We start from the raw sequence: 72,089 nt of genomic DNA on the forward strand, positions 1-72,089 counted from the left end.
GATAGGATATATATTAAGCCAATATGGCAGGGAATTACATAGAAAAATAAGTTTCAGTTCTTAGGGGTGATAAATCACTGTAGACAAGGAATTCTGCACTCTGCAACATATATTAAATTCATGTTATTGTCAGATAGAATACTGAGAGTCCTTGAAGGAAGGATTTTGATATGATAAGCATTTGTTTTGATTTTTTTTTTACCATTAGGGGTTTAAAAAAAAAAAAAAAAATAGTATTAAATTTAACAGGTATATAGGACATCTGTGATGATTTAGGATTATTGTTAGGTTGATTAAGGAAATGTAAGGACTTTAGAGATTGACACTCATAGACATGATTTTGGATAAAGTCAAACAGTTAGAAGCTTAGTGGTATTTGAGAAATATGAGAGACAAGGTTTAAATTGGTAAATATATATTTAAGAAAATATATAAGTAGCGCAGATAGTTCTTAAGTAGATAAGAAACTTGACAGGGAATTGGTACTGGATTGACGCCCAAGGGAGAATTGGACATGTGGAAAACTAAACGGGGCTCCTTCATGATGTCAGACATAAGGATAATATACTAATCTTACCTAAGTCAGTATTTAGAGTAGGTAAGGTTGATACCTGGGCAGAGTCAGGTATCAAAAGGGGGATGGGTAAATTGTGGTCTAGGATAGGATGGGGCTTATTGGATAAGAAACTAAAAAAAAAAAAATATGTAAGCTAACAATTGGGAATAGAAGTTAAAGATATAATCAGATAAAACATATGAGAAATTGTTTGTTAACCAAGCCTGTATGTCCAGGATTTTATGCATTACAGGTGAACTACAGGTGAAGTCACTCAATCCAGTCCCAGAGGCTTGGGGACCATAGAAGACCCCTGGTGACAGCTAGCTGAAAGAGCTACCCAGATTCATATCGCACGGCGGAAGGGTAAGACACTTTTTTCACTGTCGGACAATAAACAGAGTTCGGGAGAAGAACTGGAATTAACAGAATTCCGGGGGCAAACTCTCGAATGAAGTAACCCTACCTGTCCTATCACCCCTGTTTTTGTTCATAGAAGTGAAGATGTGTCTGGCTCTGGCTAAGTGATGTGTATTTTGTTCCAAAATAAGCATAAGAAATCCCTAGATCTGGGTAGACAAGAAGTTAGAGTAGAGATTACATGATAACCGACTTCGGACAGTTTTAGGATTGGAGAAGAGGGTATCCTTATAGCATGGGGGATCCCACAAGGGTGGATAGGTTTTCCATGATATGGGGAAACCTGGGAGCAATGTTGAACTTTGTAAAGGTGATGAAATCCTACTAACCATCAAAACTATTAAGCTCTCTGATGCAGGCACTCACACCCTCGGACTACAAAGGACGAGGACAGACATGATGGGTGTGTTTTCTATTAAGGTAGCCAACAGCTAGCCAACGTCTACCGAACAGAACTTCTGCACTCAACAATCCGGTCGCATTTCGCTTCGCTCCACAGGTAGTATCACATTTTTAATTTCATTTCATTACAGTACAACGGCTTGATTTGTTTGATCGTAGCTAGCTACATAGCTAGCTACATAGCCGTCTTTGTATCAAAGATAATTGTGTAGTCTAGAGCGATTTCCTAGGTTAGCTAGCCAGCTATTGTCGTTCTTTTAACGCAACGTAACGTAATCAACACTGCTAGCTAGCCAGCTAGCCCCGAATAGCAGCACAGTAGAAACTATTACACTCAACGGAACGACTTGATTAGTGTAGTGTCAACAACGCAGCCAATGCCAGCTAGCCTACATAGTCAACTCCATTGTGTCCTCCTCCCAGAGCGCTAAGAACCTTGGCGTGATCCTGGACAACACCCTGTCGTTCTCAACTAACATCAAGGCGGTGGCCCGTTCCTGTAGGTTCATGCTCTACAACATCCGCAGAGTACGACCCTGCCTCACACAGGAAGCGGCGCAGGTCCTAATCCAGGCACTTGTCATCTCCCGTCTGGATTACTGCAACTCGCTGTTGGCTGGGCTCCCTGCCTGTGCCATTAAACCCCTACAACTCATCCAGAACGCCGCAGCCCGTCTGGTGTTCAACCTTCCCAAGTTCTCTCACGTCACCCCGCTCCTCCGCTCCCTCCACTGGCTTCCAGTTGAAGCTCGCATCCGCTAGAAGACCATGGTGCTTGCCTACGGAGCTGTGAGGGGAACGGCACCTCAGTACCTCCAGACTCTGATCAGGCCCTACACCCAAACAAGGGCACTGCGTTCATCCACCTCTGGCCTGCTCGCCTCCCTACCACTGAGGAAGTACAGTTCCCGCTCAGCCCAGTCAAAACTGTTCGCTGCTCTGGCCCCCCAATGGTGGAACAAACTCCCTCACGACGCCAGGACAGCGGAGTCAATCACCACCTTCCGGAGACACCTGAAACCCCACCTCTTTAAGGAATACCTAGGATAGGATAAAGTAATCCCTCTCACCCCCTTAAAAGATTTAGATGCACTACTGTTCCACTGGATGTCATAAGGTGAATGCACCAATTTGTAAGTCGCTCTGGATAAGAGCGTCTGCTAAATGACTTAAATGTAAATGTAAATGTAATGTAACCGGACACACTCCTCTACCACCACTGTGTTAAAAATACCATTCAGGTAATTAATGTTAGAGACTATTCGGCTATGGATCAATTAGAAACTGAGACTGGTTTTGATAGTAGGGACAATTTGTGGCTGTCTTATATGAGGTACACAGCTAAAACCCTGAGAAGAAAGGACTGTATTATTTGTAGTCATGATAGACCTGTTCTGGCTACACACCCATTTGCTGTAGGAGAAGGAGGGGGGGTGGTTGTGTATTTTGAGAAGTTTTTACCAGGTTAAGCCCAATTCAACCCTCTCTTCCTCTTTGAGCCTTGTGTTTCCTGCAGTACCTCCTCATGGGGCCTCTTGGGGTGTTGAGGCATATGGGGGCAATTACGAGTGCATCACGGGTACAGGTAATGGCATTGATTATGGGAGATTGCCTGAAGCTGATTGCAGGAGTAACATAACCATTAATTCCACTTGGCCAGTTACAGGCCTAAACCAAACTAGTGGTCTGGCTGATGTATGTTGGATGAGTGGAGCCAAAAGAGGGCTGAGACCCATTCTTAGAGGAGAATGGCAAGGTACGTGTGGTCTGACCAGTTTGATAATTCCACTGACCATTGTTGATGTTGTTGCTGAACAGCTGCTGAGTTCTGTAACCAGGGGACCTGAAAACATTCCATCCCATGGGAGACATAGATGTAGTAGTGCTCCATAGACAGAGGATGTAGTTGACATACACACTAACCTGTTGGGAGTGCCAGTGGGGATTCCTCATGAGTTTCAGGCCTTGGGTAGGAATGATGGACTCTGGTACTTACTACCTACTATGGGTCCAGCCATGGTGGATGCTAGACAGACTGCATGGATGAATTATATCTACTATAATCAACAGCGTTTTGTGAATTACTCCCGTGATGCACTCACTAGTATGTCTGAACAGCTTGAGGCCACATTTGGGGTTTCCAGACAGAATAGATTTGCCTTGAATATGCTTCTTGCCAGTCAGGGGGACGTCTGCAAGATGTTCGGTAAACAATGTTGCACATATATTCCTAATAATACCAGTCCAGATGATAGTTTTTAAACTTCACAATCTAAGGCGGGCTTGATGCACTGTCTGCTAAGATGAGGTCCACGGGGGGGGTGGAGGAGTCTGTTCTCTTGGCCTGGTTTGGTAAGTGCACTGGTATGATGGTTACTGGATTTCTGACCCTAATTCTTGTATTATTTGTTATTGATGTGATGTGCTGCTTGCATCATACCGTGTTTTGAGAAGTCTGTTACAGATGTGGTGAGGGCTTCAGGCATATGCCTTTGCTTGATGCTCCAGTTGGCGATGCTGATACGGACGCATGCTTTCAGGGGAGGATGGGACTGACTGATGATGACACATGGTTTGGAGTCCCTGGGTGGCAAGGAGCCCACCTGGTACAGGATAGAAGTAGCTGAGAGGACCAGATGGTTTCTAATAATTCTTTACTCTGTTTTCCATGACCAAAGTTTTACATGTCAATAACAATAAAGTTTTATCCTGTTTTTGATAAGTGACACCCTTGGGGGGAACAAAGGCATTCAACAAAGGCATATATAACTTGTTATTAGTAATAAACTTTTTATTATTTTCATGAAATGCTATGACTGCTGAAATAAAGGATAATTGAGTGACACCCTAGCAGGAGTAAAAAGGCGGATCCAGTTGCTTTTATTGATTAAGCTTCTCCATTGTATGTCGTGTCCCATCTGGGATGGGAAGAGGGGGAAATTATTTTTCTTTGTGGGCCATTTCCGGATAGACATACCTAAGTTTAGGATATTTTTCCTTTTTGGATTATGTCTTCGTTTTTGCTTGGAGTAATGTATCTGGACTATATCACATCTCTTAGGAGATGTGAAGAGAGGGTATCAGAAACTTTTTCCTGCTGGAAAAAGCTGGCTAATGTGGACAATAATTTTTACTTTTATTTTGAGCTGTTCTCCGCTCTGTTAAATGAGGGTTGTAAGCCAACTTAGTACATAGTGGGATTGAATGGAGAACATGATGGTAATACATAAATATCTATTTCTGTTTAATACCGTGCCTTATTTCATAGTCCTGTTGGGAGAAGTTTCTCTTTGTGTCTGGACCTAGTTAGGTTGTGTCACGTCTCTGGTGAGACGTGAAGAGAGGGTTTTGTAAAGAATTGCTATTATGCAGGAGACCAACCTACTGCTAAATACATGGCTATTGCATTGTTATAACTGAGACAACACATAGCAACGTATTTTCACAGTAAAGCCTGTGGGGTCCCCTACAGGATAACTCCCACATTACACACATAATCTCCCTTTTTTAACCGAACACTGTGTGCCCGAAGAAGATCCTACGATGACGGACAGACAACTGAGCCAATGGCGGAAGACTACAGACTACAACCAGCTGAACCAATCCGGAGATCCGATCTTCCTAGGGTCAACCTACTTTCTGTGACGTATATAAGAGCTGTGCTGACTGTTTACGCTCTCTCTGCCTGCCGTTCCACACGAACTAACGGAAGAGCCGTAATTACACTGTACTACATATTTTCACTCTGAATAAACTGTTTACTTGTCATAAAATTTACTACTTAGTCTGAATCGATCCTTGACCGGCTCACCCATCTACATATCTAATTACTAACAGTAGGTGCCAATAGTTTCCTGTGTGTATCAAGAATGGTCCACCACCCAAAGCACATCCAGCCAACTTGACACAACTGTGGGAAGAATTGGAATCAACATGGGCCAGTATCCCTATGAGACAGCTTTTTTAAATACTTTTTGCATACGTTTTGTATACTCAGAGTACAGCCAAACCAACAAGGAACTGGCAGTACATCTGTGTCAGAGTATCTCTACCGCTCTCTCTGAAATTGATATAAAACCATCTAAGTTCGTCAAAGAACGATGGGACTAGTTTCTGTGGATGAGGACAGATTTCCAGCTTTGTGCTTTGTTTCAAGCAAGCAGTGACGGGCCCTCTGATGAGCAAATTCAATTTTAGGTGGGACTTTCCAGCCTCCAATGCCTGTGGATATTTAAGTGATAAGGCCGGAGAAGGTGGATATATTGGCACGGGTGTTTATAGGCCTGAGACGAAGTGCCAACAGAGGTACAGGGAGTGAAGGTTTGATAACTGAAAGACATTAAACAGAACAGGAACAGCGTCTGGACAGGAACACACAACACCAAGTAATGCATACACAGGGAACACCACGAGGAACAGATATATATACAGGGGCAATCAACCACGTGAAGGAGTCCATGTGAGTCCAATGAGCGCTGCTGCGCGTAGTGATGGTGACAGGTGCATGTACAGACAGGTAGCCTGGCGCGGAGGGGGAGTGGGAGGAGGCGTGACAATATCCTCCAAACACCGGCTTCGAGGATACATCAATAACAATGAGCTAATCAGGTACGATTTCACCCGGCATAAAAAATGTGCTCTCCTGTTAGGACACTATTGTTCAGAGGAGCTAGCCAACAACACAGCTAACACAATAACTACAAACTGGAGCTGGAAAGACTGCAAACTAGCTGCCCTTCCTTTCGTTTTACCTTTTTTCAATTGACATTTCTTTGTATATATCATCTCTCTTTCTCGTCCGACTCCCGACCCCTACAGGTTCATTACTATGGGACAGTTGGAGATCGATTTTGAATATTTGAAACAATGTTGCAGATTTCGGAGAGAGACTCATGTTTATACAAATCTCTGCTGTTGAAAACTAAATGTTAGTCTAAAGAAATGTGAGATAATGCCTAGATGCTTTTTATAGTGGAGATCAAGTTTATAACTTCCCTGCCTGGGCTGATGAAACAGTCAGATGGAAGAGTTCATAAACATGTTAACGTCATAGATTTAGCTGGTGGTAATTTGTGGAATAGACACCTGCTGGAATGCACTTTTAACCAATCAGCATTCCGGGTTATACCCACCCATTGTATAAATGGGTGATTCATGTGTTATGATGTCTTAATGTAGGTAGCCCTCAAGTAAAGCATTATGTGTGTCAAACTACTAAAAGGCAGGGTTGCCACACAACTTACTGGCCCATCAATTATGATTAAGGTCATCTCGTTCACCAGATACTTTAATTAGCTGGGGGGTGAGGTCCTGATTAAGGTGTAGCAGCAGTATAAACACCACACTACAAAAGGTGAGTTTGGTCACCGATGAGCTGAGTCATCATGCCCCGAAAACACCTTATTCTACATGAGCATGCCTGCAGGAGAGAGAGAGAGAGACGGAACACTGGCTAGCAGACCTAATCCCCTCATTAATGCTGAGTCTGAACTTGCATCCCAAATGGCACTCTATACAGTGCACTACTTTTGACTAGACCCCTATGGGCCCTGGTCAAAAGTAATGCATTGTATAGTGAATAGGGTGCCATTTGAAATGCAGTCTGGATCTCCTCAACACAATTATACAGATGAGTTTCCCCCATTCCACTGTGCCTGAGGTTACGGTAAAGCCACTCACATGGAGTGGGCTTACGACTGCTCCTCTTCGCTTTAGCCTCTGAGAGAGGGGCTTCCCTGCTAGTATGAATGGGCCATGATAAAGTCCTCTTTTTCAATATGTCTAAGTCCTCTTCTGAAAGTAAGTACTACTTTCTTTGTCTCCCCAAGTTAGGCAAACAGAGTAGTCACATAAACATGTGGTGCATAAATATCATATGTCAAATCATACTAAACTCGCTTGCCAGGCTTCACGGTTCCGGATGCAGAATATATGCAAGAATATGGCAGCTGGCCGTAAGACTCACATTCTCCTATAACTACAAATATATACAACCTGAAGTATATGCTCTGAGTGCACAAAACATCAAGAACACCTTCCTAATATTTAGTTGCACCCTTTTCCCCCTCAGATCAGCCTCAATTCGTCGGGGCATGGACTCTACAAAGTGTCAAAAGCATTCCACTGGGGTGCTGGTCCATGTTGACTCCAATGCTTCCCACAGTTGTGTCAAGTTGGCTGGATGTCCTTTGGTTGGTGGACCATTCTTGATTCACACGGGACACTGTTACGCGTCAAAAACCCAGCATCTACACTGTGACATCAATAAAGATCATAGCTTTCACCTTGATTCACCTGGTCCATCTATGTCATGGGAAGAGCACTCATGTTTTGTACACTCAGTGTATATTACACTGATTTAACACTGCTAATTCATTTGGCAGACAGCAATGTTGTATTTCACACTAGAAACTCTGAATTCAATATACTGTATATGATTCATCAAGCCCTTCTCTGCCAAGGCAGAGTTAGAGGAAGATGTAAGTATGCATTTCACCTGTTCTACTCAGCGCATGTGATAAACACATTGATTCGATTTTCTGACAGAAGATATTTGTCGCCATTTCACCTGTTCTACTCAGCCTTTGATAAACACATTGACGCCATCTTTTCTACCTCTTTCAGGGCCGTGACAATTAAATAAATACGTGAATGCAACGTCATACCGTCTAACACCAATATAACTTTTGTTGAGCAAGCAAATATCGCCATCAAGTTGACATACATCAATTCACTTTTATTCATTTACATTATTTCTACTATAATATAACGCTCCATAATGAATATCTTAATACTGCACTATGGATACCATTATATACCCTTATAGAAGTCATAAAATGACTGCCTAGTTCATACCCTTCGTGTGCAACACAAGAAGTGTGTTTGTGTTAGTTTTGTGTAGCTGCTTGTAGTTATTTCTTGTGTACGTATGTAGGGTATAAACTACGCTTTAGTCCCATGTCATCAAATTAATACCTAAATTAAAATAAACAATTCTGAAAGATACAATATTAATACAAATCTGCAATACAAATGCTTTATTAAAACAACCATTAAAAAGTATGTAAGTGATTGAAAAATAAAATACATAGTTCCTCAAAGCCCAAAAAGTTTAGCACCACTTTCCTAATCGTAAGAGTAGAAGCTGCTGTCGGCCTTCCCTCCTTGTCATTTTTTGATTTAGGCTAAATATCTACATCAAATTTAGAGGCTGCAATGGACGTGGATCAATGATTACAATAGGGAGAGGGCATCAGATGTACAGCACATCTAGTCAATTGGTTGGGCTTCTTAGCTTATCTTCCTAATCACAGGAGAAGCTGTAGATGTCTGAATGACATTTAGAAGCTCACATTCCTAGTTACAGGAGTGGGAGCTAATAAGGGATCAAAAGACCCAGGTGGAATTGTGGTGTTGACTAGCCTATAGTGGATCTTCCTTAAGGAGTATAAACTAATGGTAAGCTAGTCCACTGACAGCCTGGTTCAAATATAGCAGCATTAGGGGATTCAAAATGAAAACAGAAATGAACAACAAAAATAAAAATGTTGTATTGAGGCCAGTTGTGGTGTCCTCCTCAGATGTAGCCTGGCAAAAGCAACTGACATGGGCTGCACGTCATCCAGGCTACCCATCAGAGGACCCAGAGGACTTGCAGGTGACCAAGCGTTTCCAGGCCTTCTGGACTCCCCAGAAGAAGGCCCGGATGCCTTTCCTCATCTTGGATAATTTAACTGGCAAGAAGATGAAAATATGTAAGAATTTCAGATGGATAATTGTCTGATAAAACAATAATTTATTACTTCTTTATATATAATTGTCCCATAAGAACATTTCCCCCCCAGGAATACTCACTCATAGGTGGAGAATCCACAGCAATGTACATCTCTGGCTGGATTGTAGTGTCTGTAACGACGATGCTCATGTTGGACTGTGATCAGAATTCAAGAATGCACAATTAAACTTCAATTTCACTTCCTTTACATATTCCTATAAATTATACAGCTATACTTACTGGTGCCGATACCAAAAAGCACAACCAATGACCATTCAAGAGTAACCTGAGCTTGTCTTACCTTTCTGCCGGTGGCATAATGCACCCCCTCAGATTCCGCATCCTCCAAATCATTACTGCATGAGTCTTCAAGGTCTGAGGTCTCACGGTCATATGGGTTGGAAACTGAGGGTTTCAAGATGGCCAGTAGCTTGTGGGAAACAATGACAGAGACAATGGAAAGCATCTCCTGATCCTCAAATAAATCGTCCATTTTCAAGGAGCGTTTCAAACGCTTGACCTTCCCAAGGTCAGTGTAGATGGCATCTGCCAGCTTCGATGTCATCTTAGAATTGAAACTTTTTTGCTGGCTTTCCATTTCCTCAATCAGATAGTTGGCCACCTCATCGTCGAACAATCGGATCAGCTCAGTCACCAGATCACTGATCTGGATGCGCTGACGCTTGTTGGTCCTTTTTGGCATACGGCATATCTTCTTGACAAGCTTCATCAGGACTTCTTCTAATATAAGCTCCCTAATGAAGCTGGTGGAACCGGATGTCACTTGTTCCACAGTGGACCACTCCGGCTGTTCAATCTCAATCTTGATGCTGCTCTGCTCAGCTTTCTTATTCAAAGATTGACGGGTTGTCATTTCATTAAACAAGGCTGTCAATTCTTTCAAGTTGAGTGTAGATTCCAGATTTTTGGTGTCTTGAAGTTTGGATGGTGCATCCATAATTCCGTTCGTGACAAGACAGACAATGTCCTTGTGCAGCTTGGGTGCCTTGTGGCACAGTATCTTCTGTAGGGCTTCCTCTGTGCCATAGCGTTGCATCAACTTTCTATGCACAGACAGCACCAACTGAAAGATGTCTGTTGCCTTCAGGCAGACATTTGCTTCCCTCCACCTGTTAGTCACCCTCACCCACAGAGCACTGGACAGCTTGTTGGTCACATCCTCAACTAGGGTCCAGCTGGCCAGTTTATCCTGGGTCCGAGGAACAATCAGAGACCGCAGCCGGACAATGATATCCATCACCGCCTCTACATGAACAATAATATACACCGGTTGGGATGCCTTCACCTCAGCTGAGCCACATCGGCTCTTAACCATGACCTTGTCCTGGTCTGTCCTTAGGCAGATGTCTGAGGAGAGCGGCCTGACAGAGACTTTGGGTACGATTGAACCCAGACGGTTGACTTCCCTGGTGACTGCACTCGCAATGGCTGTTGTCATCTCCCGCTCCCACGGCTCAAAGCTCGCCTCAGAGCATCAGGAGAGCCCATGTGCTCCTCCAGCTCTCTGCAGAGGGCACTTACAATCTTTGCACTTGAGGGGCGGGAGTACGGCGTCTTGAGATCCTTGGTCATTTCCAATGCTGAGGTAACGTCTGGGGAATCGGACATGTCCCGAAGGACAGAAACCACCATGTCCATTGCCACATCAGAGAGAGTGGTGGTTGGGGATGACACAGGTGATGCAAAGTCCTCTGAGTTAAGCTCATACCCATGAAGCAGCTTGGTGATCAGGTCTACAACCACCTCTGGTGTGGAATGTAGACTGGGAGAGTCCTTGTCGGAGGTCTCAATCATACAGGATTCAATTTCACTCAAAGCCCCTCTGACCATGATGTTTGTCTCAGAGTCATCGGGTACATGGTTCTCTTTGAGGTGTTTGATACCTGCCTCACACAGCTCTTTCACATGTATGTTCTCGGAAGACACCACTGCTTCTTGAATAGTAGGTGGTTGATTGGCTATGGTTATAGCCATGATTGTCCTTACCATCAGAGGACAAAGCTTTGCAACCAGTTCATACTGTATCTTAAAGTTCTCAGAGCGGCTGTAGTTCATGGGTACCTCAGGGATGTCAAGGCCCTGAAATAGCATCTTCCGTACCAGTTTGCCCACTACACCCTCCAGTAGGCAATTAGTAGGGCTCGGGGTCTCATTCCCTCTGCCACTGGTGCTGGAAGGTAACTCTTGCTTCTTGTGAAGGCCATGAATGGCCTCACTTTGCGCAATACAACCCTCAACAGGCAACTCCTCCACTGCAATCGTGTGCATAACCACATTGACGTCGTTGGTGTGGGGTCCAATCAAAAGCTTCTTATAGGTTGGGTCTGTGACATATTGTAAAACACCCCCACCTGTCTTTAAGTTCTGAGCTTTATCTCCAAATGTCCTATCCAGGAGACACAATACTGACTCAGATAGTGGGTCAGTGAACTCCTGGAGCTCTAGGCTGCTCTCAACTTTGAAGGGGCTGAGGCTACAGCTTATCTGGGAGCTGTAATAAGAAGCCTGCAGCTCTCTCTTGGACTCCAATCTGTCATGCAGCTTTGGATATAAGGCATCTGCAATGGAGTCTGTGAGCCGCTCATCCAAATTAACAGAGAAAATATTATTCAGGCTTTTGTTGGAAGCCTCCTCTTTGGTTTTCCTCAGGATGTCCCGCACAGCTTCCCTTGGGGCAGAACCAGAAGTGCAAACATGTCCATTGGATGGTGTCTGGGTGGCAGTAAGGGATTCCTTGATCAAGAAACTCTGGAGTTCGGTGGCCACTTCCTTAGACATCTCCCTTCTGATCTTCAGAACAGCAGGTGTCAGTGTAACTTTCTCAGAGGTCAAAGGTGTCAGAACTCTGGTCAAAGTTGAGGGGCATCTGAGATGATCACCCAGACCCTCTAAGTCATCAGAGCAGGACACCTTGGCAACTTTAAATAAAACCAAACTAATAAGGTTCTGAGCCACAGCAGATGATTTTGCTGATGCTGCCTGGAGGGTCTCTGAACTAACCTGATTGGAGGCAGCCATCTTTGTTGTTGCCCTAGTAATGATGTTACTCACAGGCTTGATGGAGTAGCTCATAAACTGGGATCTCAGGCTTTCAAAGACTCCCTTCACTCTTTCTGCCTTCAGGTCTTTGTCAGTGGCAAATACACATGACTGTACAGCATAGAGAGATACAGGGAGAGGAAAGCCCAATGGTGAAGCCACATCTGTGATATGGATGGAGGACTCTGAGGGTGTCCCCTCAAGGCACCTCTGCAGCAACTTTATCATCTCCAGGACTCTGGCATTGTCCTGTGGTGAGGTGGAGCACTCTCCTGAGAGGTTCTCACTGTCTAGTGTGTTCTGGATTCCAAGCAGTGTTGTGCTGAGTATCCTCCTGTCATGGGGAAGCACTCCCCTCAGTGCAGAAGAGGACCGGCTCTGTGGTGCTGGTGTGTTGCATGGTGTTGATGCACCAGAGACGTCACTTCCACTGTCATCATCTTTTTTGGTCCTCATTATAATAAGGATTTCGTCAATGATCTCATCACTGTAGACTTCTAAGTCCTCTGTGGTAACATGGGCCGTTGGGGTGGCGATACTCAGAGTACGACCCCAAGAAGTTTGAAGGACGTCTCCGACCCACTGCCAAGAGGGCCAACAGACACACATTGCAGTGTTTCGCTTGATGACGAAGAACAACTGGAGGAGAGATCAAGCAGCTCCTCCTCCAAAGTCGGAGAGGAGGAAAGAATTCCCTCCATTTTCAGGACAGAGATAACATCCGCAAGTGTTGAATCTACAAGGTCCTCACCTAGTGGGCTACTCCTTAAGTGGCTGACAAACACCCTTGTAGGAGAATGGGAGACTGTGGTGGGAGATGGAGAGCCCTCCTCACCATTCACACTTGACCGCGCCTCCACAATTGCTAAAGACTGGGAGATGACGGAACATACAAGTCCGCCAGCCCGCTCAATAATGGAGGGGAGGGAAACATCCAAAGGGGCTGGAGGTGTCACACTCCCTCCTTGGCCATTTCTATCTTGGCTGAGGCAGATCGACGAGACCTCAGTAGCAAATTGATGCTCCCGCACAGGGCTGCTGCTAGAGTCAGGTCCAGGAACATTTGAAATGGAGATTACAGTCAGGGAGCAAGGAATGTCACTCCTACTGTCTGAAAGCTTGATGGAGCACGAGGAGGGGAGGCTGCTGGAGGAGAGGTTGGTGTTGGTCTCGTCGCTGGAGATTAAGGAGGAGAAAGGGGCCACGGTCAGTTTGACAGGGATGACATGCCCACGACCTACCACAGCAGATAAGGTTCCAGAGTAGTCAGTGGCAGTAGGTGGTTTAGCAAAATGTGGTTTAGCAGAATGTGGTTTAGCAGGTGGTGGTTTAGCAGGTGTTGGTTTAGCAGGCGTTGGTTTAGCAGATTGTGGTTTAGCAGGTGGTGGTTTAGCAGATTGTTGTTTAGCAGATTGTGGTTTAGCAAGTGGTGGTTTAGCAGATTGTGGTTTAGCAGGTGGTGGGTTAGCAGATTGTGGTTTAGCAGGTGGTGGTTTCGCAGATTGTGGTTTATCAGATGGTAGTTTAGCAGATGGTGGATTGGCAGAACGTGGCCTAGCAGCCAGGAGGTTCTTAGTAGAGATCTGACTGGAGAAAGAGTGTGCTCGTTCCTCTGGACAGAGAACTGCTGCTACAATAAGTCTGGACAGCAGTGACTGGTTCATCAATGGAGATTGGGGAGGACCTACTGTCAGGACTCTGAGTGAGACAGATGACATTGACTTTGGAGAGTAGGGAGGTACAGTTGACAGAGCCCTGGGTTGATTCTTCGTTGGTGTCTTTGCTGATGGGGAGCATATTCTCTGCAGCACTTTCTGAAGCTCTCAGCCTTATAAGGTCAACCAAGGCAGGGATCAGGATGCTATTTACCTCCTCCAATACTGAGCTCCTTATGTGCCCAATCATGAGCAGCAAGTCCCTAACAGTAATCTGTATTTGTGAACATCAACAGAATTTATTAAGATTTACAGTATGTTGGAAATCAAAACACATGTTAATACATATCAAATTATTTTAAAACGTAAATATAACAAGTATACCTTTCTTTCTTTTTAGCAATCACTCTATATCAAATGTGTGGTCTCCATTGTTGCAACTTAATCATCTTCCTCATCTAGACTTTTTACATTTACCAAATTGGCAAACGCATTTCACATCATATTATCCAATGACAGTGGCAAGACAAAGTATATGAACCCGATTGGAATTATCGGAATGTCTGCATCAATTGGTCATAAAATTAGATTTAATCTTCATCTAAGTCAGAACAACAGATTAACACATTCTGCTTAAACTAATAACACACAAATGATTGTATTTTTCTCGTCTATACTGAATACATCATTTAAACATTCACAGAGTAAGTTGAAAAAAGTATTTGAACCCCTAGGCTAATGACTTCTCCAAAAGCTAATTGGAGTTAGCTAACCTGGAGTACAATCATTGAGACGAGATTGGAGATGTTGGTTAGAGCTGTCTGCCCTAAAAAAAAAAACTCACAAAATTTGAGTTTGCTATTCACAAGAAGCATTGCCTGATGTGAACCATGCCTCAAACAAAAGAGATCTCAGAAGACCCAATATTAAGAATTGTTGACTTGCATAAAGCTGGAAAGGGTTACAAAAGTATATCTAAAAGCCTTGATGTTCATCACTCCACGGTTAGACAAATTGTATCTAAATGGAGAAAGTTCAGCACTGTCGCTACTCTCCCTAGGAGTGGCCGTCCTGCAAAGATGACTGCAAGGGCACAGCGCAGAATGCTCAATGAGGTTAAGAAGAATCTTAGAGTGTTAGCTGAAGACTTAAAGAAATCTCTGGAATATCCTAACATCTCTGTTGACAGGTCTACGATACGTAAAACAATAAACAAGAATGGTGTTCATGGGAGGACACCATGGAAGAAGCCACCGACTTTCCAAATAAAAACATTGCTGCACGTTTGAAGTTTGCAAAGAGCATCTGGATGTTCCAGATTCTGTGGAGAGATGAAACTAAAGTTCAGTTGTTTGAAAAGAACACACAACACTGTGTGGAGAAAAAAAAACACAGCACACCAATATCAAAACCTCATCCCAACTGTAAAGTATGGTTAAGGGAGCATGGTATCATGGTTTGGAGCTGCTTTGCTGCCTCAGGGTCTGGACAGCTAGCTATCATCGATAGAAAAATGAATTGCCAAGTTTATCAAGACATTTTGCAGGAGAATGTAAGGCTGTTCGCCAATTGAAGCTCAACAGAAGTTGGGTGATGCAACAGGACAACGACCCAAAACACCGAAGTAAATCAACAACAGAATGGCTGCAACAGAAGAAAATATGCCTTCTGGAGTGGCCCAGTCAGAGTAGGGGACGTCAACCCGATTGAGATTCTGTGGCAGGGCCTCAAGAGAGCGGTTCACACCAGACATCCCAAGAATATTGCTAAACTGAAACATTTTTTTAAAGAGGAATGGTATAAAATTCCTCCTGACCGTTGCTCAGGTCTGATCTGCAACTACAGAAAACGTTGAGGTTATTGCTGCCAAAGTAGGGTTTAGTTCACCAATCGAAATTCACAAGGCGCGGTCAAGTCCAGATGAAAAGTCAAAACAGTTCTATTACAGTTCGTAGAAACATGTCAAACAATGTATAGAATCAATCTTTAGGATGTTTTTATCATAAATCTTCAATAATATTTCAACCGGACAATTCCTTTGTCTTTAGAAATTAAAAGGAACGCAGCTCGCTCTCACGGCCGCGTGCATGACTTAGCTCATGGCCTTCTGCCAGACCTCTTAGTCAAACAGCTCTTAGTCGCTCCCCTTCATAGTAGAAGCCTGAAACATGGTTCTAAAGACTGTTGACATCTAGTGGAAGCCTTAGTAAGTGCAATATGACCCCATTTACACTGTATAGTAGAAAGGCAATGAGTTGAAAAACTACAAACCTCGGATTTCCCACTTCCTGGTTGGATTATTCTCAGGTTTTCGCCTGCCATATGAGTTCTGTTATACTCACAGACATCATTCAAACAGTTTTAGAAACGGCAGAGTGTTTTCTATCCAAACCTACTAATATATTAGCTTCTGGGCCTGAGTAGCAGGCAGTTTACTCTGGGCACGCTTTTCATCCGAACGTGAAAATACTGCCCCCTATCCCAAACACGATAAACTGAACATGTGGCTAACAGAAATGGAATAATGTGTCCCTGAACAAAAAGGGGGTTCAAAATCAAAAGTATGTGCCAGTTCTTGCTGTGAGATGTTACCCCACTCTTCCACCAAGGCAACTGCAAGTTCCCAGACATTTCTGGGGGGGTGGCCCTACTCCTAGCCCTCACCCTCCGATCCAACAGGTCCCAGACGTGCTCAATGGGATTGAGATATGGGCTCTTCGCTGGCCATGGCAGAACACGGACATTCCTGTCTTGCAGGAAATCACGCACAGAACGAGCAGTATGGCTGATGGCATTGTCATGCTGAAGGGTCATGTTAGTATGAGCCTGCAGGAAGGATACCACATGAGGGAGGAGGTTGTCTTCCCTGTAACGCACAGTGTTGAGACCGCCTGCAATGACAACAAGCTCAGTCCGATGATGCTGTGACACATCGCCCAAGACCATGACGAACCCTCCACCTCCAAATCGATACCGCTCCAGAGTACAGGCCTCGGTGTAACGCTCATTCCTTTGACGATAAACGCGAATCCGACCATCACCCCTGGTGAAACAAAACCATGCCTCGTCAGTGAAGAGCACTTTTTGACAGTCCTGTCTGGTCCAGCGATGGTGGGTTTGTGCCCATTGGCGACGTTGTTGCCGGTTTCCTTACAACAGGCCTACAAGCCCTCAGTCCAGCCTCTCTCAGCCTATTGCGGACAAACTGAGAACTGATGGAGGGATTGTGCGTTCCTGGTGTAACTCGGGCAGCTGTTGTACCATCCTGTACCTGCCCGCAGGTGTGATGTTCAGATGTACCAATCCTGTGCAGGTGTTGTTACACGAGGTCTGCCACTGCGAGGACAATCAGCTGTCCGTCCTGTCTCCCTGTAGCGCTGTCTTAGGCGTCTCACAGAACGGACATTGCAATTTATTGCCCTGGCCACATCTGCGGTCCTCATGCTTCCTTGCAGCATGCCGAAGGCACGTTCACGCAGGTGAGCAGGAACCCTGGGCATCTTTCTTTTGGTGTTAGTATAAAGGCCTCTTTAGTTTCCTAAGTTTTCATAACTGTGACCTTAATTGCCTATCATCCGTAAGCTGTTAGTGTCTTAACGACCGTTCCACAGACGCATGTTCATTATTTGTTCATGGTTCATTGAACAAGCATGGGAAACAGTGTTTATACCCTTTAAAATGAAGATCTGTGAAGTTATTTGGATTTATATGAATTATCTTTGAAAGACAGGGTCCTGAAAAAGGGAAGTTTATTTTTTTGCTGAGTACTTTTTCCACCCTGCACTGTGAATGTTTACACCGTGTGTTCAATAAAGACATGAAAAAGTATCATTGTTTGTCTATTGTTGTGACTTAGATGAAGATCAGAGAACATTTTAGGACCAATTTACGCAGAAGTCCAGGTAATTCCAAAGGGTTCACATACTTTTTCTTGCCACTGTACTTGGATATGGATTTCCCAGGAGATGGGAGACAGGGAAGCAGTAATATGCCTACAGCCCCCAAAGAGTGAAAGCTGGGAACATGTTCATGACCAAAGTGACCTACCACTGACGGGCTAGCTGAATGTGGTGAGCAGGTCATCACAGAAGACAAGGTTCCAGAGTGATCAGAGCCACTGCTAGGTCTTTCAGTTGGTGGTCTGGCAGAACGTGGTCTGGTAGTTTGTGGTCTGGCAATATGTGGTCTGGCAGTATGTAGCCTAGCAACCTCGAGGTTCTCAGTCGAGATTTGACTGGAAAGAGTGTCCATTCCCAGAGGTGTGTGTGTCTCCATGCCCAGGGGTCTCCAATCTCCCATCTGGCTACCAGGCTAAGAGAGACGGGTGAGAAAGAGAGGCAAATGGATGAAGATACCAACAGAAACACTGAGGTCCTACTGCTGCTTAAGCAACTGTGAGTTGATATCAGCCCTAGGAGTGCCGCTGTTCCATCCTTACCTGTCCAATCACCGACCAGCGGATTCGGCGCTCCAGGCGCAGCTCCCTGCACACTTCTCTTTCCAGCTCCTTTAGCCTGAGGCGTCGTTTCACATCCCAAGCCAGTTCAGCCAAGTGAAGGTTCTTCCCCTCTTCCATTTCACTCTGAAACCTTCACATACAAGGGAACATAAAACAAGATTTACCTTAAATTTTCTACAACTCAAACTGTCCACCATATCTATTTCTTAAGTTATTGATAGATAGGAGGTCAACGTGATTCCACACCTTTGCTTATGTTTTTTTTAAACAAATTTCAGTAAAGGATTCTATAAACACTCACGTGTTCTTAAAGTAGTTTCTACCCTTGGCAATGAGCCAATCTCTAATATCCGTCAGTGAGATGTGGGACGGAACCTCCCCTTGCTGCTGCAAGACTAGGAACTGCTTCAAAAGCATTTTCTGAGAGAGAGAGAGAGAGATTAATTTTCACTCTTGCCTTCCCCAAGTTCTTCCTGGTCTTGTTACGTGATCAGAAAACCCTTTCCCGATCCATGAGCGACAGCAAGTTACATACAACAGTTGAAATAAAACGCATGGAAAGGTGTCTTACAATATAGCATTTGTGTTTTTATAATTATGCATCTAGAAAGCAGACCACTCTAACCTGCTGGGCACAGCACTGCTTCTCCCACAGCAACTGAACTGACTTGATGTAGCTACTGTAGCGATTGTACTCTTTACACGAACACAGCACCTGAAAGGGAGGAGCCACAAAAGAGCCATTTTTAGAGGAAGTTCATGTGTACAAACACCCAATCCCAAATCTACCTCTACCGAAACCCCAATATTGATTGATTTTGCCTTTATTTAACCAGGTAAGACATTAAGAACACATTCTCTTTTACAACCTGCACTAACAATGACCATATGTAGATTTGGATTTGTGTAAACTAAGCAAAATGGCAAACATTTCACCTAGCCATCATATTGCTTACACCTGTCCAATTTTCTCAGTTCCATATAAGTGTCACTTTTAGATTTTGGAAAGAAAAGGGAGGTCTGCCTTGCCTTCTCATTTGAGGTGATGAGGCCTTGCTTCACTAGCCGCTTCTTCCTTTCCGGATGGCGGAAAAAACTCTTCAGGTGTTTGTCGTGGAGGCAGTTATAACTAACATCTATGACTCTCATGTTGGGGTCCAACAGGTCAAACCCTGGGGTCTCCTGATGGAGCTGTGGATTGTGTTTTAACAAACCTCAATGTCAGGGCAATGGATACTACAGTGGGAATGGTTTTGGAATTAGGACTGGAAATGGGAAGGAAGTCATTAAAAATATATAATTAGGTAACATTTAATTTGAAAGAAATTGAGGATCTCAGATCCTTTGGAATGTCATACTATCACACTAACCTTCTCCCCCAGTTTTCCTCTGAAGAATACAGGGAATGTCCTTTCTGGGGCTTCCTGTAACCCCTACAAAGACAGAGAAAATCATGACAAAACCTTATAGACGTGGGGTTTTGGTTATGGTTTTGATAGTAGACCCCATCCCTGTCACTTGGTTTGTAATAATTCCACCTTTTGCCAATTCACTTGCATGAAAAATTTTGAATCAAGCTCATCTCTAAAACAAATTTGTTTGATCCATTTACATTGTGAAACTATCCTTAAACTAGTCAACTAGCCGTAGGCCAACATGACTGATTCTGTAGGCTACATATTCATCTCATAGACTTTCATCATCCATCCTTAGAATTATACAAATGTGAAGCGACATTAATATGAAGAACGAACAAAACATTATCCTAGGCCTACTCACATTTTCTTCTTATTTGCCCGCACTTTTTGACATAGTAGGTATATCGACTAATATTGTAAACAAGTGATGTCATAACTGAAACTTGATTATCCTGTGTCTCCAGAAAAGGTAGGCCCGATGCCCTCCAAAGTAAACGTCCGCTATCTGATAGACCTATGTTGTTGTACTGATATAAACACTATGAAAGGATATTGTAGCCTTAACCTACTGATATAGTCTACAGGCTTATTTATGGTGTGCCCGCTCCATAAAGCAGACCTCCAGTTGTGCCTGGGCTTGCTGCAACACGTGTACTCTGTTGCCAAGCCTTCCACAGAATCATATCTCAACCCTAAAATGTGATCCACATGTATTCGATGTCGAAATTGTCAGTCATTTGCAGTGATGGATTTAAAGCATTACCACGACTACATCTATATTATTCAATTATTGCACACACACTGCTTGGGCTGCCAACGAGCGTCTGCATAGCAAAGGGCTAAAATAGAAGACAGTTCTATTTCTGATGCAGATCCCACTGCAAGTCCTGCCTCTCCCATCTCCTCATTGGTTTATAGAAGCAGGTACCAACGTGCCATCTCCTCATTGGTTATACCCACGTGGGTGACTGAAAAACCAAAGAGGTCAGTGGCGGTAAGGCACCTAATTTATGAAAGTTGCCAATCGCAATATAGAATCAAGAGAAGGAAAAGACTGGAAGGAGGAGAGATGACTAGAAACGATTCGGTTGACCGTTTTATGTGTGGATTAATTGGTGGTGTAAAGGACCTTGGTTCACACAGGATCATGTTTGGCGAGTCAGTGGACAAGTATCCTGCCTCTATTGTATTGAGTTTAGCAGTAACTGCAAAAAGTTACTGTGAAACCAAGGTAAATGGCAGTAACTGAACTTCCTGCCTTTTAGCTTGGTTTCAACCTGCCCTTGGCTGCAGTTACTGCGTTTTACCTTTGTATCATATTATTCTATTCTGATAGTGATACAATCGAACCTGTATGACACTGACGGACAGCTACACACACATACATTGCTAATCTAGGGATACAACACCATGGCACAGCATTCCCGGGGGGAAATGATGGTTCAACTTGATCTGAAACGCCGACATCCAGACACTGGTAAGAACTAGCTAGCTAAGTACATATGACATCAAAATAAATTAGCTAGCTAGCATAGACTAACAATGCTCCCTGCTCTCATAAGAGATCTGCAATTGATACTAACGTCAACCTATTAGCCACATAATCAATTATATTCTGAAATTTCATCTGCTGGTTTCTTTGAATCAGTACACCATACACACGATTTCTAGCCAGTGACAGCCACCTAGCTAAAACTGACGCGCCCCTACCAAAACGTCAAAAACCTACCTAGCTAGCATTAGCATGAAGCAATAGATTTGTGCTACATGTTCCCATAAGAGACGATCAAGTTTATACTAGCTTCAATCTATTATACCTGGATTTAATATCATCCTTTTAGTTGTATTCTGACATTCAATGGGCTATTTGAATCCGTAACGTTACACCACACACACGATCTTTAGCCAGCTGACGGTCAGTTGGACGTGCACCCCATACTGAATTGTCAAAAGCCACGCACACTCTTTTTCCGGATGAGCGCGCACACAGAATTTCCAGCTCATTAATAATATATCCACTCACATGTTTAGGGTTTCTGGTTTTCTTTTATATTCCAGTATTGCGTGACTGTCCTGGTCAGGGAAGTTAAAATCGCAAATTGTATCCATCACCTTTATTGGTGGCATATGTAATTAGTATATGTAATTAGTACAAGCTTTGACATGCCAAACGTGTGCTCAATGTTGTCTTTACTTGAATGCGGAAAAAACTGTTTTCCCTGACTTCCACCAATCCCTGTGGCCTAGATGATTAGTATCAATGCGGATCAAAGTTGCCATGTGAGGGTGTATTAGACAGTACAACCACGTCAATACTAGGTTTTATTCCTGTCAATGTCCATCCATGCAATATTTTTGTATTTGTAAATAAAAATGAAAATGTAAGAGCCTTTTTGGGAGCAGGTATGAAATTAATAGATGAACTGAGTTTTGACAGTGAAAATTATTAAGATAATGTTTGCACAAGATAAAATCAACATTGATTATATCCTATATTATAGAATAACTGAAAAGGATTATGATCATATGTTTGCACACCAGAAAATGTCATGACAGATTAGAATCATTAGGATGCATGTCCCTGATTATTTGCTCTATTTATTTCAGTTGATTTTGAGGGCCACATTTCAACAAAGATTCCTGATCTACCCCCTTTAACTGAAGTCACAGTGTCAACACTATTTGAAGAAATAGAGAACCAGTGGGTGGTCTCTGACTCCTTAGACTTCAGACTATCAGAAGAGAAATCAAATGTCAATGATGATGATGAAGATTATCATCCACCTTCAGAGTTGGATGTTCCAGCACAAGTGGCAGCTGAGCCCATGGACACAACTCCAGAACACCTATCAAATAAGAAATCCAAGATTCCACCAATGGGTAAGCCATGTGGTCCCAAATGCAAGAGGCAATGTACTCAGAATATTTCAGAGGTTAGGTGAAAGGAAATATGGGAAAAGGAATGGGAGATGAATTATAAGGAGAAGAGGACATGGATCTTCCACACGGTGGCACAGCAATCTAAGAACATTTTTACAGTTGGTGCTTACAGTCGACGCAGCAGGTCGTTTCTGTACCATCTTCTAAACTAGAGCGGTTCTGCACAACAGGTGTGCAAAGTGTTTTTTCTGACAACATTGGGCTACCACCCCAAAAATGACAGGTTGATTGTCACAATGATGGGCAAGTCAATCACAACCAAACTGATTCCACCAAAGGATCAGAGGGGAAAGAAAGCTTCAGCGAGCAAATTGAACATGAATCCAATCCTGTAACACATTGAGTCCTTACATCCCCAAATCAGGCACTACAGACGAGAGCATGCCCCCAGTGACATCGCCGGTTCTAACCTCCCTAGTGAAAATTCGTAATAATAATATTCGGTTCATGCATAATGACTACAAGGAGAAGAACAAAGATGCCAGCTGCGGTTATGAAACCTATTGCAAGGCGGTAAAGGGAAGGAACATCAAGCTTTGTGAAGGTTGGAGAGGAGGAGTGCGAGCTCTGTTTGGTGCAGGGTCATCATCTGAAGATGGAGCACAGGGAGAATGAGGCCATGGAAACCCAAGCTTGCCAAGACAACAGCCATGCAGCACCTGAATTCACGCATCTAAATCTTTTAAGGGGGGTGAGAAGGATTACTTTATCCTATCCTAGGTATTCCTGAAAGAGGTGGGGTTTCAGGTGTCTCCGGAAGGTGGTGATTGACTCCGCTGTCCTGGCGTCGTGAGGGAGTTTGTTCCACCATTGGGGGCCAGAGCAGCGAACAGTTTTGACTGGGCTGCGCGGGAACTGTACTTCCTCAGTGGTAGGGAGGCGAGCAGGCCAGAGGTGGATGAACGCAGTGCCCTTGTTTGGGTGTAGGGCCTGATCAGAGCCTGGAGGTACTGAGGTGCCATTCCCCTCACAGCTCCGTAGGCAAGCACCATGGTCTTGTAGCGGATGCGAGCTTCAACTGGAAGCCAGTGGAGAGAGCGGAGGAGCGGGGTGACGTGAGAGAACTTGGGAAGGTTGAACACCAGACGGGCTGCGGCGTTCTGGATGAGTTGTAGGGGTTTAATGGCACAGGCAGGGAGCCCAGCCAACAGCGAGTTGCAGTAATCCAGACGGGAGATGACAAGTGCCTGGGTTAGGACCTGCGCCGCTTCCTGTGTGAGGCAGGGTCGTACTCTGCGGATGTTGTAGAGCATGAACCTACAGGAACGGGCCACCGCCTTGATGTTAGTTGAGAACGACAGGGTGTTGTCCAGGATCACGCCAAGGTTCTTAGCGCTCTGGGAGGAGGACACAATGGAGTTGTCAACCGTGATGGCGAGATCATGGAACGGGCAGTCCTTCCCCGGGAGGAAGAGCAGCTCCGTCTTGCCGAGGTTCAGCTTGAGGTGGTGATCCGTCATCCACACTGATATGTCTGCCAGACATGCAGAGATGCGATTCGCCACCTGGTCATCAGAAGGGGGAAAGGAGAAGATTAATTGTGTGTCGTCTGCATAGCAATGATAGGAGAGACCATGTGAGGTTATGACAGAGCCAAGTGACTTGGTGTATAGCGAGAATAGGAGAGGGCCTAGAACAGAGCCCTGGGGGACGCCAGTGGTGAGAGCGCGTGGTGAGGAGACAGATTCTCGCCACGCCACCTGGTAGGAGCGACCTGTCAGGTAGGACGCAATCCAAGCGTGGTTCCGCGCCGGAGATGCCCAACTCGGAGAGGGTGGAGAGGAGGATCTGATGGTTCACAGTATCGAAGGCAGCCGATAGGTCTAGAAGGATGAGAGCAGAGGAGAGAGAGTTAGCTTTAGCAGTGCGGGAGCGCTCCATGATACAGAGAAGAGCAGTCTCAGTTGAATGACTAGTCTTGAAACCTGACTGATTTGGATCAAGAAGGTCATTCTGAGAGAGATAGCGGGAGAGCTGGCCAAGGACGGCACGTTCAAGAGTTTTGGAGAGAAAAGAAAGAAGGGATACTGGTCTGTAGTTGTTGACATCGGAGGGATCGAGTGTAGGTTTTTTCAGAAGGGGTGCAACTCTCGCTCTCTTGAAGACGGAAGGGACGTAGCCAGCGGTCAGGGATGAGTTGATGAGCGAGGTGAGGTAAGGGAGAAGGTCTCCGGAAATGGTCTGGAGAAGAGAGGAGGGGATAGGGTCAAGCGGGCAGGTTGTTGGGCGGCCGGCATTCACAAGACGCGAGATTTCATCTGGAGAGAGAGGGAGAAAGAGGTCAGAGCACAGGGTAGGGCAGTGTGAGCAGAACTAGCGGTGTCGTTTGACTTAGCAAACGAGGATCGGATGTCGCCGACCTTCTTTTCAAAATGGTTGACGAAGTCATCTGCAGAGAGGGAGGAGGGGGGGAGGATTCAGGAGGGAGGAGAAGGTGGCAAAGAGCTTCCTAGGGTTAGAGGCAGATGCTTGGAATTTAGAGTGGTAGAAAGTGGCTTTAGCAGCAGAGACAGAAGAGGAAAATGTAGAGAGGAGGGAGTGAAAGGATGCCAGGTCCGCAGGGAGGCGAGTTTTCCTCCATTTCCGCTCGGCTGCCCGGAGCCCTGTTCACCATCACCAACCCCGACTGCATTCAATGTAGAAAATATGAGGAACTTAAGAAGTCTGCAGGGCAGAGCAGAAGCCATTACCAGGCTGATGCACAGAAAGATTGGCCTGAGGACTGGTCTGTGAAGAGCGTTGATATGCAAAAAGTCATCATGCTCCCTCGCATGCCAGGTGTGAAAACAGCATTGTTCACAAGAAGAATCGTTGCCTATCACGAGACATTCACCACCATTGGAAAGAAGTCTCAAAAGAAGAAGTAAACAATCTCAGTGGTATGGCACGAAGGAACAGCTGTTCGGAAGGCAGAGGAGATTACTTCATCTTACCTAACAGCACTGGAGAGTGAGAGAGATGTCAAGCATGCAGTGTTTTGGGTGGATAACTGCACTTCTCAAAATAAAAACTGGTGCCTCTTAACATCACTGCTGAGCGTTGTCAATGCTGACTCAACTTTGATGGAGGACATCACCCTCAAGTTCTTTGAGCAAGAACACACCTTCATGAGTGCAGACAGTTTCCACCAAATGAAAGCTCGACCTGGGGGTGTGGTGTACGACTTCGGGGACTTCCTCCATGTGGTCGCTACTTCCAATGCAGGCAAGGTGGAGGTGGAAAACATCCTGGCATGGAAAGCTGGCCATTCCATCATCAAGCTGAAGAAGGCAGTAGCACCAAATGTCATGTTATGTCTTGTCCCTGTGCTTTCCCTTCTCTTCGTTTCCCCCTGCTGGTCGTATTGGTTACTCTCTCTCTCTCTATCGTTCCGTTCCTGCTCCCAGCTGTTCCTCATTCTCCTAACGACCTCGTTTACTCTCTCACACCTGTCCCCTCTTTTGCCCTCTGATTAAGTCTCTATTTCTCTCTCTGTTTCTGCTTCTGTCCTTGTCGGATTCTTGTTTGCTTTGCCCTTGTCCCGTCCTGTCGTAATCTGCCTCTTCATCAGATGCTGCGTGTGAGCAGGTGTCTCTGTCCTCTACGGCCCGCGCCTACCCAGAGGGACCTGCAGTCGGTTGCCGCTAGCCCTGCAATTCTCCTCTACTACTAGAAGGAGGACTCTCCTGCAAAGATAGAGGATTTATGTTTTCCCTGTTTGGACATCTCCTGTAAAGATTGAGGATTTATGTTTTCCTGTTTGGACATTAAAGGACTCTGTTTCTGTTGAATCGCTGTTGGGTCCTCACTCATCTGCATAACAGAAGAATCCGACCAAGAATGGACCCAGCGACTTCGGATCCTCTCTACTCAGCCGTCGAGATCCAGGGAGCGATGCTAGGCAGACACGAGCAGGAATTGTCTGCTGCTCGACATGCCGTTGAGACCCTGGCCGCCCAAGTCTCCGACCTCTCGAAACATATTCACAATCTCCGCCTTGATCCACCGGCTACTTCCAGGGCTTCCGAGTCTCCGGAGCCCAGAATTAATAACCCACCGTGTTACTCTGGGAGCCTACTGAATGCCGCTCGTTCTCACCCAGTGTGATATTGTGTTCTCTCTCCAGCCCAACACGTACTCCAGGGGTACAGCTCGTACGCCTACGTCATATCTCTCCTTACAGGACGGGCTCGTGAGTGGGGCACGGCATTCTGGGAGGCAAGGGCTGAGTGTACTAACCAGTATCAGAACTTTAAGGAGGAGATGATACGGGTTTTTGATCGTTCAGTTTTTGGGAAAGAAGCTTCCAGGGCCCTGTCTTCCCTATGTCAAGGGAATCGATCCATAACGGACTACTCTATAGAGTTTCGCACTCTTGCTGCCTCCAGTGACTGGAACGAGCCGGCGTTGCTCGCCGTTTTCTGGAGGGTCTCCACGCGGAGGTAAAGGATGAGATTCTCTCCCGGGAGGTTCCTTCCAGCGTGGATTCTTTGATTGAACTCGCTATTCGTATAGAACGACGGGTAGATCTTCGTCACCGAGCTCGTGGAAGAGAGCTCGCGTTATCCGTTCCCCCTCTCCGCATCACTACCATCTTCCTCCAGTGGCTCAGGTGCTGAGCCCATGCAGCTGGGGGTATTCGCATCTCGACTAAGGAGAGGGAACGGAGAATCACCAACCGCCTCTGTCTCTATTGCGGTTCCGCTGGTCATTTTGTCATTTCATGTCCAGTAAAGCCAGAGCTCATCAGTAAGCGGAGGGCTACTGGTGAGCGCTACTACTCAGGTCTCTCCTTCAAGATCCTGTACTACCTTGTCGGTCCATCTACGCTGGACCGGTTCGGCAGCTTCCTGCAGTGCCTTGATAGACTCTGGGGCGGAGGGCTGTTTTATGGACGAAGCCTGGGCTCGGGAACATGACATTCCTCTCAGACAGTTAGGGAGCCCACGGCCATGTTCGCCTTGGATGGTAGTCCTCTCCCCAGTATTCAGCGTGAAACGCTACCTTTAACCCTCACTGTCTCTGGTAATCATAGCGAAACCATTTCTTTTTTGATTTTTCGTTCACCTTTTTTGGGCCATCCCTGGCTAGTGTGTCATAATCCTTCTATTAATTGGTCAAGTAATTCTATCCTCTCCTGGAACGTCTCTTGTCATGTGAAATGTTTAATGTCTGCTATCCCTCCTGTTTCTTCTGCCCCCTCTTCACAGGAGGAGCCTGGTGATTTGACAGGGGTGCCGGAGGAATATCATGATCTGCGCACGGTCTTCAGTCGGTCCAGGGCCACCTCCCTTCCTCCTCACCGGTCGTATGATTGTAGTATAGATCTCTTTCCGGGTACCACTCCCCCCCGGGGTAGACTATATTCTCTGTCGGCTCCCGAACGTAAGGCTCTCGAAGATTATTTGTCTGTAGCTCTCGACGCCGGTACCGTAGTCCCTTCCTCCTCTCCCGCCGGAGCGGGGTTTTTTTTGTTAAGAAAAAGGACGGGACCCTGCGCCCCTGCGTGGATTATCGAGGGCTGAATGACATAACGGTTAAGAATCGTTATCCGCTTCCCTTATGTCTTCAGCCTTCGAGATCCTGCAGGGAGCCAGGTTTTTCACTAAGTTGGACCTTCGTAACGCTTACCATCTCGTGCGCATCAGGAGGGGGACGAGTGGAAAACGGCGTTTAACACGCCGTTAGGGCATTTTGAATACCGGGTTCTGCCGTTCGGTCTCGCTAACGCTCCAGCTGTCTTTCAGGCATTAGTGAATGATGTACTGAGAGACATGCTGAACATCTTTGTTTTCGTTTACCTTGACGATATCCTGATTTTTTCACCGTCACTCCAGATTCATGTTCAGCACGTTCGACGTGTCCTCCAGCGCCTTTTAGAGAATTGTCTTTATGTGAAGGCTGAGAAGTGCGCTTTTCATGTCTCTTCCGTCACATTTCTCGGTTCTGTTATTTCCGCTGAAGGCATTCAGATGGATTCCGCTAAGGTCCAAGCTGTCAGTGATTGGCCCGTCCCTAAGTCACGTGTCGAGCTGCAGCGCTTTCTCGGTTTCGCGAATTTCTATCGTCGTTTCATTCGTAATTTCGGTCAGGTGACAGCTTCTCGCAAGTTGACCCCGCGGTTCATTGGTCCGTTCCGTATTTCTCAGGTCGTTAATCCTGTCGCAGTGCGACTTCTTCTTCCGCGACATCTTCGTCGCGTCCACCCGGTCTTCCATGTCTCCTGTGTCAAGCCTTTTCTTCGCGCCCCCGTTCGTCTTCCCCCCCCCCCCCCCGTCCTTGTCGAGGGCGCACCTATCTACAGGGTTCGGAAGATTACGGACATGCGTCCTCGGGGCCGTGGTCATCAGTACCTAGTGGATTGGGAGGGTTACGGTCCTGAGGAAAGGAGTTGGGTTCCATCTCGGGACGTGCTGGACCGTTCGCTGATCGATGATTTCCTCCGTTGCCGCCAGGTTTCCTCCTCGAGTGCGCCAGGAGGCGCTCGGTGAGTGGGGGTACTGTCATGTTATGTCTTGTCCCTGTGCTTTCCCTTCTCTTCGTTTCCCCTGCTGGTCGTATTGGTTACTCTCTCTCTCTCTATCGCTCCGCTCCTGCTCCCAGCTGTTCCTCATTCTCCTAACGACCTCGTTTACTCTCTCACACCTGTCCCCTCTTTTGCCCTCTGATTAAGTCTCTATTTCTCTCTCTGTTTCTGCTTCTGTCCTTGTCGGATTCTTGTTTGCTTTGCCCTTGTCCCGTCCTGTCGTAATCTGCCTCTTCATCAGATGCTGCGTGTGAGCAGGTGTCTCTGTCCTCTACGGCCCGCGCCTACCCAGAGGGACCTGCAGTCGGTTGCCGCTAGCCCTGCAATTCTCCTCTACTACTAGAAGGAGGACTCTCCTGCAAAGATAGAGGATTTATGTTTTCCCTGTTTGGACATCTCCTGTAAAGATTGAGGATTTATGTTTTCCCTGTTTGGACATTAAAAGACTCTGTTTCTGTTGAATCGCTGTTGGGTCCTCACTCATCTGCATAACACCAAAGCCGGCAGAGATGGCTGAGATCCAGTTGAGGCGTGGATCCAGGAGCCTCTTCTACAAAGTCTCCCATGAAGAAAAGGACTTCACAGAGCTTGACTTCATCATGAAGAAAGTCACTCTATAGACACCCTCAACACTACGTACACAGGATAGAGGGATAGAAGAGTCCAAGAAGATGGACATAATCACCAAGATGTGTCCTTGATGCCTGCAAATCGAAGGCAGTTCTGGAATGTCTTACCTGTGAACAGCATTACTTCTTAAAGCTGTTATTAATTCATTCAAAAGTGTTATTTGAAAAAATACAAATAAAATGTTTTTATTAGCAAACTCATGGTCATTTTCTATCATTTGTATTACCCTACATCATATGATTAACACACGGGACGAGACCCGTAATCATCTGCGCAATCCACAAGGGCACGAAAGCCCAAAACACACAGCACAGGTACTCACGCGCACCAACGGACATTGTAATAATAATCAAAAGTCCAATGTAAACTAAAGGGCACACTTATACAAGTCCTATTCAGTGGGAATAGGGGACAGGTGTGCGTAATGAAAGTTCCGGCGGGATCCCTGACATCCGCGAAACGCAAGAAGCATGAATGCTCTGACTTCTGTGGCCAATGCAGAATTTGGATTGACCATGCAGAGTCCATAATAGTAATAATAATAGTAGGAATAATAACAACAGTAATAATAGTAATACTCATAATAATAGTAATAATAATCATAATAATAATAGTCATAATAGAAATAGTAATAATAATCATAAAAATAGTAATAATAACAATATTAATCATTATAATTATAGTAATAATAGTAGTAATAGTATTGATAATAATACTAGTAGTAGTAATAATAATAATATATGTCATTTCTGTAGCGCTTTTCATAGATTCTCAAAGCGCTTCAACAACAAAAAACAAACAAGCAATATATCAGGACAGGTCAACCAATAGAGGCCAAGTCTTTGAAAGCTGAAGATGGAGGGTCCATTCATGGCTTGAGCAGAGAGAGCTGGTCAGAGAATGGTAGATGATGGTGATGGAGTTTGCTGATGATCTTGTAGAGGGCAAGTCTGGGAACCAGCCTGAGTCTTATAGTCACTGGATTACTCTTCCACTCTGGGTAGCACCCACTTGGGTGATGCCTCAGCGTTTCTGGGCACCAGAAAGCTCACCTCACAAAGTTCCAAATAGTAGCCAGTCATCCTCACTACGAACACCCCACTGCACATCTCTGATTCAGAGGGTTGAGTTAAATGCAGGAGACACATTTCAGTTGAATGCATTCAGTTGTGCAACTGACTAGGTATCTTCTTTCTTTACCTTTCCATCCCAGCATATTCTGTAGTATTCATAGTATATTCATAGTATACTCATAGTATATTCATAGTATATATTCCTACTACCCTTCCTCCTTTTTAAAATATGTTTCTATTACTTGGTTGTATTTATGTCTGTGTGTATGTGTGTGTGTTGCACTGTTGAGGAGAGCCTGTGAGTAAGCATTTCGCTGCAACATTTACGTCCTGTATTCTGGGAATGTGACCAATATATTTTGATTTGATGAGGCACTAATTAGCCAAATAAATATAAGGTATTAAGGGGTGTGAATACTTTCTGAAATCACTGTACATATTGGTATGTTTAATCACAGAAATACAGTAGATACATTATATTATGGTTTTCTTTGTAGCCTATTGGTTTTGTGGTTGTAAATTGAATAGTACATATTGGAAACGTATTTATGGTAGGCTGGCATTGCTTAATTGATTACGTGGGTCTAATTTGATCCACAGAAGTGTATTGTACCATATCACAACGTGATGCTGAACCCCTGAGCAGCACGACTTTCCATGTTTGAAGCAGGCCTGTTGTTTTGACAAGACAGCTGTGCATGGCTGCATCTCACTGTAGCAGGTTGTAGACTATGTTTTGGTTATTTGCCTTTTGTTTGCTGCATTTGTTTACTGTTAATGTAACTAGCCTTAATATATTGTAGATTGTGTCATATCTTTATCAATCTTACATTTTGTTTACTAGTCATACTACTTGATACCGCTGTTCACGTTCAATCGTTGCATTCACAGTTGTGTCAGTAGGCTATTCCAAGCCAAACTGCTATTCAGTAGCCTATTTTTGTTTGCATGCATGAATAACTAGGTTACTAGGCTACTTTCAGCATTTAGTTTGTATTATTTTGTACAGCTGCATTCACATAGGCTGTTTGTAATAAGTGAATTACCCTATCTATCTTGTAGCCTATATATTCATTACCAAACGGACTTGCTTAAGTGTGTAGGGCACTGTCCATGGTGCTGATACGTAGCGGAGATACAACAGATTTTGCACCAACCTACCTTACTTCAAATGCACTCGATGATCTCTGAGTCTCAGCATTTGAACTTTATGTTTGTGATATAAGCAGAATTCAATATAATTCCAATGCAAGAGCCCCCATAAATGTGCCCCCTCATCGATTTCGACTGCCCGCTTAGTAAATGTTTCCTGGCGCCTGGTGTGCGTGAGCGGCCTCGGGCATACGGGTCTGATTAAATGGCAATTCCTCACACACAATGATCTAAGCCAAATCGATCCATTTTATAGACTCCATGCTGACGACAGGAGATTTACACATAACCTCAGACATGCACCCGTTTCCATAAATGTTTCAGTGTAATCAATACAAAAACTGTCTACAGTCAATAATTTCAAGGTACGCATGTAGCAATAGAAATGGACTTACTTTTCGCGCCTCGTCGCCGTCCATGCTACACGCCTAATTCGTTCTCCAAAATGAGCCGGTAAAACTTCATCTGAGGTTGCCAAAGCTTGAATGCTATTGAATATTAAACTGGCTTAGAAATAAGAATTAATAGAAATTCCAAAAAAACATTGAAATTATTGCGTCACAATACCAGGCAGCCATTGGGAGTGTACCCATGAAGTGTACCAGTCAATTTCCAGGGTTAGAGTTCCAAGCCCATTCTATTCATTCTTATTTCTGTGAGCCAAGGCCTACTCCCGTCATGATGTAATTTGCAGTCCACATCATTAAGCATAAATCTTAGACCACAGATGCTGAGATGCACTATTTTGCTCAAAATATATAGCTTTTACCCTTTGGTGTAAGCTGTACAGTACCGTTTAGAAGTTTGGATGCACCCAGTCCTTCAAGGGTTTTTCTTTATTTTAAATATGTTCTACATTGTAGAATAGTGAAGACATCAAAACTATGAAACACATATGGAATCATGTAGGAACCAAAAAAGTGTTAAACAAATCAAAATATATTTTATATTTGAGATTCTTCAAAGTAGCCACCTTTTGCCGTGATAACAGCTTTGCACACTCTTGGCATGAACCAGCTTCACCTGGACTGCTTTTCCAACAGTCTTGAAAGAGTTCCTACACATGCTGAGCAATTGTTGGCTGCTTTTCCTTCACTCTGTGGTCCAATTAATCTCAAACCATCTTAATTGGGTTGAGGCCAGGTCATCTGGTGCATCACTCCATCACTCATCTTGGTCAAATAGCCCTTACACAGCCTGGAGGTGGGTTAGGTCATTGTCCTGTTGAAAAACAAATGACACTAACACTAAACACAAACCAGATGGTGGTTAAGTGTGCCTTGAATTCTAAATAAAGCAAAGCACCCTCACACCATCACACCTCCTCCTCCATGCTTCGCGGTGGAAATCACACATGCAGAAATCATCCGTTCACCTACTCTGCGTCTCACAAAGACACGGCCGTTGGATCCAAGAATCTCAAATCGCAGGCTGTCAAATCAAAAGGCACTCCTTCGATAAAGTTGTTTTTGACTAAAATGAAAACATGTAATTTTCACAAGGTTGTGGAGTAACATATTCAACTACTTATTATTGGCTCGAATTCGGGTTGTGCCTTTAGATTGACAAAATTAACAACCAATGCAAGAATTTTTCACTTGTCAAACCCTGCCCTGGTCTGCTTGGTTTGTTTCGTAAGTGTTCAAGAAAGTCTTGTGATGTTGCGCCTCTTGGTTCAGAAATTCTGATGTAACATTAAGCCTGTTTGAAGAATAACATTTACAGGAAAAATATACAGGAATCCTAGTCTCTCAGCCTGTATATTTTGTGCTAAGCTATCAATGCTAGTTAGCAAAGTATCTAAACCTGATGCATCTGAAATAACTATCGTTTGAAGTTAAATACAGCCTCAGTGACTGTTCAAGCAAACAACAACACTGGAGGCTTATTGGAACTTCTAAAAAGTATGAAGTTTACGAGTAATTAAATACCAAAAATATAGGCTATTTGGAACGGACACAATGGCTGCAACTACGGTCGGTGATGGTGGGAGTGGTTTTGCCGAATGGACCCATAGGAGTTTGAGCCTTGAACAACAGAAAAATATTGAGTAACTACTCTCATTCTACAGGTTTTTAAGCATCTAGTTACAGACGTTAGATTAAGACATCCAGAGCAACACATAGCAGGGAGCTCCAATATGATCAGGAAACTAGACCAGTTATATAGATCGCTGAAAATGACTGTCAATCATTTCTTGTATTAGTCATCTCAGGGATGGTACTTGAAAAATGTAGCAGAAGCAATTTCCGGTTTAGCTCCTCACTAAACAGTCTATAGACATGAAATCATAAAATTACACAACTGAATAGGACAAAATAAAACCACCAAAATCTGCAATCGAAAAAAAAACTGGCAGTGAAAGCAAAGATCCAAGTCATCTAACCAAAGGTAGTAACTGCAGGCAAGAGTGAAATGGATTCAATAGGGTTGGTTGTTTGAAAAGTTCAAATGAAAGACTATTTTTAAATTAGTTTCCAAATAATTTGTTCTGCTTTTAAATTAGTTTTGCTCCTTTTGTTTACAAATCTACAAACGATTCTCTCAACATCCATCACTTCTCTCAATCTTCACATTCTCAAACATCTAGGGCGTTTTACTAAGACATATGCAATGTACACAACTGAAAACTGCTCCCAAAAAAACAGGACTCTGCCCTTGCCACCAAACTATACTTGATTTTCAGCACAGCGAAAGACCTCACATTGAAAATATATATATGTGATCAAGACAAAGGAGATAATTGTGGACTACAGGAAAAAGAGGACCGAGCACGCCCCCATTCTCATCAACGGGGCTGCAGTGGAGCAGGTTGAGAGCTTCAAGTTCCTTGGTGTCCAGATCACCAACAAACTAACATGGTCCAAGCACACCAAGACGGTCATGAAGAGGGAATGACAATGCCTTTTCCCCCTCAGGAGACTGAAAAGATTTGGCATGGGTCCTCAGATCCTCAAAAGGTTCTACAGCTGCACCATGGAGCACCTGGTTGCATCACTGTCTGGTATGGCAACTGCTCGGCTTCCGACCGCAAGGAACTACAGAGGTAGTGCGTATGGCCCAGTACGTCACTGGGGCCAAACTTCCTGCCATCCAGGACCTCAACACCAGGCGGTGTCAGAGGAAGGCCCTACAAATTGTCTAAGACTCCAGCCACCCTAGTCATAGACCGTTCTCTCTGCTACCGCACGGCAAACGGTACCGGAGCGCCAAGTCTAGATCCAAGAGGCTTCTAAACAACTTCTACCCCCAAGCCTTAAGACTCCTGAACATCTAGTGGGAATATATGCATAATTTTTCATGCAGAAGTTTGAATATTCGCATGAAAATCTGTAGCCAATTGGACGGAAACCTAGCAAATGACAGGAAAGAGATTTAGTTTATGCATTTGTGGTGACTTAAGAATGGTATTTACAATATTGCATATGGATAGGAATAAAATACCTCTACAGTTACAGTATGTCAGATACCAAGATTATCATTGACTGAACAGGATGGTATTTAAATATTGTAGGTAACAGTGTTACTCACCTGGACCTCTAGAGTTACAGTTTGAGATACAGAGATCAGTTGACAGGTTTTCTGAAAAGGACATACCAGGCCTTTCCTGCCAGTATGATTTTGACCGTATTGTATCATTTTTTTGTTGTGGTTAGGCACTGTTTACTGGACAGTCTCTGGACTCATGTCCGTTTACTCATGTCTGACTCCCAAATCCAATTGTCTGGAACAATATCCCTCCTTTATTTTTTACATTGTTAATTAGCAGGATGTCTGTTAAGCAGGGGAAACAATAATGTGGGACATAAGGAGGAAATGTCAGCATGGATTTGTGTATTAGCCTCTGGCAATGTGGGTAAGGAGAGTAAACAAACATTATAATCAATTCAGCTGTACTGAGAACAAACAGTTTTATTTTTTTACTAATTGCTTAATCTATAACACATTGGTTGATGTTTGACAGTTTTTCAAAAAGCAAAATGATTTGGACAAACCTTGACATTTTGGCTACAGATGCAGTCATTCTTTTTTAGTTATAGATTATAAAGGGGTGGGTGTGTATGAAGTTATGCTTAAATCCTCTAAGGACATAGAAGTCTAAAAACGATCAAGTAGTCTGAAACAAAGTACATCCATTTTTATTAGAACTGTTGTAAGGGTCGCCGGGGGATTCATAGTGAAGATTCTAGGACGAGGGCTCTCAAAAGGCATGTAGGAAATGAAGTAGGCAGCCAAAGCTCAAAACTTAAATACATGATAAACTTGTGGAAACACAAGAGATTCACACAGTGCAGAATGATTTCCCAGTGGTTGTAAATACAATCTATTTTTCGACAGGATATTCATATTTTTGATTTGAGATAGACAAGTCATTGACCTGCCTACCCCAGTGCCGTCCCTGGCCAGGATGACTTGAAGAAAAGAGTACAGAGATGACGGATTAACAGGCAGCCTTATGGCCTATGATTATTTAGTCTCAGCACAGAAGAATATACAAGAAAAAGCTGTAGGGTGATTTATTTTCACACAGGGTAGACAACATTCCTCTTTTACCATCCTCCTTAAGTCCGGTCAACAATGATGCTATCACTTTTTGAATAATAAACTTCAAAGATTAAAATAACATGACAGAAAGATTATCAGTGGGCTTTCCACATACAATTCTGACTTGGGTAATGCACTTGCCTAATGCACAACTGTTGGATGTTCTTAAGTCTGACTTAGGTAATGCACTTGCCTGATGCACAACTGTTGGATGTTCTTAAGTCTAACTATAAGCCCCTTTCTTCCCATCTACTTGCCTCAATAAACATACCATATCTCATATCACTGACTTTACCCGACAATGAATAATGTCACAGTATAATTTTAGTCCGCTTATATACAATAGGCAGCTTAATTCAATACATTCCTTCTGGTAATTAGAGTCATATTACATAATATTCATTTCTTTCCTTAAATCATGTTTATTCATGTTTCCAGACATAAAGGAGACATCAGCTTTCTAGTGCTTACCCGCTGAAGCATAAAGCAATTTAGAGCCACTGTGCTCTAGTGGAGCAATATGTTCACATATTGATTTTTCTCAGTTGGGCTCTGGAGTGTGTGTTCAGACTATAGCTGAATCTCCTCTATCTCTCATTAGGTGCTGTGAGGCAGATGAGGGAGAAAAAAGAGCCACAAGTTCTCAGGGAATACATGTACAGTATTTGTAACCCTGACCCATACATATAGGGAGATGTAGACTTGTCAGTCATATCTCTAAGTATACTGCATTCAACACATGCATTTGTCTGGCAAGGAGACTGCTCTCTTTGTGATGTAGCATTGGTTAAAACATGACAACAGACAATGAAAAAGGAATCTTCAACCTCTTTTCAACCTTTGGATAAAAGCGTCTGCTAACTGGCGTACTTGATATTGAGCAACTCAGGGTATAGAATGTCAAAAGGAACAGAGGTGGCTTTGTACACTGACCATCAGGGCCGGTTCCAGGCATAAGCGACATAAGCAGTAGCATAGGGCCCCCGACTGCTAGAGGGCCCCCTGACCAAAAATAAAGAAATAAACATACCCCCAAAAATTTAACTCAGTAAAATGTGGTTGTGTATATACATGAAGTATGTGGGCACCCTTCAAAATTGTGGATTCGGTGAATTCAGCCACACCGTTGCTGACAGGTATATAAAATCAAGACACAGTCATGCAATTTCCATAGGCCTTACTGAAGAGCTCAGTGACTTTCAACATGGCATCGTTATAGAATGCTCCAACAAGTCAGTTTGTAAAATTTCAGCCCTGCTAGAGCTGCCCTAGTCAACTTTAAGTGCTGTTATTGTGAAGTGGAAATGTTCAGGAGCAACAACGGCTCAACCGCAAATTGGTAGGTCACACAATCTTACAGAACGGGACCGCCGAGTGCTGAAGAGTGTAACGCGTAAATATTTTCTGTCCTCAGTTGCAACACTCACTACCGTATTCCAAACTGCGTCTGGGAGCAACGTCAGAACAAGAACTGTTTGTCGGGAGCCTCATGAAATGGGTTTCCATGGCCGAGCAGCCGCACACAAGTCTTAAATCCACATGCACAATGTCAAGCCTCGGCTAGAGTGGTGTAAAGTTCGCCGCAGTGGAAACACTTCTTCTGGAGTGATGAATCAAGCCTCACCATCTGGAACGACAGATGATTCTGGGTCTGGCGAATGCCAGGAGAATGCTACCTGCCCCAATGCATACTGCCAACTGCAAAGTTTGTTAGAGGAGGAATAATCGTTCAGGCTGGGCCCCTTAGTTCCACAGAAAGGACATTTTAACACTACAGCATACAATGCCATTCTAGATGATTCTGTGCTTTTAACTTTGTGGCAACAGTGTGGGGAAGGCCCTGTCCTGTTTCAGCTTGACAATTCCCCCATGCACAAAGCGAGGTCCATACAGAAATTGTTTGTCGAGATCGGTGTGGAAGAACTTGACTCACCTGAACAGAGACCTGACCTCAACCCCATCGAACACCTTTGGGATGAATTGGAACGCTGACAGCAAGCCAGGCCTAATCGCCCAACATCAGTGCCCAACCTCACTAATGCTCTTGTGGCTGAACGTAAGCAAGTCCCTGCAGCAATCTTCCAACATCTAGTGTTATAGCAGCAAAGGGGGAATCCATATTAATGCCCATGATTTTTGAATGAGATTTTGGACCAGCAGGTGTTCACATACCTTTGGTAATGTAGTGTAGTTTAGCCGGCTATCTAAACTAGTAATAATTACGGCCAAATGCCGTGCCCAGGGGCTCTGACCTCCAGAGGGCACCCATTTATTTTGTTAGTCATTCACACTCAGATATCTTATTAACATGGCATAAGTCATTACAATATGTGTAGAATTGCAGGAAATTTGCTTTAAATCTGCAAACATTTCTATCCACCCCATGGCTAAATGTGTAAAATTGAAGGAAAAAAACTGTAAAACTGCACATTTTCTATCTGTGCCCCAAGGCGTACTGAGTATAATTGCATGACATTTGTTATAAAAAGTTCTCACTGTCCCATAGCAAAATATGTAGAAATGCAGAGTTACAAGATGTTTTGAATGATGATGTCCCATCCTCCCAGGCTGCTGGCCTGGAGTAGTATCAGATAGGGCCAAAGTAGTGGCATTTTGGTGAGGTTTTAATGGGATCAGGATTAGTTGGTAAAGCAATTGTTTTTGTATTTAGTTTTAGTTTTCATATTTTTTTAATTCACAAAGTGTAATGAATTCATACTATAGAATAGTAGACTGATACACAGCCAATACAGCAGCATGCACCTATGACATTTATTTGTGGACCACCATAATACAGAAGAAGAAGAGACAATTGATACATGGATTGTGTGCCGTTCAGAGGGTGAATAGGCAAGACAAAAGATTTAAGATTGAATTGCCTTTGAACGAGGTATGGTTGTAGGTGCTAATAGTTTCCTGTGTGTATCAAGAATGGTCCACCACCCAAAGCACATCCAGCCAACTTGACACAACTGTGGGAAGAATTGGAATCAACATGGGCCAGTATCCCTATGGGACGCTTTTGACACCTTGTAGAGTCCATGCCTCGACAAAGGTGTTCTGAGGGCAAAAGGGGTGCAATGGAATATTAGGAAGGTGTTCTTAATGTTTTGTATACTCAGAGTACAGCCAAACAACAAGGAACTGGCAGTACATCTGTGTCAGAGTCTCTCTACCGCTCTCTCTGAATTTGATATAAAACCGTCTGTGTTCGTCATAGAACGATGGGACTAGTTTCCGTGGATGCTGACAGATTTCCAGCGTTGTGCTTTGTTTCAAGCAAGCAGTGACGGGCCCTCTCCTCTGATGAGCAAATTCAATTTTAGGTGGGACTTTCCAGCCTCCAATGGCTGTGGATATTTAAGTGATAATGCCGGAGAAGCTGGTGTTTGGAGGATATATTGGCGCGGGTGTTTATAGGCCTGAGACGAAGTGCCAATACAGGTACATGGAGTGAACGTTTAATAACTGAAAGACATTAAACAGAACAGGAACAGCGTCTGGACAGGAACACACAACACCAAGTAATGCGTACACAGGGAACACCACGAGGAACAGATAGATATACAGGGGCAATCAACCACGTGAAGGAGTCCATGTGAGTCCAATGAGCGCTGCTGCGCGTAGTGATGGTGACAGGTGCATGTACAGACAGGTAGCCTGGCGCGGAGGGGGAGTGGGAGGAGGCGTGACAATATCCTCCAAACACCGGCTTCGAGGATACATCAATAACAATGAGCTAATCAGGTACGATTTCAACCGGCATAGAAAAATGTGCTGTTGTTAGGACACTATTGTTCAGAGGAGCCAGCCAACAACACAGCTAACACAATAACTACAAACTAGAGCTGGAAAGACTGCAAACTAGCTGCACTTCCTTTCGTTTGACCTTTTTTTCAATTGACATGTCTTTGTATATTTCCATAAAAATCACGACTTGCTGAGAAACGCTGCCTGGCATCTCTCTTTCTCGTCCGAACCCCGACCCCCTTACACGTTCATTACTATGGGACAGTTGGAGATCGAATTTGAATATTTGAAACAATGTTGCAGATGTCGGAGAGAGACTGATGTTTATACAAATCTCCGCTGTTGAAAACTAAATGTTAGTCTAAAGAAATGTGAGATAATGTCTAGATGCTTTTTATAGTGGAGATCAAGTTTATAACTTCCCTGCCTGGGCTGATGAGACAGTCAGATGGAACAGAGTATATAAGCATTTTAACGTCATAGATTTAGCTGGTGGTAATTTGTGGAATAGACACCGGCTGTAATGCGCTTTTAACCAATCAGCATTCCGGGTTATACCCACCCATTGTATAAATGGGTGATTCATGTGTTATTTTATCCTATCCTATGTATTCAAACTACTAACAGGCATGGTTGCCAAAGAGTTATGATTAAGGTCATCTCGGATTTAAACTAGCCGTGAGGTCCTGATTAAGGTGTAGCAGGATAAACACCACACTACAAAAGGTGAGTTTGGTCATTGAGTCATCATGCCCCGTTATTCCATGAGCATGCCTGCAGGAGAGGGAGAGAGAGAGAGACGGAACACTGAGGACCTAATCCCCTTATTAAAGCTGAGTCTTGCATCCCAAATCACTCTATACCACTTGACTAGAACCCTATGGGCCCTGGTCAAAAGTAATGTATTGTATAGTGAATAGGTGCCATTTGAAATGCAGTCTGGATCTCCTCAACACAATTATACAGATGAGTTTCCACCGTTCCACTGTGCCTGAGGTTACGGTAAAGCCACCAGAGTGGGCTTAGCTGAGCCTCTGAGTTTCCCTGCTAGTATGAATGGGCCATGATAAAGTCCTCTTTTTCAACTGTCTTCCTCTTCTGTATTACTTTCTTTGTCTCCCCAAGTTAGGCAAACAGAGTAGTCACATAAACACGTGGTGCATAAATATCAGTCAAATCATACTAAACTCGCTTGCCAGGCTTCACGGTTCCGGATGCTGAATACATGCAAGAATATGGCAGCTGGCCGTAAGACTCACATTCTCCTATAACTTCAAATATATACAACCTGAAGTATATACACTGAGTGCACAAAACATCAAGAACACCTTCCTAATATTTAGTTGCACCCGTAAAACATCAAGAACACCTTCCTAATATTTAGTTGCACCCTTTTCCCCCTCAGATCAGCCTCAATTCGTCGGGGCATGGACAAAAGTGTCAAAAGCATTCCATGGGGTGCTGGTCCATGTTGACTCCAATGCTTCCCACAGTTGTGTCAAGTTGGCTGGATGTCCTTTGGTTGGTGGACCATTCTGATTCACACGGGACACTGTTAGCGTCAAAAACCCAGCATCTACACTGACATCAATAAAGATCATAGCTTTCACCTTGCACCTGGTCCATCTATGTCATGGGAAGAGCACTCATGTTTTGTACACTCAGTGTATATTACACTGCTTTAACACTGCTAATTCATTTGGCAGACAGCAATGTTGTATTTCACACTAGAAACTCTGAATTCAATATACTGTATATGATTCATCAAGGCCAAGGCAGAGTTAGAGGAAGATGTAAGTATGCATTTCACCTATTCTACTCAGTTGTGATAAATACATTGATTCGATTTTCTGATAGAAGATATTTGTCGCCATCTTGAGGCCTTTTCTAATGGCACAGGCAATGGCAACTTCAGACGTCTAACACCAATATAGCTTTTGTTGAGCAAGCAAATATCGCCATCAAGTTGACATACATCAATTCACTTTTATTCATTTACATTATTTATACTATAATATAACGCTCCATAATGAATATCTTATACCACTATGGATACATTTACATTTAGATTTAGCAGACAAGTGACATCCAGTGGAACAGTAGTGCATCTAAATCTTTTAAGGGGGTGGGGGGGTGAGAGGGATTACTTTATCCTATCCTATGTATTCCTTAAAGAGGTGGGGTTTCAGGTGTCTCCGGAAGGTGGTGATTGACTCCGGTCCTGGCGTCGTGAGGGAGTTTGTTCCACCATTGGGGGCCAGAGCAGCGAACAGTTTTGACTGGGCTTTCCTCAGTGGTAGGAGGCGAGCAGGCCAGAGGTGGATGAACGCAGTGCCCTTGTTTGGGTGTAGGGCCTGATCAGAGCCTGAGGTACTGAGGTGCCGTTCCCCTCACAGCTCCGTAGGCAAGCACCATGGTCTTGTAGCGGATGCAAGCTTCAACTGGAAGCCAGTGGAGAGAGCGGAGGAGCGGGGTGACGTGAGAGAACTTGGGAAGGTTGAACATAGACGGGCTGCGGCCTGGATGAGTTGTAGGAGTTTAATGGCACAGGCAGGGAGCCCAGCCAATGCGAGTTGCAGTAATCCAGACGGAGATGACAAGTGCCTGGATTAGGACCTGCGCCGCTTCCTGTGTGAGGCAAAATGTTGTAGAGCATGAACCTACAGGAACGGGCCACCGCCATTATATACCCTTATAGAAGTCATAAAATGACTAAGCCTAGTTCATACCCTTCGCAAAATGCTGATCCTGCATTCTTGTGTAAATGTTTGGGTTTTTTTGTGTAGCTGCTTGTAGTTATTTCTTGTGTACGTATGTAGGGTATAAACTACGCTTTAGTCCCATGTCATCAAATTAAAACCTAAATTAAACTGAAAAATTATGAAAGATACAATATTAATCCAAATCTGCAATACAAATGCTTTATTAAAACAACCATTAAAAAGTATGTAAGTGATTGAAAAATAAAATACATAGTTCCTCAAAGCCCAAAAAGTTTAGCACCACTTTCCTAATCGTAAGAGTAGAAGCTGCTGTCGGCCTTCCCTCCTTGTCATTTTTTGATTTAGGCTAAATATCTACATCAAATTTAGAGGCTGCAATGGACGTGGATCAATGATTACAATAGGGAGAGGACATCAGATGTACAGCACATCTAGTCAATTGGTTGGGCTTCTTAGCTTATCTTCCTAATCACAGGAGAAGCTGTAGATGTCTGAATGACATTTAGAAGCTCACATTCCTAGTTACAGGAGTGGGAGCTAATAAGGGATCAAAAGACCCAGGTGGAATTGTGGTGTTGACTAGCCTATAGTGGATCTTCCTTAAGGAGTATAAACTAATGGTAAGCTAGTCCACTGACAGCCTGGTTCAAATATAGCAGCATTAGGGGATTCAAAATGAAAACAGAAATGAACAACAAAAATAAAAATGTTGTATTGAGGCCAGTTGTGGTGTCCTCCTCAGATGTAGCCTGGCAAAAGCAACTGACATGGGCTGCACGTCATCCAGGCTACCCATCAGAGGACCCAGAGGACTTGCAGGTGACCAAGCGTTTCCAGGCCTTCTGGACTCCCCAGAAGAAGGCCCGGATGCCTTTCCTCATCTTGGATAATTTAACTGGCAAGAAGATGAAAATATGTAAGAATTTCAGATGGATAATTGTCTGATAAAACAATAATTTATTACTTCTTTATATATAATTGTCCCATAAGAACATTTCCCCCCCAGGAATACTCACTCATAGGTGGAGAATCCACAGCAATGTACATCTCTGGCTGGATTGTAGTGTCTGTAACGACGATGCTCATGTTGGACTGTGATCAGAATTCAAGAATGCACAATTAAACTTCAATTTCACTTCCTTTACATATTCCTATAAATTATACAGCTATACTTACTGGTGCCGATACCAAAAAGCACAACCAATGACCATTCAAGAGTAACCTGAGCTTGTCTTACCTTTCTGCCGGTGGCATAATGCACCCCCTCAGATTCCGCATCCTCCAAATCATTACTGCATGAGTCTTCAAGGTCTGAGGTCTCACGGTCATATGGGTTGGAAACTGAGGGTTTCAAGATGGCCAGTAGCTTGTGGGAAACAATGACAGAGACAATGGAAAGCATCTCCTGATCCTCAAATAAATCGTCCATTTTCAAGGAGCGTTTCAAACGCTTGACCTTCCCAAGGTCAGTGTAGATGGCATCTGCCAGCTTCGATGTCATCTTAGAATTGAAACTTTTTTGCTGGCTTTCCATTTCCTCAATCAGATAGTTGGCCACCTCATCGTCGAACAATCGGATCAGCTCAGTCACCAGATCACTGATCTGGATGCGCTGACGCTTGTTGGTCCTTTTTGGCATACGGCATATCTTCTTGACAAGCTTCATCAGGACTTCTTCTAATATAAGCTCCCTAATGAAGCTGGTGGAACCGGATGTCACTTGTTCCACAGTGGACCACTCTGGCTGTTCAATCTCAATCTTGATGCTGCTCTGCTCAGCTTTCTTATTCAAAGATTGACGGGTTGTCATTTCATTAAACAAGGCTGTCAATTCTTTCAAGTTGAGTGTAGATTCCAGATTTTTGGTGTCTTGAAGTTTGGATGGTGCATCCATAATTCCGTTCGTGACAAGACAGACAATGTCCTTGTGCAGCTTGGGTGCCTTGTGGCACAGTATCTTCTGTAGGGCTTCCTCTGTGCCATAGCGTTGCATCAACTTTCTATGCACAGACAGCACCAACTGAAAGATGTCTGTTGCCTTCAGGCAGACATTTGCTTCCCTCCACCTGTTAGTCACCCTCACCCACAGAGCACTGGACAGCTTGTTGGTCACATCCTCAACTAGGGTCCAGCTGGCCAGTTTATCCTGGGTCCGAGGAACAATCAGAGACCGCAGCCGGACAATGATATCCATCACCGCGTCAACATGAACAATAATATACACAGGTTGGGATGCCTTCACCTCAGCTGAGCCACATCGGCTCTTAACCATGACCTTGTCCTGGTCTGTCCTTAGGCAGATGTCTGAGGAGAGCGGCCTGACAGAGACTTTGGGTACGATTGAACCCAGACGGTTGACTTCCCTGGTGACTGCACTCGCAATGGCTGTTGTCATCTCCCCGCTCCCACGGCTCAAAGCTCGCCTCAGAGCATCAGGAGAGCCCATGTGCTCCTCCAGCTCTCTGCAGAGGGCACTTACAATCTTTGCACTTGAGGGGCGGGAGTACGGCGTCTTGAGATCCTTGGTCATTTCCAATGCTGAGGTAACGTCTGGGGAATCGGACATGTCCCGAAGGACAGAAACCACCATGTCCATTGCCACATCAGAGAGAGTGGTGGTTGGGGATGACACAGGTGATGCAAAGTCCTCTGAGTTAAGCTCATACCCATGAAGCAGCTTGGTGATCAGGTCTACAACCACCTCTGGTGTGGAATGTAGACTGGGAGAGTCCTTGTCGGAGGTCTCAATCATACAGGATTCAATTTCACTCAAAGCCCCTCTGACCATGATGTTTGTCTCAGAGTCATCGGGTACATGGTTCTCTTTGAGGTGTTTGATACCTGCCTCACACAGCTCTTTCACATGTATGTTCTCGGAAGACACCACTGCTTCTTGAATAGTAGGTGGTTGATTGGCTATGGTTATAGCCATGATTGTCCTTACCATCAGAGGACAAAGCTTTGCAACCAGTTCATACTGTATCTTAAAGTTCTCAGAGCGGCTGTAGTTCATGGGTACCTCAGGGATGTCAAGGCCCTGAAATAGCATCTTCCGTACCAGTTTGCCCACTACACCCTCCAGTAGGCAATTAGTAGGGCTCGGGGTCTCATTCCCTCTGCCACTGGTGCTGGAAGGTAACTCTTGCTTCTTGTGAAGGCCATGAATGGCCTCACTTTGCGCAATACAACCCTCAACAGGCAACTCCTCCACTGCAATCGTGTGCATAACCACATTGACGTCGTTGGTGTGGGGTCCAATCAAAAGCTTCTTATAGGTTGGGTCTGTGACATATTGTAAAACACCCCCACCTGTCTTTAAGTTCTGAGCTTTATCTCCAAATGTCCTATCCAGGAGACACAATACTGACTCAGATAGTGGGTCAGTGAACTCCTGGAGCTCTAGGCTGCTCTCAACTTTGAAGGGGCTGAGGCTACAGCTTATCTGGGAGCTGTAATAAGAAGCCTGCAGCTCTCTCTTGGACTCCAATCTGTCATGCAGCTTTGGATATAAGGCATCTGCAATGGAGTCTGTGAGCCGCTCATCCAAATTAACAGAGAAAATATTATTCAGGCTTTTGTTGGAAGCCTCCTCTTTGGTTTTCCTCAGGATGTCCCGCACAGCTTCCCTTGGGGCAGAACCAGAAGTGCAAACATGTCCATTGGATGGTGTCTGGGTGGCAGTAAGGGATTCCTTGATCAAGAAACTCTGGAGTTCGGTGGCCACTTCCTTAGACATCTCCCTTCTGATCTTCAGAACAGCAGGTGTCAGTGTAACTTTCTCAGAGGTCAAAGGTGTCAGAACTCTGGTCAAAGTTGAGGGGCATCTGAGATGATCACCCAGACCCTCTAAGTCATCAGAGCAGGACACCTTGGCAACTTTAAATAAAACCAAACTAATAAGGTTCTGAGCCACAGCAGATGATTTTGCTGATGCTGCCTGGAGGGTCTCTGAACTAACCTGATTGGAGGCAGCCATCTTTGTTGTTGCCCTAGTAATGATGTTACTCACAGGCTTGATGGAGTAGCTCATAAACTGGGATCTCAGGCTTTCAAAGACTCCCTTCACTCTTTCTGCCTTCAGGTCTTTGTCAGTGGCAAATACACATGACTGTACAGCATAGAGAGATACAGGGAGAGGAAAGCCCAATGGTGAAGCCACATCTGTGATATGGATGGAGGACTCTGAGGGTGTCCCCTCAAGGCACCTCTGCAGCAACTTTATCATCTCCAGGACTCTGGCATTGTCCTGTGGTGAGGTGGAGCACTCTCCTGAGAGGTTCTCACCGTCTAGTGTGTTCTGGATTCCAAGCAGTGTTGTGCTGAGTATCCTCCTGTCATGGGGAAGCACTCCCCTCAGTGCAGAAGAGGACCGGCTCTGTGGTGCTGGTGTGTTGCATGGTGTTGATGCACCAGAGACGTCACTTCCACTGTCATCATCTTTTTTGGTCCTCATTATAATAAGGATTTCGTCAATGATCTCATCACTGTAGACTTCTAAGTCCTCTGTGGTAACATGGGCCGTTGGGGTGGCGATACTCAGAGTACGACCCCCAAGAAGTTTGAAGGACGTCTCCGACCCACTGCCAAGAGGGCCAACAGACACACATTGCAGTGTTTCGCTTGATGACGAAGAACAACTGGAGGAGAGATCAAGCAGCTCCTCCTCCAAAGTCGGAGAGGAGGAAAGAATTCCCTCCATTTTCAGGACAGAGATAACATCCGCAAGTGTTGAATCTACAAGGTCCTCACCTAGTGGGCTACTCCTTAAGTGGCTGACAAACACCCTTGTAGGAGAATGGGAGACTGTGGTGGGAGATGGAGAGCCCTCCTCACCATTCACACTTGACCGCGCCTCCACAATTGCTAAAGACTGGGAGATGACGGAACATACAAGTCCGCCAGCCCGCTCAATAATGGAGGGGAGGGAAACATCCAAAGGGGCTGGAGGTGTCACACTCCCTCCTTGGCCATTTCTATCTTGGCTGAGGCAGATCAACGAGACTTCAGTAGCAAATTGATGCTCCCGCACAGGGCTGCTGCTAGAGTCAGGTCCAGGAACATTTGAAATGGAGCTTACAGTCAGGGAGCAAGGAATGTCACTCCTACTGTCTGAAAGCTTGATGGAGCACGAGGAGGGGAGGTTGGTGTTGGTCTCATCGCTGGAGATTAAGGAGGAGAAAGGGGCCACGGTCAGTTTGACAGGGATGACATGCCCACGACCTACCACAGCAGATAAGGTTCCAGAGTAGTCAGTGGCAGTAGGTGGTTTAGCAAAATGTGGTTTAGCAGAATGTGGTTTAGCAGGTGTTGGTTTAGCAGGCGTTGGTTTAGCAGATTGTGGTTTAGCAGGTGGTGGTTTAGCAGATTGTTGTTTAGCAGATTGTGGTTTAGCAAGTGGTGGTTTAGCAGATTGTGGTTTAGCAGGTGGTGGTTTAGCAGATGGTGGATTGGCAGAACGTGGCCTAGCATTCAGGAGGTTCTTAGTAGAGATCTGACTGGAGAAAGAGTGTGCTCGTTCCTCCCTGGACAGAGAACTGCTGCTACAATAAGTCTGGACAGCAGTGACTGGTTCATCAATGGAGATTGGGGAGGACCTACTGTCAGGACTCTGAGTGAGACAGATGACATTGACTTTGGAGAGTAGGGAGGTACAGTTGACAGAGCCCTGGGTTGATTCTTCGTTGGTGTCTTTGCTGATGGGGAGCATATTCTCTGCAGCACTTTCTGAAGCTCTCAGCCTTATAAGGTCAACCAAGGCAGGGATCAGGATGCTATTTACCTCCTCCAATACTGAGCTCCTTATGTGCCCAATCATGAGCAGCAAGTCCCTAACAGTAATCTGTATTTGTGAACATCAACAGAATTTATTAAGATTTACAGTATGTTGGAAATCAAAACACATGTTAATACATATCAAATTATTTTAAAACGTAAATATAACAAGTATACCTTTCTTTCTTTTTAGCAATCACTCTATATCAAATGTGTGGTCTCCATTGTTGCAACTTAATCATCTTCCTCATCTAGACTTTTTACATTTACCAAATTGGCAAACGCATTTCACATCATATTATCCAATGACAGTGGCAAGACAAAGTATATGAACCCGATTGGAATTATCGGAATGTCTGCATCAATTGGTCATAAAATTAGATTTAATCTTCATCTAAGTCAGAACAACAGATTAACACATTCTGCTTAAACTAATAACACACAAATGATTGTATTTTTCTCGTCTATACTGAATACATCATTTAAACATTCACAGAGTAAGTTGAAAAAAGTATTTGAACCCCTAGGCTAATGACTTCTCCAAAAGCTAATTGGAGTTAGCTAACCTGGAGTACAATCATTGAGACGAGATTGGAGATGTTGGTTAGAGCTGTCTGCCCTAAAAAAAAAAACTCACAAAATTTGAGTTTGCTATTCACAAGAAGCATTGCCTGATGTGAACCATGCCTCAAACAAAAGAGATCTCAGAAGACCCAATATTAAGAATTGTTGACTTGCATAAAGCTGGAAAGGGTTACAAAAGTATATCTAAAAGCCTTGATGTTCATCACTCCACGGTTAGACAAATTGTATCTAAATGGAGAAAGTTCAGCACTGTCGCTACTCTCCCTAGGAGTGGCCGTCCTGCAAAGATGACTGCAAGGGCACAGCGCAGAATGCTCAATGAGGTTAAGAAGAATCTTAGAGTGTTAGCTGAAGACTTAAAGAAATCTCTGGAATATCCTAACATCTCTGTTGACAGGTCTACGATACGTAAAACAATAAACAAGAATGGTGTTCATGGGAGGACACCATGGAAGAAGCCACCGACTTTCCAAATAAAAACATTGCTGCACGTTTGAAGTTTGCAAAAGAGCATCTGGATGTTCCAGATTCTGTGGAGAGATGAAACTAAAGTTCAGTTGTTTGAAAAGAACACACAACACTGTGTGGAGAAAAAAAAAACACAGCACACCAATATCAAAACCTCATCCCAACTGTAAAGTATGGTTAAGGGAGCATGGTATCATGGTTTGGAGCTGCTTTGCTGCCTCAGGGTCTGGACAGCTAGCTATCATCGATAGAAAAATGAATTGCCAAGTTTATCAAGACATTTTGCAGGAGAATGTAAGGCTGTTCGCCAATTGAAGCTCAACAGAAGTTGGGTGATGCAACAGGACAACGACCCAAAACACCGAAGTAAATCAACAACAGAATGGCTGCAACAGAAGAAAATATGCCTTCTGGAGTGGCCCAGTCAGAGTAGGGGACGTCAACCCGATTGAGATTCTGTGGCAGGGCCTCAAGAGAGCGGTTCACACCAGACATCCCAAGAATATTGCTAAACTGAAACATTTTTTTAAAGAGGAATGGTATAAAATTCCTCCTGACCGTTGCTCAGGTCTGATCTGCAACTACAGAAAACGTTGAGGTTATTGCTGCCAAAGTAGGGTTTAGTTCACCAATCGAAATTCACAAGGCGCGGTCAAGTCCAGATGAAAAGTCAAAACAGTTCTATTACAGTTCGTAGAAACATGTCAAACAATGTATAGAATCAATCTTTAGGATGTTTTTATCATAAATCTTCAATAATATTTCAACCGGACAATTCCTTTGTCTTTAGAAATTAAAAGGAACGCAGCTCGCTCTCACGGCCGCGTGCATGACTTAGCTCATGGCCTTCTGCCAGACCTCTTAGTCAAACAGCTCTTAGTCGCTCCCCCTTCATAGTAGAAGCCTGAAACATGGTTCTAAAGACTGTTGACATCTAGTGGAAGCCTTAGTAAGTGCAATATGACCCCATTTACACTGTATAGTAGAAAGGCAATGAGTTGAAAAACTACAAACCTCGGATTTCCCACTTCCTGGTTGGATTATTCTCAGGTTTTCGCCTGCCATATGAGTTCTGTTATACTCACAGACATCATTCAAACAGTTTTAGAAACGGCAGAGTGTTTTCTATCCAAACCTACTAATATATTAGCTTCTGGGCCTGAGTAGCAGGCAGTTTACTCTGGGCACGCTTTTCATCCGAACGTGAAAATACTGCCCCCTATCCCAAACACGATAAACTGAACATGTGGCTAACAGAAATGGAATAATGTGTCCCTGAACAAAAAGGGGGTTCAAAATCAAAAGTATGTGCCAGTTCTTGCTGTGAGATGTTACCCCACTCTTCCACCAAGGCAACTGCAAGTTCCCAGACATTTCTGGGGGGTGGCCCTACTCCTAGCCCTCACCCTCCGATCCAACAGGTCCCAGACGTGCTCAATGGGATTGAGATATGGGCTCTTCGCTGGCCATGGCAGAACACGGACATTCCTGTCTTGCAGGAAATCACGCACAGAACGAGCAGTATGGCTGATGGCATTGTCATGCTGAAGGGTCATGTTAGTATGAGCCTGCAGGAAGGATACCACATGAGGGAGGAGGTTGTCTTCCCTGTAACGCACAGTGTTGAGACCGCCTGCAATGACAACAAGCTCAGTCCGATGATGCTGTGACACATCGCCCAAGACCATGACGAACCCTCCACCTCCAAATCGATACCGCTCCAGAGTACAGGCCTCGGTGTAACGCTCATTCCTTTGACGATAAACGCGAATCCGACCATCACCCCTGGTGAAACAAAACCATGCCTCGTCAGTGAAGAGCACTTTTTGACAGTCCTGTCTGGTCCAGCGATGGTGGGTTTGTGCCCATTGGCGACGTTGTTGCCGGTTTCCTTACAACAGGCCTACAAGCCCTCAGTCCAGCCTCTCTCAGCCTATTGCGGACAAACTGAGAACTGATGGAGGGATTGTGCGTTCCTGGTGTAACTCGGGCAGCTGTTGTACCATCCTGTACCTGCCCGCAGGTGTGATGTTCAGATGTACCAATCCTGTGCAGGTGTTGTTACACGAGGTCTGCCACTGCGAGGACAATCAGCTGTCCGTCCTGTCTCCCTGTAGCGCTGTCTTAGGTGTCTCACAGAACGGACATTGCAATTTATTGCCCTGGCCACATCTGCGGTCCTCATGCTTCCTTGCAGCATGCCGAAGGCACGTTCTCGCAGGTGAGCAGGAACCCTGGGCATCTTTCTTTTGGTGTTAGTAGAAAGGTTAGTATAAAGGCCTCTTTAGTTTCCTAAGTTTTCATAACTGTGACCTTAATTGCCTATCATCCGTAAGCTGTTAGTGTCTTAACGACCGTTCCACAGACGCATGTTCATTATTTGTTCATGGTTCATTGAACAAGCATGGGAAACAGTGTTTATACCCTTTAAAATGAAGATCTGTGAAGTTATTTGGATTTATATGAATTATCTTTGAAAGACAGGGTCCTGAAAAAGGGAAGTTTATTTTTTTGCTGAGTACTTTTTCCACCCTGCACTGTGAATGTTTACACCGTGTGTTCAATAAAGACATGAAAAAGTATCATTGTTTGTCTATTGTTGTGACTTAGATGAAGATCAGAGAACATTTTAGGACCAATTTACGCAGAAGTCCAGGTAATTCCAAAGGGTTCACATACTTTTTCTTGCCACTGTACTTGGATATGGATTTCCCAGGAGATGGGAGACAGGGAAGCAGTAATATGCCTACAGCCCCAAAGAGTGAAAGCTGGGAACATGTTCATGACCAAAGTGACCTACCACTGACGGGCTAGCTGAATGTGGTGAGCAGGTCATCACAGAAGACAAGGTTCCAGAGTGATCAGAGCCACTGCTAGGTCTTTCAGTTGGTGGTCTGGTAGAACGTGGTCTGGTAGTTTGTGGTCTGGCAATATGTGGTCTGGCAGTATGTAGCCTAGCAACCTCGAGGTTCTCAGTCGAGATTTGACTGGAAAGAGTGTCCATTCCCAGAGGTGTGTGTGTCTCCATGCCCAGGGGTCTCCAATCTCCCATCTGGCTACCAGGCTAAGAGAGACGGGTGAGAAAGAGAGGCAAATGGATGAAGATACCAACAGAAACACTGAGGTCCTACTGCTGCTTAAGCAACTGTGAGTTGATATCAGCCCTAGGAGTGCCGCTGTTCCATCCTTACCTGTCCAATCACCGACCAGCGGATTCGGCGCTCCAGGCGCAGCTCCCTGCACACTTCTCTTTCCAGCTCCTTTAGCCTGAGGCGTCGTTTCACATCCCAAGCCAGTTCAGCCAAGTGAAGGTTCTTCCCCTCTTCCATTTCACTCTGAAACCTTCACATACAAGGGAACATAAAACAAGATTTACCTTAAATTTTCTACAACTCAAACTGTCCACCATATCTATTTCTTAAGTTATTGATAGATAGGAGGTCAACGTGATTCCACACCTTTGCTTATGTTTTTTTTAAACAAATTTCAGTAAAGGATTCTATAAACACTCACGTGTTCTTAAAGTAGTTTCTACCCTTGGCAATGAGCCAATCTCTAATATCCGTCAGTGAGATGTGGGACGGAACCTCCCCTTGCTGCTGCAAGACTAGGAACTGCTTCAAAAGCATTTTCTGAGAGAGAGAGAGAGAGATTAATTTTCACTCTTGCCTTCCCCAAGTTCTTCCTGGTCTTGTTACGTGATCAGAAAACCCTTTCCCGATCCATGAGCGACAGCAAGTTACATACAACAGTTGAAATAAAACGCATGGAAAGGTGTCTTACAATATAGCATTTGTGTTTTTATAATTATGCATCTAGAAAGCAGACCACTCTAACCTGCTGGGCACAGCACTGCTTCTCCCACAGCAACTGAACTGACTTGATGTAGCTACTGTAGCGATTGTACTCTTTACACGAACACAGCACCTGAAAGGGAGGAGCCACAAAAGAGCCATTTTTAGAGGAAGTTCATGTGTACAAACACCCAATCCCAAATCTACCTCTACCGAAACCCCAATATTGATTGATTTTGCCTTTATTTAACCAGGTAAGACATTAAGAACACATTCTCTTTTACAACCTGCACTAACAATGACCATATGTAGATTTGGATTTGTGTAAACTAAGCAAAATGGCAAACATTTCACCTAGCCATCATATTGCTTACACCTGTCCAATTTTCTCAGTTCCATATAAGTGTCACTTTTAGATTTTGGAAAGAAAAGGGAGGTCTGCCTTGCCTTCTCATTTGAGGTGATGAGGTCTTGCTTCACTAGCCGCTTCTTCCTTTCCGGATGGCGGAAAAAACTCTTCAGGTGTTTGTCGTGGAGGCAGTTATAACTAACATCTATGACTCTCATGTTGGGGTCCAACAGGTCAAACCCTGGCGTCTCCTGATGGAGCTGTGGATTGTGTTTTAACAAACCTCAATGTCAGGGCAATGGATACTACAGTGGGAATGGTTTTGGAATTAGGACTGGAAATGGGAAGGAAGTCATTAAAAATATATAATTAGGTAACATTTAATTTGAAAGAAATTGAGGATCTCAGATCCTTTGGAATGTCATACTATCACACTAACCTTCTCCCCCAGTTTTCCTCTGAAGAATACAGGGAATGTCCTTTCTGGGGCTTCCTGTAACCCCTACAAAGACAGAGACAATCATGACAAAACCTTATAGACATGGGGTTTTGGTAATGGTTTTGATAGTAGACCCCATCCCTGTCACTTGGTTTGTAATAATTCCACCTTTTGCCAATTCACTTGCATGAAAAATGTTGAATCAAGCTCATCTCTAAAACAAATTTGTTTGATCCATTTACATTGTGAAACTATCCTTAAACTAGTCAACTAGCCGTAGGCCAACATGACTGATTCTGTAGGCTACATATTCATCTCATAGACTTTCATCGTCCATCTTTAGAATTATACAAATGTGAAGCGACATTAATATGAAGAACGAACAAAACATTATCCTAGGCCAACTCACATTTTCTTCTTATTTGCCCGCACTTTTTGACATAGTAGGTATATCGACTAATATTGTAAACAAGTGATGTCATAACTGAAACTTGATTATCCTGTGTCTCCAGAAAAGGTAGGCCCGATGCCCTCCAAAGTAAACGTCCGCTATCTGATAGACCTATGTTGTTGTACTGATATAAACACTATGAAAGGATATTGTAGCCTTAACCTACTGATATAGTCTACATGCTTATTTATGGTGTGCCCGCTCCATAAAGCAGACCTCCAGTTGTGCCTGGGCTTGCTGCAACACGTGCACTCTGTTGCCAAGCCTTCCACAGAATCATTGGTATCCATCCAAGATGGCGTAGCAGTCGGACGTGTGTTTTGTCTTGTCCCGTCCTGTATAGTGTAAATATAGTTTTTTTCCGTATATATTTCGTACATATTTTAATCTCACTTCCCAACCACAGGCTGAATATACTCTCCTGCAACCCGCATCACCCAATGTGGTACGGATCTGCTTTTTCTATGCTTTAGAATCGGAACCCTCATCAGAAGCTAGCCGCTAACTAGCTACTAGCTAGCCACTGCTAGCGGTCTTCAACGCTAACTAGGACACCAGCGCGACATCTACCCAAAGCATATCAGACTGCTTTTTCTCTACCACATCTCCGGATTCCTACCGCAAGCTCTGAAGCTTTATACCGGATCATCGTAAATAGCTAGCTGCAATCCGAGTGGCTACTCCTGGCTAACGTCTCTGTCCCAGAGCAAGCACCAGTTAGCCTGGAGCTAGCCTCGAGCTAAGCCCATCTCCCGACTACCCGAAGAGGTCCAAAAATACCTAATTTGCCAATTGGCCTGGACCCTCTACTGACCCTCTACTGCCGACACGGAGCCCCGCCGATCCATCACGACTGGTCCGCCGACATAATCGTCCGAGGGGTTTCAACAGGCTTTTCCGCTGCGACATCGCCAAAGATCCATCTGCTGGCCAAGGCCCGCGAGCTTTCTGAATCGCTGTATCTCCAGCTCACCGCATGAAGAGGAATAAATAAACAGACTCACCCCATCGCGACGTCCCCCAAAGGTTAACTCTCTAGCCCTCGCTATCTCCCTGCTTGCTAATTCGGCCTGCTAACGGCTAGCTTGTCAAGCTCCGGTCCGCTAACTGCTACCTTGTCTAGCTCGGGCCTACGAACTGTTAGCTTGTTAGCACAGGCCTGCTAACCGTCTGTACCACCGCGTCCCAATCACTCTCTGACCCCATTTACTTTCTATCTCTTTTTGATTTTTAATTTGTTTATACCTTCCGGAAACCTGCCTCACCCAATGTGATACGGAATCGCTATTACTTTTACTCTTATTTTTATTTTTATGACACACTCAAGAACCTCCAGACGCTAACCAGCTAACTAGCTACAAGCTAGTTAGTCATTGTTAGTTTAAAAAAAATAATAATAATAAAAAAAAACCTGGATAACACTCGCCAGCCCCCCTGCCCATCCACCGCTGCCCCCTGGACACTGATCTCTTGGCTACATAGCTGACGCACGCTGGACTGTCCATTAATCACGGTACTCCTTTCTGCTTGTTTGTCTTACCTGTCGGCCCCGTTGCCTAGTCAACGCCATTTTACCTGCTGTTTGTTGTGCTAGCGGATTAGCCTCGCCTACTGTTTTTAGCTAGCTTTCCAAATTCAACATCTGTGATTACTGTATGCCTCGCTGTATGTCTCTCTCAGATGTCAATATGCCTTGTATACTGTTGTTCAGGTTAGTTATAATTGTTTTAGTTCACAATGGAGCCCCTAGACCCACTCTGCATACCCCTGTTACCTCCTTTGTCCCACCTCCCACACATGCGGTGACCTCACCCATTACAACCAGCATGTCCAGAGATACAACCTGTCTCATCATCACCCAGTGCCTGGGCTTACCTCCGCTGTACCCGCACCCCACCATACCCCTGTCTGTGCATTATGCCCTGAATATATTCTACCATGCCCAGAAACCTGCTCCTCTTATCCTCTGCCCCCAACGCTCTAGGCGACCAGTTTTGATAGCCTTTAGCCGCACCCTCATACTACTCCTTCTCTGTTCCGCGGGTGATGTGGAGGTAAACCCAGGCCCTGCATGTCCCCAGGTACCCTCATTTGTTGACTTCTGTGAACGAAAAAGCCTTGGTTTTATGCATGTCAACATCAGAAGCCTCCTCCCTAAGTTTGTTTTACTCACTGCTTTAGCACACTCTGCTAACCCTGATGTCCTTGCCGTGTCTGAATCCTGGCTCAGGAAGGCCACCAAAAATTCAGAGATTTCCATACCCAACTATAACATCTTCCGTCAAGATAGAACTACCAAAGGGGCGGAGTTGCAGTCTACTGCAGAGATAGCCTGCAAAGTAACGTCATACTTTCCAGGTCCATACCCAAACAGTTCGAACTACTAATTTTGAAAATTACCCTCTCCAGAAATAAGTCTCTCACTGTTGCCGCCTGCTACCGGCCACCCTCAGCTCCCAGCTGTGCCCTGGACACCATTTGTGAATTGATCGCCCCCATCTAGCTTCAGAGTTTGTTCTGTTAGGTGACCTAAACTGGGATATGCTTAACACCCCGGCAGTCCTACAATGTAAGCTAGATGCCCTCAATCTCACTCAAATCATCAAGGAACCCACCAGGTACAACCCTAACTCTGTAAACAAGGGCACCCTCATAGACGTCATCCTGACCAACTGGCCCTCCAAATACACCTCCGCTGTCTTCAACCAGGATCTCAGCGATCACTGCCTCATTGCCTGTATCCGCCACGGAGCCGCAGTCAAACGACCACCCCTCATCACTGTCAAACGCTCCCTAAAACACTTCTGTGAGCAGGCCTTTCTAATCGACCTGGCCCGGGTATCCTGGAAGGACATTGACCTCATCCCGTCAGTTGAGGATGCCTGGTCATTCTTTAAAAGTAACTTCCTCACCATTTTAGATAAGCATGCTCCGTTCAAAAATGCAGAACCAAGAACAGATACAGCCCTTGGTTCACTCCAGACCTGACTGCCCTCGACCAGCACAAAAACATCCTGTGGCGGACTGCAATAGCATCGAATAGCCCCGTGATATGCAACTGTTCAGGGAAGTCAGGAACCAATACACGCAGTCAGTCAGGAAAGCTAAGGCCAGCTTCTTCAGGCAGAAGTTTGCATCCTGTAGCTCAAACTCCAAAAAGTTCTGGGACACTGTGAAGTCCATGGAGAACAAGAGTACCTCCTCCCAGCTGCCCACTGCACTGAGGCTAGGTAACACGGTCTCCACCGATAAATCCACGATTATCGAAAGCTTCAATAAGCACTTCTCAACGGCTGGCCATGCCTTCCGCCTGGCTACTCCAACCTCGGCCAACAGCTCCGCCCCCCGCAGCTCCTCGCCCAAGCCTCTCCAGGTTCTCCTTTACCCAAATCCAGATAGCAGATGTTCTGAAAGAGCTGCAAAACCTAGACCCGTACAAATCAGCTGGGCTTGACAATCTGGACCCTCTATTTCTGAAACTATCTGCCGCCATTGTCGCAACCCCTATTACCAGCCTGTTCAACCTCTTTCATATCGTCTGAGATCCCCAAGGATTGGAAAGCTGCCGCAGTCATCCCCCTCTTCAAAGGGGGAGACACCCTGGACCCAAACTGCTATAGACCTATATCCATCCTGCCCTGCCTATCTAAGGTCTTCGAAAGCCAAGTCAACAAACAGGTCACTGACCATCTCGAATCCCACCGTACCTTCTCCGCTGTGCAATCTGGTTTCCGAGCCGGTCACGGGTGCACGCCACGCTCAAGGTACTAAACGATATCATAACCGCTATCGATAAAAGACAGTACTGTGCAGCCGTCTTCATCGACCTCGCCAAGGCTTTCGACTCTGTCAATCACCATATTCTTATCGGCAGACTCAATAGCCTCGGTTTCTCGGATGACTGCCTTGCCTGGTTCACCAATTACTTTGCAGACAGAGTTCAGTGTGTCAAATCGGAGGGCATGCTGTCCGGTCCTCTGGCAGTCTCTATGGGGGTGCCACAGGGTTCAATTCTCGGGCCGACTCTTTTCTCTGTATATATCAATGATGTTGCTCTTGCTGCGGGCGATTCCCTGATCCACCTCTACGCAGACGACACCATTCTATATACTTTCGGCCCGTCATTGGACACTGTGCTATCTAACCTCCAAACGAGCTTCAATGCCATACAGCACTCCTTCCGTGGCCTCCAACTGCTCTTAAACGCGAGTAAAACCAAATGCATGCTTTTCAACCGATCGCTGCCTGCACCCGCATGCCCGACTAGCATCACCACCCTGGATGGTTCCGACCTTGAATATGTGGACATCTATAAGTACCTAGGTGTCTGGCTAGACTGCAAACTCTCCTTCCAGACTCACATCAAACATCTCCAATCGAAAATCAAATCAAGAGTCGGCTTTCTATTCCGCAACAAAGCCTCCTTCACTCACGCCGCCAAGCTTACCCTAGTAAAACTGACTATCCTACCGATCCTCGATTTCGGCGATGTCATCTACAAAATGGCTTCCAACACTCTACTCAGCAAACTGGATGCAGTCTATCATAGTGCCATCCGTTTTGTCACCAAAGCACCTTATACCACCCACCACTGCGACTTGTATGCTCTAGTCGGCTGGCCCTCGCTACATATTCGTCGCCAGACCCACTGGCTCCAGGTCATCTACAAGTCCATGCTAGGTAAAGCTCCGCCTTATCTCAGTTCACTGGTCACGATGGCAACACCCATCCGTAGCACACGCTCCAGCAGGTGTATCTCACTGATCATCCCTAAAGCCAACACCTCATTTGGCCGCCTTTCGTTCCAGTACTCTGCTGCCTGTGACTGGAATGAACTGCAAAAATCGCTGAAGTTGGAGACTTTTATCTCCCTCACCAACTTCAAACATCAGCTATCCGAGCAGCTAACCGATCGCTGCAGCTGTACATAGTCTATTGGTAAATAGCCCACCCATTTTCACCTACCTCATCCCCATACTGTTTTTATACTGTTTTTTTATTTTATTTATTTATTTACTTTTCTGCTCTTTTGCACACCAATATCTCTACCTGTACATGACCATCTGATCATTTATCACCCCAGTGTTAATCTGCAAAATTGTATTATTCGCCTACCTCCTCATGCCTTTTGCACACATTGTATATAGACTGCCCATTTTTTTTTTTCTACTGTGTTATTGACTTGTTAATTGCTTACTCCATGTGTAACTCTGTGTTGTCTGTTCACACTGCTATGCTTTATCTTGGCCAGGTCGCAGTTGCAAATGAGAACTTGTTCTCAACTAGCCTACCTGGTTAAATAAAGGTGAAATAAAAATAAATAAAAAAATATCTCAACCCTAAAATGTGATCCACATGTATTCGATGTCGAAATTGTCAGTCATTTGCAGTGATGGATTTAAAGCATTACCACGACTACATCTATATTATTCAATTATTGCATACACACTGCTTGGGCTGCCAACGAGCGTCTGCATAGCAAAGGGCTAAAATAGAAGACAGTTCTATTTCTGATGCAGATCCCACTGCAAGTCCTGCCTCTCCCATCTCCTCATTGGTTTATAGAAGCAGGTACCAACGTGCCATCTCCTCATTGGTTATACCCACGTGGGTGACTGAAAAACCAAAGAGGTCAGTGGCGGTAAGGCACCTAATTTATGAAAGTTGCCAATCGCAATATAGAATCAAGAGAAGGAAAAGACTGGAAGGAGGAGAGATGACTAGAAACGATTCGGTTGACCGTTTTATGTGTGGATTAATTGGTGGTGTAAAGGACCTTGGTTCACACAGGATCATGTTTGGCGAGTCAGTGGACAAGTATCCTGCCTCTATTGTATTGAGTTTAGCAGTAACTGCAAAAAAGTTACTGTGAAACCAAGGTAAATGGCAGTAACTGAACTTCCTGCCTTTTAGCTTGGTTTCAACCTGCCCTTGGCTGCAGTTACTGCGTTTTACCTTTGTATCATATTATTCTATTCTGATAGTGATACAATCGAACCTGTATGACACTGACGGACAGCTACACACACATACATTGCTAATCTAGGGATACAACACCATGGCACAGCATTCCCGGGGGGAAATGATGGTTCAACTTGATCTGAAACGCCGACATCCAGACACTGGTAAGAACTAGCTAGCTAAGTACATCTGACATCAAAATAAATTAGCTAGCTAGCATAGACTAACAATGCTCCCTGCTCTCATAAGAGATCTGCAATTGATAATAACGTCAACCTATTAGCCACATAATCAATTATATTCTGAAATTTCATCTGCTGGTTTCTTTGAATCAGTACACCATACACACGATTTCTAGCCAGTGACAGCCACCTAGCTAAAACTGACGCGTCCCTACAAAAACGTCAAAAACCTACCTAGCTAGCATTAGCATGAAGCAATAGATTTGTGCTACATGTTCCCATAAGAGACGATCAAGTTTATACTAGCTTCAATCTATTATACCTGGATTTAATATCATCCTTTTAGTTGTATTCTGACATTCAATGGGCTATTTGAATCCGTAACGTTACACCACACACACGATCTTTAGCCAGCTGAAGGTCAGTTGGACGTGCACCCCATACTGAATTGTCAAAAGCCACGCACACTCTTTTTCCGGATGAGCGCACACACAGAATTGCCAGCTCATTAATAATATAACCACTCACATGTTCAGGGTTTCTGGTTTTCTTTTATATTCCAGTATTGCGTGACTGTCCTGGTCAGGGAAGTTAAAATCCAAAATTGTATCCATCACCTTTGTTGGTGGCACAAACTTTGACATGCCAAACGTGTGCTCAATGTGTATGCTTCAGTGCCATCTTTACATGAATGCGGAAAAAACTGTTTTGCATGACTTCCACCAATCCCTGTGGCCTAGATGATTAGTATCTATGCGGATCAAAGTTGCCATGTGAGGGTGTCTTAGACAGTACAACCACGTCAATACTAGGTTTTATTCCTGTCAATGTCCATCCATGCAATATTTTTGTATTTGTAAATAAAAATGAAAATGTAAGAGCCTTTTTGGGAGCAGGTATGAAATTAATAGATGAACTGAGTTTTGACAGTGAAAATGATTAAGATAATGTTTGCACAAGATAAAATCAACATTGATTATATCCTATATTATAGAATAACTGAAAAGGATTATGATCATATGTTTGCACACCAGAAAATGTCATGACAGATTAGAATCATTAGGATGCATGTCCCTGATTATTTGCTCTATTTATTTCAGTTGATTTTGAGGGCCACATTTCAACAAAGATTCCTGATCTACCCCCTTTAACTGAAGTCACAGTGTCAACACTATTTGAAGAAATAGAGAACCAGTGGGTGGTCTCTGACTCCTTAGACTTCAGACTATCAGAAGAGAAATCAAATGTCAATGATGATGATGAAGATTATCATCCACCTTCAGAGTTGGATGTTCCAGCACAAGTGGCAGCTGAGCCCGTGGACACAACTCCAGAACACCTATCAAATAAGAAATCCAAGATTCCACCAATGGGTAAGCCATGTGGTCCCAAATGCAAGAGGCAATGTACTCAGAATATTTCAGAGGTTAGGTGAAAGGAAATATGGGAAAAGTATTGGGAGATGAAGTATAAGGAGAAGAGGACATGGATCTTCCACACGGTGGCACAGCAATCTAAGAACATTTTTACAGTTGGTGCTTACAGTCGACGCAGCAGGTCGTTTCTGTACCATCTTCTAAACCAGAGCGGTTCTGCACAACAGGTGTGCAAAGTGTTTTTTCTGACAACATTGGGCTACCACCCCAAAAATGACAGGTTGATTGTCACAATGATGGGCAAGTCAATCACCACCAAACTGATTCCACCAAATGATCAGAGGGGAAAGAAAGCTTCAGCGAGCAAATTGAACATGAATCCAATCCTGTAACACATTGAGTCCTTCCATCCCCAAATCAGCCACTACAGACAAGAGCATGCCCCACATCGCCTCTACCTCCCTAGTGACGTCAATATTCGGTTCATGCATAATGACTACGAGGAGAAGAACAAAGATACCAGCTGCGGTTATGAAACCTATCGCAAGGCGGTAAAGGGAAGGAACATCAGCTTTGTGAAGCTTGGAGAGGAGGAGTGCGAGCTCTGTTTGGTGCAGGGTCATCATCTTAAGATGGAGCACAGGGAAAAATGAGGCCATGGAAACCCAAGCTTGCCAAGACAACAGCCATGCAGCACCTGAATTCACCATCACCAACCCCGACTGCATTCAATGTAGAAAATATGAGGAACTTAAGAAGTCTGCAGGGCAGAGCAGAAGCCATAACCAGGCTGATGCACATAAAGATTGGCCTGAGGACTGGTCTGTGAAGAGCATTGATATGCAAAAAGTCATCATGCTCCCTCGCATGCCAGGTGTGAAAACAGCATTGTTCACAAGAAAAATCGTTGCCTATCACGAGACATTCGCCACCATTGGAAAGAAGTCTCAAAAGAAGAAGTAAACAATCTCAGTGGTATGGCACAAAGGAACAGCTGTTCGGAAGGCAGAGGAGATTACTTCATCTTACCTAACAGCACTGGAGAGTGAGAGAGATGTCAAGCATGCAGTGTATTAGGTGGATAACTGCACTTCTCCTAACATCACTGGTGAGCGTTGTCAATGCTGACTTAACTTTGATGGAGGACATCACCCTCAAGTTCTTGGAGCAAGGACACACACCTTCATGAGTGCAGACAGTTTCCACCATGGCGTGGAACAGGAAATGAAAGCTCGACCTGGAGGTGTGGTGTACGACTTCGGGGACTTCCTCCATGTGGTCGCTACTTCCAATGCAGGCAAGGTGGAGGTGGTCGAAATGAAAAAGGAAATCATCCTGGCATGGAAAGCTGGCCATTCCATCGTCAAGCTGAAGAAGGCAGCAGCACCAAAGCTGGCAGAGATGGCTGAGATCCAGTTGAGGCGTGGATCCAGGAGCCTCTTCTACAAAGTCTCCCATGAAGAAAAGGACTTCACAGAGCTTGACTTCATCATGAAGAAAGTCACTCTAGAGACACCCTCGACACTACGTACACAGGATAGAGGGATAGAAGAGTCCAAGAAGATGGACCAAATCACCAAGATGTGTCCTCAAATGCCTGCAAATCGAAGGCAGTTCTGGAATGACTTGGCTGTGAACAGCATTACTGAGGATGAGGAGTGATATGGAAGAGCACTGAAGAAGTTTTACTTAAAAATGAAATGTTACTTAAAAATGAAATGTAACTATTCAGCGTTTTATCAATTGTAGCTAAATGTCATTTGGGTCCTCTTGTGAATATGAACATATAAATATGTTTAAAATGTATTCTTAAAGCTGTTATTTATTCATTCAAAAGTGTATTTAAAAAAATAAAATAAAATGTTTTTATTAGCAAACTCATTTTCTATCATTTGTATTACCCTACATCATATGATTAACACACGGGACGAGACCCGTAATCATCTGCGCAATCCACAAGGTCACTAAAGCCCAAAACACACAGCACAGGTACTCACGCGCACCAACGGACATTGTAACAATAATCAAAAGTCCAATGTAAACTAAAGGGCACACTTATACAAGTCCTATTCAGTGGGAATAGGGGACAGGTGTGCGTAATGAAAGTTCCTGCGGGATCCCTGACATCCGCGAAGCGCAAGAAGCATGAATGCTCTGACTTCTGCGATCAATGCAGAATTCGGATTGACCATGCAGAGTCCATAATAGTAGTTATAATAGTAATAATAATAATAGTAGGAATAATAACAACAGTAATAATAGTAATACTCATAATAATAGTAATCATAATCATAATAATAATAGTTATAATAGAAATAGTAAAATAATAACAATAGTAATAATTATAATGATAGTAATAATAGTAGTAATAGTATTAATAATAATAATAATAGTTGTAATAATAATGTATGGCATTTCTGTCGCTTTTCATAGATTCTCAAAGTGCTTCAACAGCAAAAAACAAACAAGTAATATATCAGGACAAGTCAACCAATAGAGGCCAAGTCTTTGAAAGCTGCATCCTCCGAAGATGGAGGGTCCGTTCATGGCTTGAGCGGAGAGAGCTGGTCAGAGAATGGTAGATGATGGTGATGGAGTTTTTATTGATTTATTTATGTCTGTGTGTATGTGTGTGTGTTGCACTGTTGAGGAGAGCCTGTGAGTAAGCATTTCGCTGCAACATTTACATCCTGTATTCTGGGAATGTGACCAATATATTTTGATTTGATGATGGCCAGGCACTAATTAGCCAAATAAATATAAGGTATTATGAGCAAATTGTAAACTATTAGGCATTTATTCAGTATTTTTTCTTCTTTATTTAATACATGTGTTCATTCATTCACAACTACGATGTTGCTGGGTCAGTATAGGCATTGTGGTCCCCTGGTCTACTGGTATCAGAGCTGTGAGAAAGGATGCTAGGCCTAGCAGAGATGGCTCAGTGGCGGTAGTGTCACGCCCTGATCTTAGATATCTCTGTTTTTCTATGCATTCTGGTTAGGTCAGGGTGTGACGAGAGTGGGTACTGTAGTTTTTTGTATGTCTAGGTTTTTTTGTATGTCTAAGGGTTTTGTATATCTTTGTTGGCCTGATATTGTTCCCAATCAGAGACAGCTGTTTATCATTGTCTCTGATTGGGGATCATATTTAGGTAGCCCTTTTTCCCACTTTCTGGTGTGGGATCTTGACTATGTGTAGTTGCCTGTCTGCACTATATTGTATAGCTTCATGTTTAGTTTGTTATTTTGTTAGTTTGTTCGGTGTTCATTCTTTTAATAAAGAGAATGTACGCACACCACGCTGCGCCTTGGTCTCCTTCATACGACGATCGTGACAGGTAGGTGCAGTGGCGGTAGGAAGAAAACAGAAAGAGACACAAATGTAATGCCAATTCCATAATATGTAATAGTGATTACCACTAGGGTATGATGTGTTGCTAAATTGCCAGGGCTGAATTTTTGTCCCAGTCAGCAAATGCTTGCCATAACAAAGGGGTTGAATACTTTTTGACTCAAGATATTTCAACTTTTCATTTTTTATTAATTTGTAAAAATGTCTAAAAAACTTCATTCCACTTTTACATTATGGGGTATTATGTGTAGATCAGTGGCACAACAACTCAATTTAATAAATGTTATATTCAGGCTGTAACACAACAAAATGTGGAAAAAGTCAAGGGGTGTGAATACTTTCTGAAATCACTGTACATATTGGTATGTTTAATCACAGAAATACAGTAGATACATTCTATTATGGTTTTCTTTGTAGCCTATTGGTTTCGTGGTTGTAAATGGAATAGTACATATTGGAAACTTATTTATGGTCGGCTGGCATTGCTTAATTGATTATGTGGGTCTAATTTGATCCACAGAAGTGTATTGTGCCATATCACAAGTGTTGCTGAACCCCTGAGCAACACGACTTTCCATGTTTGAAGCGGGCCAGTTGTTTTGAAAAGACAGCTGTGCATGTGTTGCCGATGTGAAATGGCTAGCTCGTTTGCGGTGGTGCGCGCTAGTGGCGTTTCAATCGGTCACTTGCTCTGAGACATTGAAGTAGTGGTTCCCCTTGCAGAGGGGATTTTGTGGAGCGAGGTAAACGATGCTTCGAGGGTGACTGTTGACGTGTGCAGAGCGTCCCTGGTTCGCGCCTATGTCGGGTCGAGGGGACGGGCATCAAGTCTATACTGTTACACATGGCTGCATCTCAATGTTGCAGGTTGTGGACTATGCTTTGGTTATTTGCCTTTTGTTTGCTGCATTTGTTTACTGTTAATGTAACTAGCCTAAATATACTGTAGATTGTGTCATATCTTTATCAATCTGACATTTTGTTTACTAGTCATAATACTTGGTACCGCTGTTTTGTTCTGTTCACGTTCATTCGTTGCATTTCACAGTTGTATCAGTAGGCTATTCTAAGTCAAACTGCTATTCAGTAGCCTATTTTTGTTTGCATGCATGAATAACTAGGTTACTAGGCTACTTTCAGCATTTAGTTTGTATTATTTTGGTAAAACATAGGCTGTTTGTAATAAGTGAATTACCCTATCGATCTTGTAGCCTATATTCATTACCAAACGGCCTTGCTTTAGTGTGTAGGGCACTGTCCATGGTGCTGATACGCAGCGGAAATACAACAGCTTTTGCACCAACCTACCTTACTTCAAATGCACTCAATGATCTCTGAGTCTCAGCATTTGAACTTTGTTTGTGATATAAGCAGAATTCAATATAAGTCCAATGCAACAACCCCCCCAAAAAGTGCCCCCTCATCGATTTCGACTGCCCGCTTAGTAAATGTTTCCTGGCGCCTGGTGTGCGTGAGCGAACTCGGGCATACGGGTCTGATTAAATGGCAATTCCTAACACACAATGATCTAAGCCAAATCGATCCATTTTATAGACTCGATGTTGCGACAGTGGATTTACACATGACCTCAGACATGCACCCTTTTCCATACATTTTTCAGTGTAATCAATACAAGAACTGTCTACAGTCAATAATTTCAAGGTAGGCCTGTAGCGATAGAAATGTACTTACTTTTCGCGCCTCGTCGCGGTCCATGCTACACGCCTAATTCGTTCTCCAAAATGAGCCGGGAAAACATCGTACTTCATCTGAGGTTGCCAAAGCTTGAATGCTACTGAATATTAAACTGGCTTAGAAATAAGAATGAATAGAAATTCCAAACAAACATTGAAATTATTGCGTCACAATACCAGGCAGCCATTGGGAGTGTACCCATGAAGTTACCAGTCAATTTCAGGGTTAGAGTTCCAAGCCCATTCTATTCATTCTTATTTCTGTGAGCCCAGGCCTACTTCCATCATGATGTAATTTGCAGTCCACATCATTAAGCATAAATCTTAGACCACAGATGCTGAGATGCACTATTTTGCTCAAAATATATAGCTTTTACCCTTTGGTGTAAGCTGTACAGTACCGTTTAGAAGTTTGGATGCACCCACTCCTTCAAGGGTTTTTCTTCATTTTTACTATTTTCTACATTGTAGAATAGTGAAGATATCAAAACTATGAAACCCATATGGAGTCATGTAGTAACCAAAAAAGTGTTAAACAAATCCAAATATATTTTATATTTGAGATTCTTCAAAGTAGCCACCCTTTGCCGTGATAACAGCTTTGCACACTCTTGGCATGAGCCAGATTCACCTGGACTGCTGTTCCAACAGTCTTGAAATAGTTCCTACATATGCTGAGCAATTGTTGGCTGCTTTTCCTTCACTCTGCGGTCCAATTCATCTCAAACCATCTTAATTGGGTTGAGGCCAGGTCATCTGGTGCATCACTCCATCACTCATCTTGGTCAAATAGCCCTTACACAGCCTGGAGGTGGGTTAGGTCATTGTCCTGTTGAAAAACAAATCACACCAACACTAAACACACACCAGATGGGCTGGCATATCGCTTCAGAATGCTGTGGAAGACTATTTTTAAATTAGTTTCCAAATAATTTGTTCTGCTTTTAAATTAGTTTAGCTCCTTTTGTTTACAAATCTACAAACGATTCTCTCAACATCCATCACTTCTCTCAATCTTCACATTTTCAAACATCGAGGGCCTTTTACTAAGACATATGCACACAACTGAAAACTGCTCCCAAAAAACAGGACACTGCCCTTGCCACCAAACTATACTTGATTTTCAGCATAGGGAAAGACCTCAAATTGAAAATATATTCATGTGATCAAGACAAAGGAGATAATTGTGGACTACAGGAAAAAGAGGACCGAGCACGCCCCCATTCTCATCGACGGGGCTGCAGTGGAGCAGGTTGAGAGCTTCAAGTTCCTTGGTGTCCACATCACCAACAAACTAACATGGTCCATGCACACCAAGACAGTCATGAAGAGGGCATGACAATGCCTTTTCCCCCTCAGGAGACTGAAAATATTTGGCATGGGTCCTCAGATCCTCAAAAGGTTCTACAGCTGCACCATGGAGAGCATCCTGCCTGACTGGTTGAATCACTGCCTGGTATGGCAACTACTTGGCTTCCGAACGCAAGGAACTACAGAGGTAGTGCGTATGGCCCAGTACCTCACTGGGGCCAAACTTCCTGCCATCCAGGACCTCAACACCAGGCGGTGTCAGAGGAAGGCCCTACAAATAGTCTAAGACTCCAGCCACCCTAGTCAAAGACCGTTCTCTCTGCTACCGCAAGGCAAGTGGTACCGGAGCGCCAAGTCTAGGTCCAAGAGGCTTCTTCTACCCCCAAGCCATAAGACTCCTGAACATCTAGTCAAATGTCTTCCCAGACTATTTTCAGTGCCTCCCCCCCACCCACACCCTCTTTACACCGCTGCTACTTTCTGTTGTCATCTATGCATAGTCACTTTAATAACTCTACTTACATGTTCATACTACCTCAAATAACCGGTGCCCCGCACATTGACTCTGATCGGTACCCCCGGTACATAGTCTCGCTATTGTTATTTCACGGCTGCACTGAAATTGCTTGTTACTTTTATCTCTTATTCTTATCTGTATTTTTTGAAACTGCATTGTTGGTTAGGGACTCGTAAGTAAGCATTTCACTGTAAGGTTTACACCTGTTGTATTCGGCGCATGTGACTAAAACAATTTGATTTGATTGATTTGATTCGTAAGCTCTGGTTCAAAGTCTTTAAGGTGATCGGGACATTCGTGTGTCCTAACAGGGTGAGGACACAAAGTAGCCATTGATGGTTGTTGTTATTGTTTATTTGTGTTCTCTGTACCAGACAACACAGTGCCTAACACCTCTTTGCTCTAAAATAAGACCTTGTCCAGGGTTAGGAGTTTTCCCTGGTCAGTTCATGTGCTCAGGAAAACCTCCTTACCCTGCTCATACTTTACAGATATGCCGCTGGGTCAAGGTCAGATCCTGTAACGGTTCTCTTGTGGTGAAGGAGAGTCGGACCAAAATGCAGCGTGTAGATTGCGATCCATGTTTAATAAACAAACGTAAAACACAAATCAATTATAAACACTACAAAACAAAGAACGTAATGAAAACCGAAACAGCCTATACTTGTGTAAACTAACACAGAGACAGGAACAAGGACACTAAGGACAATCACCCACGAAACACTCAAAGAATATGGCTGCCTAAATATGGTTCCCAATCAGAGACAACGATAAACACCTGCCTCTGATTGAGAACCACTTCAGACAGCCATAGACTTAACTAGAACACCCCACTAAGCTACAATCCCAATACATACACACCACATACAAAAACCCATGCCACACCCTGGCCTGACCAAATAAATGAAGATAAACACAAAATACTTAGACCAGGGCGTGACACATCCCTTCAGCATCACTGTGCTTCCTCTATGTATGAAGGGAGTGAATACTGAATATACATTGCTTTTACACTCTTTGGTTTACTGCTGCTGGCGAGTGTATGTAAGTGACCCACAGTCTAAACTCAGGGGCACTCTCAAATTCCAAATGGGGTTTGAAGGCATTTGTCAGTCCACTTCATGCTCGCGCAGGAGAAATACATTCATGGCTGTGCTTTTAAAGAAGAGACATGCTTTTAGTATGGAAAATGTTATCCCAAGACAGGAGCCATTTAATTTCAATGGAGGGGAACAAACAGAAGTGTGTGTGAGAAGACTTCTAAGGCCACGATTTGGTGACACTAATCAGGTTTCCAACCAACTTTTGTATGCGAGTAAAGGTGTCACGTTCGTCGTAAGGATCGGACCAAGGCGCAGCGTAGTAGGCGTACATTTTATTTTTATTAAATGAACACCGGACAACAACAACAAAACAACCAAACGAACGAAACGTGACACGACTGTTTTGCACTCAGGCAACTAAATGTAGACAAGATCCCACACCAGAAAGTGGGAAAAGGGCTGCCTAAATATATGATCCCCAATCAGAGACAACGATAAACATCTGTCTCTGATTGGGAATCATATCAAGCCAACATAGAAAAGCACAACATAGAATGCCCACCCCAAATCACACCCTGACCTAACCAAATAGAGAAATAAAACGGCTCTCTAAGGTCAGGGCGTGACAAAAGGACATGATGGATAAAAAAATTCCCGACAGGCCTGATGGAAACAGCAAATTTGTCGTTCAACCTTACAAATGTCAACAAAACCAAATACACTAGACAAGGTTGGATCTTTTTGTGTCGGTAAAATGAATTATGCGAGAAATGGAGGTGGAAACGCCTTTATGAGCAAATATTTATATAATAATCATCATATCGAAGTAAACTTGGCGTCACGCAATGATATTGTGTGGTCCTCCCACTATGACTTGGGAAAGCATGCAGTTTATTAGGCTACAGATGAAATAAGTTACGATGAAGATGATGATGTTGATGCTCCTTTCCAATAAATATCAAGGGTCTTATTCAGATGGCATGATGATCGATGCTTGGCTGCCGTTTGACAAGTAAAATCATACAGTATAGGCTATACCCGCAAATTATCAGCGAGCTGTTGGCTAGAGCACACGTGCCAAGACAAGAGTGGGCACATTCTCTATATAACACAAACAATTTTGTAACAAAAACATCGGTAGAGTTAAAAATGCGATGGAAACCTAATTGTTTTTTATTATTTGGTACATGGGAATTTAACCACAAGTTATTTTATGTGCACTACGTCTTAATCTGTAACAAGTCAATTTGATGGAAACACACTGGTGGGAATATGTGCATCATTTTTTCATGCAGAAGTTTGAATATTTGCATGAAAATCTGTCGCCAATTGGATGGAAACCTAGCAACTGACAAGAAAAGAGATTTAGTTTATGCATTTGTGGTGATTTAAGAATGGTTTTTACAATATTGCATATGGATAGGAATAAAATACCTCTGCAGTTACAGTATGTCAGATACCAAGATTATCATTGACAGAACAGGATGGTATTTAAATATTGTAGATAACAGTGTTACTCAACTGGACCTCTAGAGTTAGTTTTTAATTTATTTAATTTATTTATTTCACCTTTATTTAACCAGGTAGGCAAGTTGAGAACAAGTTCTCATTTACAATTGCGACCTGGCCAAGATAAAGCAAAGCAGTTCGACAGATACAACGACACAGAGTTACACATGGAGTAAAACAAACATACAGTCAATAATACAGTATAAACAAGTCTATATACAA

General features: G+C 44.0%; 3 protein-coding genes across 3 annotated transcripts; all 3 read right to left on the reverse strand.

The window, feature by feature from the left end:
* Window positions 1-17,432: 17,432 nt before the first annotated feature.
* On the reverse strand, window positions 17,433-19,037 carry LOC135573292 (uncharacterized). Its single transcript, XM_065022144.1, has 4 exons — window positions 18,952-19,037; window positions 18,628-18,746; window positions 18,306-18,456; window positions 17,433-18,178 (listed from the first exon to the last, which is right to left on the reverse strand). The coding sequence occupies exons 2-4, from the start codon at window positions 18,741-18,743 to the stop codon at window positions 17,720-17,722; spliced, it is 726 nt and encodes a 241-aa protein (XP_064878216.1). The 5' UTR covers window positions 18,744-18,746; window positions 18,952-19,037; the 3' UTR covers window positions 17,433-17,719.
* A 24,201-nt stretch (window positions 19,038-43,238) lies between these two features.
* Window positions 43,239-51,253, reverse strand: LOC115134785 (uncharacterized). The gene is made up of 3 exons (XM_029668982.2): window positions 44,300-51,253; window positions 44,079-44,154; window positions 43,239-43,957 (listed from the first exon to the last, which is right to left on the reverse strand). The coding sequence occupies exons 1-3, from the start codon at window positions 48,875-48,877 to the stop codon at window positions 43,851-43,853; spliced, it is 4,761 nt and encodes a 1,586-aa protein (XP_029524842.2). The 5' UTR covers window positions 48,878-51,253; the 3' UTR covers window positions 43,239-43,850.
* Window positions 51,254-52,633: 1,380 nt separating this feature from the next.
* LOC115134784 (fibrous sheath-interacting protein 2) lies at window positions 52,634-54,248 on the reverse strand. The gene is made up of 5 exons (XM_029668980.2): window positions 54,129-54,248; window positions 53,725-53,814; window positions 53,401-53,519; window positions 53,079-53,229; window positions 52,634-52,951 (listed from the first exon to the last, which is right to left on the reverse strand). Exons 1-5 carry the CDS (start codon window positions 54,246-54,248, stop codon window positions 52,634-52,636), a joined length of 798 nt encoding a protein of 265 aa, XP_029524840.2.
* Window positions 54,249-72,089: the final 17,841 nt, after the last annotated feature.

The sequence above is a fragment of the Oncorhynchus nerka genome, linkage group LG9a (genome assembly GCF_034236695.1).
Source record: "Oncorhynchus nerka isolate Pitt River linkage group LG9a, Oner_Uvic_2.0, whole genome shotgun sequence".
In the NCBI taxonomy this organism is placed as follows: domain Eukaryota; kingdom Metazoa; phylum Chordata; class Actinopteri; order Salmoniformes; family Salmonidae; genus Oncorhynchus; species Oncorhynchus nerka.

Coding starts and splice junctions, on each gene's coding strand:
- LOC115134785 (XM_029668982.2), bottom strand. CDS start 48,877: ATGATTGGGCACATAAGGAGCTCAGTATTGGAGGAGGTAAATAGCATC. Junction 44,155..44,299: donor ATTATGCCACCGGCAGAAAG/GTAAGACAAGCT, acceptor TTCTGATCACAG/TCCAACATGAGCATCGTCGT. Junction 43,958..44,078: donor TGTGGATTCTCCACCTATGA/GTGAGTATTCCT, acceptor TCTTCTTGCCAG/TTAAATTATCCAAGATGAGG.
- LOC135573292 (XM_065022144.1), bottom strand. CDS start 18,743: ATGCTTTTGAAGCAGTTCCTAGTCTTGCAGCAGCAAGGGGAGGTTCCG. Junction 18,457..18,627: donor AGAAACTACTTTAAGAACAC/GTGAGTGTTTAT, acceptor TTGTATGTGAAG/GTTTCAGAGTGAAATGGAAG. Junction 18,179..18,305: donor GCTGGTCGGTGATTGGACAG/GTAAGGATGGAA, acceptor CGTCTCTCTTAG/CCTGGTAGCCAGATGGGAGA.
- LOC115134784 (XM_029668980.2), bottom strand. CDS start 54,248: ATGAGAGTCATAGATGTTAGTTATAACTGCCTCCACGACAAACACCTG. Junction 53,815..54,128: donor TCATCACCTCAAATGAGAAG/GCAAGGCAGACC, acceptor CCTCCCTTTCAG/GTGCTGTGTTCGTGTAAAGA. Junction 53,230..53,400: donor AGAAACTACTTTAAGAACAC/GTGAGTGTTTAT, acceptor TTGTATGTGAAG/GTTTCAGAGTGAAATGGAAG.